This window comes from Pteronotus mesoamericanus, unplaced genomic scaffold, assembly GCF_021234165.1.
Source record: "Pteronotus mesoamericanus isolate MK-2021 breed Mesoamerican mustached bat unplaced genomic scaffold, CSHL_Meso_final contig_25, whole genome shotgun sequence".
Classification (NCBI taxonomy): Eukaryota; Metazoa; Chordata; class Mammalia; order Chiroptera; family Mormoopidae; genus Pteronotus; species Pteronotus mesoamericanus.
Window position 1 is genome coordinate 3,048,193 of NW_026555105.1, and position 60,948 is coordinate 3,109,140.

The 60,948-nt window shown below is 54.4% G+C and overlaps 2 protein-coding genes and 1 pseudogene across 5 annotated transcripts; 1 reads left to right on the forward strand and 2 right to left on the reverse strand.

The window, feature by feature from the left end:
- Positions 1–33,860: 33,860 nt before the first annotated feature.
- LOC129070411 (protein FAM209-like) lies at positions 33,861–35,493 on the reverse strand. Its single transcript, XM_054573353.1, has 2 exons — positions 35,245–35,493; positions 33,861–34,124 (listed from the first exon to the last, which is right to left on the reverse strand). Exons 1-2 carry the CDS (start codon positions 35,491–35,493, stop codon positions 33,861–33,863), a joined length of 513 nt encoding a protein of 170 aa, XP_054429328.1.
- A 1,697-nt stretch (positions 35,494–37,190) lies between these two features.
- Positions 37,191–57,477, reverse strand: RTF2 (replication termination factor 2). 4 transcript variants are annotated; one of them, XM_054573580.1, is made up of 9 exons: positions 57,354–57,477; positions 55,433–55,527; positions 54,630–54,723; positions 52,612–52,751; positions 49,396–49,474; positions 40,802–40,915; positions 38,838–38,892; positions 38,649–38,735; positions 37,191–37,832 (listed from the first exon to the last, which is right to left on the reverse strand). In XM_054573580.1, exons 1-9 carry the CDS (start codon positions 57,420–57,422, stop codon positions 37,657–37,659), a joined length of 909 nt encoding a protein of 302 aa, XP_054429555.1. In that variant the 5' UTR covers positions 57,423–57,477; the 3' UTR covers positions 37,191–37,656. The 4 variants fall into 4 exon arrangements, with proteins under 4 accessions (XP_054429555.1, XP_054429553.1, XP_054429554.1 ...); XM_054573578.1 differs by having other exon boundaries at positions 37,191–37,835; XM_054573579.1 differs by having other exon boundaries at positions 38,649–38,738.
- On the forward strand, positions 41,375–43,493 carry LOC129070558 (beta-1,3-galactosyl-O-glycosyl-glycoprotein beta-1,6-N-acetylglucosaminyltransferase 7-like; annotated as a pseudogene).
- Positions 57,478–60,948: the final 3,471 nt, after the last annotated feature.

Genomic DNA, 60,948 nt, shown 5'->3' on the forward strand with positions numbered 1-60,948 from the left:
GGGTTAGTGGGAGATAAAGGCGACTTCAGTAGTTTTGTTTGTACAGGTTTATCTCAGCGTCTGTTCCTAGTTTCTGGAACATTCTCTTCCTGGTACAGGGAAGACATCTTTCTCCTGGGAAATGTTATGGCCTGTTTTTAGGTAGAAAGGGTGGTCAGGGACCCTCCCTGTGACTGCTCTTTCTCCGGGGCCGTCAGCTCAAAATAACGACCGTGACAAGGCGGCGTATGTCGGGGTGGCAAACCCTCCCACATCCTTTAAGGCTTTGCCCGTCTCTGTGGTGAGCTACGGGTACAGATCCAGATACTGTGAAGGAAAATCGCTGCTAAGAAGGCTTCAGAATTTTTTGCACACCCCCTGGATGGCTAGAATGGAAACAAAATAAAGAAAGAAAAATAACAAGTACTGGAGAGGATGTGGGGAAATGGGAAGCCCCCTAGATCTCTGGTGGGAATGCAAAAGGGGGCAGCCACAGTGAAAACCGGCTTGGCCGTCCTTGGGGAGGTAAATGTAGGGTTTCTGACACCCCAGTGACTGCGGTGCTGCCGAGGAAATGCGAACAGGCGTCCAAACACAAACCCGCACACAAATGTTCACAGCAGCGCTACGCACAACAGCCAAACGGTGGCAACAGCCCAAGTGGCCACCGACGGACAAATAAGCCAGCGCGGCCGGCCACACAGTGGACTGTCACTCAGCCACTGGAAGGAGGTACGGTTCCTTGCTGCAAGACAGAGGGACCTCAAAAGCATCCCATTAGGTGACAGAAGCCAGTCACAAAAGAGCCCGTGTTACAGGATTCCCTTTTAATGAAATGTCCAGAACGGGCCAATTCACAGTGCGGCTGCTCATGGGCTCAGGGCTGCCTCTCAGGGCGTCGGAAGGGTCGCCGAACTAGGCAGGCGGTGAGCGCGCGGCACACGAGCGCACCAAACACTGCTGCGTCGGATGCGTCCGAACGGTTCAAATGTGAGGTGAATTTACCTCCACTTGAACAATGGTATATCAATATGATACATTTATATCAATGTAAAAACCTGCAGAACAGGTATCTTTACCTCCCCAGGAACGAAAAGACCGAGAAGCTTTAAAGTGGAGGCGCCTACCTGCGGGGCGGCTGGAGGGATGCTCGTCCGCAGAGGAGCACCCCAAGCCTGTTCCATGTCCTCAGTGCCGGGGGCTCAGCCCCCAGGACATCATGGCCTTGACGGTAGCCCTCTGGGCTTCGTGCTTTTCCCACCTGAAGTCCTCATGGGGGGAGTGTTATCGGCCTTCCCCCCGCCCCCGCCTGAGTCTGGGGGTTTGTGTTTGCGCTGCGCTGCTTTCTGCTGTGTCTCTACTGCGATTTCACTTCGCGCCTTTTTTCTTTGCCATATCTGTCTCTTCTCTGGGATGGACCATGGAGGTGTCATTTTTAAAACGCCTTTGATTAAAATAGTTTGTGAATAATTCTTTCCCCACTGCTGTGGCATGACGCCGGCCACCTCAGACCCCAGGCCACACGGGCTGCCTGCTTTGCCTTTTACTAGTACCAGACCATTGTCCTTCTGGATCAACAACTGAAGAATCAGAATCATTCCAAAAAGGATGTATGTTTACGGTCAATGATGTTGAGGCAACAGACAAGGGGTGTGATCTCCCACTCCCCCAGGCCTGGGTTCACAGCAGGATCAGGGGCAGAGGGCGGCCAAGGGCCAGCATTTCAAAGGCAGCCTAGGGTGCCCGCAAGTCTGTGCAGCTTCTGGGCACTCCTGACCCCTGACCCTTCGATGGGAGGTGAGGACCAAGCTGGATGCCGCACCTCCTGCTTCCTCCACCCGTCCCACACCGGCCCGTCCTCCTCGCCAGGCCGGCGGCTTGGTCCACGTCTGAGCCACTGAGATGCCGGGCGCCCCTGGTCTGAGCAGGCAGCTCTGGGGCCCGGGGCTGCCCAAGTGTGTGTGTGGGGGGGGGGGATCGTGGGGTCCCAGAGCTCTGAGGTCAAATCCCATCTTCACCCCTCACTAGCAAGTCACAGGACCGCTCCGTGCCTCAGTGTCCACACATCTAAAACAGAAGTGACCTTTTTAACCTCTTGGGTTCGGGGGAGGGGAGAAGCAGTGTCTGCAACGCCCTGGGGCGGGGGTGGGGCGTTCGCAGCGGGAGCCTTGCTCTTCCAAGGTCACCCTGCGGGGTGTTCGGTGTCCGCCTGTGCCTGGCACTGGTGCGGGAGAAGCCCCGACCAGCCGGTCCCCCTCGTATTGGACTTGGGTCGCACACATCGCCTTCCCAGGCGGCCGCCCCAGCCGCCCGGGGCCACGGCGTCCCTGCTCCCTGGGGTCCCCCAGCTCTGCCCCAGGTGTCCCTTCGCATCATTCATTCCACGGGACGCACGGAGCATGTGCCATGTGCCCGGGCTGCTCGGGCGTGAGGGACGCCGCCGTGAACAAAACACGTGAACCTTTCCGTCCCCTGACGCCCCTCCCACTGACGGGACCTAACACACAAACGAGCCAGACACAGGCAGCCTCCGGAGATGCCGGGGACCCAGGAGAAACAGAACTAAAAGGCAGGCGAGAGGGTGGCGGCTGTCCCCAGCCAGAGCACCGCGGCGAGGGCATCAGGGAGGACCTCCCGCTGGGCTGGGCGTTCGCAAGATTGCAACGTGCAGTGCACCACGGATTCGTCCTTTTCTTATTGACCTCGTGTTGGTCCCTGTCACCGTCCCCACGGCCCTCTGCTGCGGGTTAAGCGGGTGGGGGGGGGCGCTGTCTGATGGGTCAGGGCTCTAACCCCTAGGAGCTACCTCGGTCCCGCCGCTCAGTCCGGGCACTCAACATTTATTCCCAGAGTTAGAAGGGGAATCCCGACTTTCTAGCAGGACTCAGATCTCAAAAAAATACATATATGTATACATATTTTACATATATATATAAAAGTGGGAAAATCTAGAACTGGCTGATATCCTCTCAGAAGAACTTCACTCAGAGAACTTAGTTATTTCACTCTGGTCTTCAGGAGAAATGGAAAAATACTGGGCCACGCAGGGTGGGGGCCCAGATGGCAGGGAAGGAGGCAGTGCAGCCAAGGCTGTGCTGGCCGCCGCCGCGTTATTCCCCGTGGTAGGGTCGTTGTCGCCCAAGGGGCCTGGATGCCAGGCGCCCGGGGGGACGACGGTGCTGTAAGCCTAGGGCCCCTTTTTCTGAAGAGAAGGGCGACCACGAATTCTATTGGACAGTTTTGAGAGCGAAACGGGGCGACGTGAGTCACTTCCGCAGTTCCCGAGAGGACCGCAAGGAAGCCTGGTCATAGGTAACCCTGGTCGGGTGACTCGCAGGCCGGGGTGGGGGCGGGGCCCTTGTGCCTCCAGGGGACAAGCGGCAGCAGCGGCTGGAGAGGTCTCTGGTTGTCGAAACTGGGGGAAGGGATTGCCCGGGGCGGCGAGTGGGGTAGCGGCGAGTGGGGTAGCGTCTCGGCCTCACTGCCAAGCACCCCGCAGAGCGCAGGACAACTGCCAGTGTCAGCCCCGCGAGGCTGAGTTTGAACCCCGGCCCGCCCGCGGTTTCTCAACCTGGTCTCAGACCTCGCAGGTAGCCCGGGCAAACGGCTTGTTTTGCTGTCCCCTGCCCGGCGCCGGATGTCACCTCTAACTGCCTCATCGCTCTCAGCAGCGCGGAGGCATTCCTTCGCAGGGATATACTACCCTGGCCTGTGCGTCACAGACCCTTCCCCCCAGTGGAGCCCAGGCCATTCCAGTCCTTCCTGTTATTCCCAAGGGAGATAAAAGCCCGGTGCACCTGCTGGTCCCGTGTGTCTCTGAGGATGAGGTTCCAGGAATTGAAACTGCTGAGTCATGGGGTCGGCTCCCAGCTCTCCTTTGGCGCTCCAAGTTTTAGTACCGCACCATGTATCACCGCCCTCTAAATGTATACATTTCGGTGGCTGCGTTTCCTCTTGGGAGACCCTTGTCAGGACCACCCAGGCACAGAGCATGCCTTGGTCTGTTTCTATTAAAGAATCTTAACCTGTTTCTTTCAGAGCCAAAAAATCCCACCTGATTGGACGGTGATAACCTTGTAAAGGCCAAGCCTGAACTATGGTAATTACAGGAGAAAATCCAGTTTGTTGGGGACATTTGTGGTCAGGCCACAGCCCACCACGCAAACCACACCTGAGAGCCCTCTGCCCGGACGATGCATCTCACTTCCTGGGTCGACCCACTGCGCCACTGGGCGAGGGGGGCGCTGAGCAAAGCCAGCTCCGGTGGGGACGGGGAACGGTGCTCTGTTCATCACCGGTTCCTGTGTGTTTACAAGGGACCTGGGACGGTGGGCGGAGCAGGGGCGGAGCAGGAATTGTCGGTGGGAGGAGGGACCCTCCCTGAACTTCTGGGGTAGCACCTTTGAGTCTGGTTCTTAGGGAGGGACGAGCTGCCTTGCATACAGACGCCCCCTTTCTTGGACACTCAGACGTTGGCAGGGCAAGCCCTTGCGTGTCAATGACGCACTGGACTGTCCCGCGTTCTACACAGTCATGAGTGAGAACGGCCTCATCTGGGGTTCCGTTGAGACCGACCTCCTTTGGGGTTCCGTACGGCTCCTGACCTAATGGGGACAAAAATCACACAAATGTATTTGTTACACAGTGTGGTGTTGCGGTGGGGTGGGGGCGGGGAGGCTCCCCCAAGCAGAAGGAGTAGCACTTGGCCTGCTCAGCGCCTCTATCTTGGGCGATTCCTCGCGCCCCGCAGCGGGCCTGGAGCGCTGCCTAACCCCGCGGAACCGCGCCCTTTTCCCTCGTGGAGAACCAGTAGCCCGAGCCTCGCTGTACCGGGCTGTGCCAATGTAATCAATCGTCTGCGCTACACCTTGGAGAATAACGAAAGGGCGCTATTCATAATGACACCGGAAGAGCGGGCAAACGGTGTGGGGGGGAGGGGTGTGCGGTGCGTAACGACGGAACCTCTGTGCGCGCGCCGTCCCCCCCAGAAGGCGGGGGCGGCATCCTGATTTTACGGTGGAGGAAACAGGCCCCCTCTCCAGACTTTACGTGCCCGAATGCACCCAGGAAGGAGGCGGAGAAGCCAGGATTTTTACGCGGGACCTTTGGGCTCCCAAATCCAAGAGGGGGGTTATTAGGCTGCACTACTGAGATTCGGCTGAAATGCTTGTCTTTAGGGTTGTTGCCAAAAATGGGTGCAACCTGTCTGGCCTGTAGGAGGCATTAAAAAAGGAGCAGGGCTCTTATTATTGTAACTGTGAGAACTCAAACCAACATCACCCCGTGTTAGGCAACTTGCAGGCCTGGGATCTGGCAGAGCCACTTCTCTGCTCGTTCCAGGAAATACCTGCTTCTGGGAGATAAGATTATGCCCCAGCTCTCACTCGAAGACTTCGCCTCCCTGGGCCCACCATTCCAAAGCGGCTATGTCAGAAACCCGGCCCAGTCCGGACTAGTTCCTGGCCTTGCGTAACCTGCTTTTAAATCGCCCGGCCAGAGCCCTAAAACCCTACAGAGCGCATTCCCGAAGGTCCCCATAGCGGCCTTCCCCGAGGGAGGCCTCGTGAACCCAGCTTTGACCACGGACAACCCGTTCTCCTGGCGGTGGAGTTAAATTGGTGGAACGAAGGCCTAGGAAGGTCTTCAGAAATGATTTTGGTTGTTCTGGAAAATGGGACTGACCGAGGGTCGGAGACCTAAAATGGCCTCCAAAGGACATGACCTGAAGTGGCCAAGGGACTTGGCTGGTGGGATTAAGGTCAGGGTCTTGAGTTGGGGAGAGTATCCTGGGTTATCCAGGTGGGTCATCAATCATGATGTAATCACTCGATGTAATCAATCAAAAGGGTTCTCGTGAGAGGAAGACGAGAGTCGGGATCAGGTGGCAGCAGAGGCTTTGCGGAGGGAGGAGGGGCCCTGGAGCCTAAGAGGGCGGGAGGCCTCTGGAAGCTGGAAATGGCAAGGAAATGGATTCCCCCTAAAGCTTCAGAAAGAGCCCAGTCCTGCCAACCCGCCTGAGGCTTCCGACTTCCAGATGGTGAGAGAATAAATCCGTCTGTGTTGTTCTAAGTCGCTGAGTTTGTAGTCATTTGGCATAGCGGCCATGGGAGACAAATCCACCAGACAGTCAAGAGAAAGTATGTGATCACTGTCAGTAGAGAACAGCAGTGAAGCCACGGGTTGCAGCTGGACTCCCTGGGTTCAAATCCCACCCCTGCCCCTGCCAGGCTGGGCAGCAAAGGTTGAGTTACTAAGTAACTCTCTGAGCGTCAGTCTTTCCATCTATGAAAGGAGAAGGATACAAGTTAGCCTCGTGAAATAATCGCAGTGATAAGAATGAGAGCTAATGTAGGATGAGCCTAGCGCCATGCCTGGCACACAGTAGGTGCTTGATACATCCCAGCTCTGAGGTTAGAAACGGAGGAGTTGCGCTGGCTGGTGTGGCTCAGTGAGATGAGCGCTGGCCTGTGGACTGACAGGTCGCCGGTGTGATGCCCAGTCAGGGCACAGGCCTGGGTTGCGGGCCAGGTCCTCATTTGGGGGAGTGTGAGAGGCAGCTTGCTTGCTGTTTCTCACATACCCGATTTCTCTCCCTCTCTTTCTCCCTCCTTTCCACTCTCGCTGAAAATAAATAAATAAAGTCTTTAAAAGAAAAGAAATGGTGGTGCGTGTCCCCTTCCTCAGGACCGAGGGACGAGCAGGACTTACGGGGTAATCGGGTTAATCTCGGTTACGCTGTTGCTCTGTGTCACTAGTGTGTGAGTCACCCTTCTGACATTTTACTGCTGCGTCCACGCAACTGGCGGTCATGCTGCAAAAATGACTTCTATGGATATACCGGACGTTTACCTAAGGGGCTACATATTCGGACGCGGTACACGTTTTTCATGAGCATGAAGCAAGGAGCAGAAGGACACACGTCAGGCAGAGGGAGTCCGGAGGGGTCCACTTTCTCCCTCCCCCCCGCCCCCGCCCCCGCTTCCTTTGCTCCGCCCCACAGGTTGCAGAAATACCTCCCAGAAGGGGAAAGGCAGGAATAGCATTTAGTTAGTAACGGGAACACGAAAGTTCACAGTGGGGGCAGGCAGAGACGGGGCGGGTGATGCAGGGGGATCGAGACGACCGACTTCAGTTCCAATGGCTTAACAGAACACGAGGGATGAAAGAGAAAAAAAAGCCATAAAAAAGAGAAAGGAAAAAAAATTTAAAAAAAGAAAAAAGGACATTCTATAAAGTAGGTCTTCTGGACGGGAAATTCTCAAGTGAGTTACACTGCCTCTCTCTCTCTCTCTCTCTCTCTCTCTCTCTCTCTCTCTCACACACATACACACACGTACACCCTGTTTCTAGGTAAAATTTCTAAACCGGGACCCAGGAAGATGGCTCCAGGAAGCTGTGAAGGCCAGGGAGCCAATCCTGGTGCTCCTGGGTTTCTTTCTTCTGAGAAGCAACCAGGATTTCCACCAGGTCTTCCTGAGGAGGGTCTGGGCCGCCCCCCTCCACCAAAACCTCTGGGCCTCGTGTCTGCGAGGTCCTGAGAGAGCGGAAGCCCCTGCACCCTGTCTCCTCCGACTCTCACCACTTCCTCTCACACGTGGCCTCCCGCCGGGCCGAGGAACCAGCGCCAGGCCCGAACCTGGGGATGGGTTCGCGCAGGCAGAGCCCCGACGTGCGCGCACGCTGCGGGCGGTGCGGAGACTGGCGGAGGGGGGCCGCGCTCCGCAGAGGGGCTCCCACGGCTACCCGGGGCCCCGCCTTCCAAGGCGAGGGCCAGGACCACCCAGAAGCTTGAGAAAAAGACGCGACTGTCCCCATTCCGGGCCCCCAGGCTGGTCCCTCTGCTGGAATAACACTTATTTTTAACGTTATTCTGAAACCAAGATTTTTCTGAACACAAATAATAAGGTCCCAGTTCGAAGACAAAAATTCAATAGATGAGGGGAGTGAAGCGCTAAATACACACATAGAGTTGGCATGTGATAATCAGTATCATTTTCCTTTCATTGGAAAATGGGATGGCTACCCAATAAACCACATGAAGTCCCACTTGGGAAAATGAGAAATCAATAAAGCAGAGATTATTGACAAGGGGAAAACTGGACTTGAGCCTTAAGCTCGCCGTGGGCTGGGCCAGCCCTCACCCCCACGCCTCGCAGCCCCCCAGGTGGGCAACAAAGTGCAGCTCCTGCTGCGGGGTCTCAGGAGAGGGGCCTCCTTCTTCCTACTGGGAAGTACCCCATTTACCCCAATGGAAGGCTTCCCAAAACTCTGGAAGAGCGAGTCTCACACATCAACCAGCCTGGGAAGCTCTGGGGAGCCCCCGAGAGCCCGTTCACCGGGGTCCCCGGGGGGCAGCCACGGGGGGCTTCTGGTTGGGGAGGCCTGGGTGGGGTCCATGAGCCTCCAACGCGGTCACCGCAGGCCAGGGACAGTCACGGGAGAGTCACGGGAGAGTCACGGGTCTGGAAGCGGGGCCTGCAGGGCGGGGGCTCTGTGCGCCAGGCCCCAGGCCCCGCCGGACCGCCACCCCCGCGTCAGCCCAAGCAGAGCCGACACCGGGGCCCAGTGATCATCCAAACGGTCACTGTGGGCGAGGGTCCTGGCCCGGGGTGGGGGCCCTGCAGCTGAACACGGGAGGAGAGCAGGAAGCGCGAGCTCACGGCGGACGAGCCCAGGCACGCGCCGACCCGGTGGCGGACCAGGTCCCTGGCTGAGAGCTTCTTTTCTCCCCATAAGTCACACCATCCGGGCTTTCTCTCTTGGTGTTTATGTTTGAATAGCCAACTTTTAGCTGGTGGATAGCTGAGTGCATTCTAATTAACTTTTATTATTTCATCGTTCTGTTCCTTCCATTTCCTTTGAGTGTACTCTGATTTTTTTCCCTTTTATTTGTTGCATTGGACATTTAGCTCATTAATTTTAGTCTCTTTGCCCTCATTATATATGTGCATATAAGGCCACAGATTTCCCACAGGCACGACCTTAGTTTAACTAGGCAGGGTTTTCACTGCTGTTCAGTTACGTTTTCTCACTTGTGTTGGGTTTTTTTCCTCTTTAACTCATGACTTATTTAGATTCGTCCTTAAGTTTCTAAGCATATAGAGTGTTTCGGTGGTCATTCTGTGTTGCGTATACACATAACAAAATTTGAACTTTAGCAAAATCTGAGAGGACAAAGTAAACAACGTGTTCCTTGCAAACCTCAGGTGTAAAAATCCTTCTTCGTTTAGACCAAATAAAATGTGTTTAAGGTATGCCATGGGTGCATTTTAAAATGGCCTAGAATTTGTGCCATGAACTAGACTGTGAATATATCTGAGCTCTGCAAATACCTCCAGCTGGACCCCGGAGGTGGACAGACAGCTGAGACAGGAGGTGCTGCGGGCGCCGAGAGAGGAGCCCCGGTCCCCAGGGACCCAGAGGCAGTGGCACGAGAAGGAAAGCACCCAAGTTCACCATCCCTGCGCCCCTCGTGGTTCACCCCCACGACCTTCCGCCAGGGCCGGCCTGCTGTTTCTGGCCCGCGGCCCCGGTCAGAGGTGCTTCGAAGGAAACACAGGACAACAACAACCCAGCGGGGACTTCTGTGCGCTGGGTCGAGGGCATGGTGGGAGGATGGCCCAAGGCGCAGTCCGCGAGTGGGCCCCAGGTATGCCGCGGCCCCACGCGCAGCGGGGCCGGCTCGTGGGCTGGGCCTGCCGCCGTGGGGAGTTCAGGGCCAAGGAGCCTCAGACGCGGGGTTTGCTTCCCCGCCCCGTGCGCTCTCCCGAGGCCCTCCCCGGACTTCTGTTTCCCGTTAAATGACAGGGCAGCCGCCCTCCCTCAGGGACCGGGGTAGTCCCAACAAGGGGTACCCCTGCTCCTCTTCCCACGGGCGTGCTGTCGGGGGGCGGGAAGCAACCCCCGCAGTTCTCACGTTTCTCCCCTCCTCACTTTGGAGGCCTCGTTCATCGGGGTCCCAAGCAGGTGGCCGCAGTTCGGGGCTCGGTGGCCCGAGAGGAGGGACAGCCTCCAAGTGGGCAGTCCCAGTGTGTCAGCCCAGAGGCGCGAGCGCTCGGCCTGCCCTTTCGTGCCCTGCATTTCATTTCTCAGAAGGCAACGCGTGAGGGCTATCGATCCGCTCCAGGTCCCAGGGCAAATCCAAGGAAATTCTGAAGACAGGCCCCCTGGGAGGGCAGGCCCCCCAGCATCCCTGTGTGACGCCCCTCCCCCAAGAGGCCGAAGCTTCTCGTGGCGCCAGGCGCTTCCCTGGCCGTGAACCCGGTGGCCAGAGCCGAGTGGAGACGGGTTCAATCCCGGACCCTCACCGGCGCCACACACGGCACGGCTTGCCCTGCGCCTCGCGTTCCTCGGCTGGGAAATGGAAACAAACCTTTTGCAAGGCTGCCGGGAAGGTGGAATGGAATCATGAGGCTATAAAGTGCATACATAGCTCCAAGGTCCTTCTAGGAAAAGAGTGACACAGCTTGCTGGGGCGGGACAGTTACTGACAATGGTGAGTGGCCAGGGCAGGCCCCTCCTCCCTGCCCGGGTCTCAGCTTCCTCCTCGGTCAAGTGACAAGTGACCAAGTGACGGGACCCTGGGCTCGATCTGCCCACCCGGGAGCCCCTGCCAAGCCCCCCGCACGGGGTCCCCGGGCGCCTCTTCATCAGCAGGAAGAGGGATGCGGCTTCCCAAGCGCCAAGGCTGGACCCGTCCTCAGGAGCCCGCCGGGGACCCCCTGCCCCGGGTGTCCTCGCCTGCAGTCAGGGCCTTCGACGCGCGGCGGAACCGAGGAGCGGCGAGTCCGCTTGCCGCCGCGCGAGCCCTGAGTCCTCGCGGCTTCCGCTGTCTCCCCTCCCTCAGCTCCAGCTTCGTGTCGAAAGTAAGGAGGTCACACCTAAGGACCCCCAAACCCCTCCCGGTGCTGAACGTGCAGACCACCCAGGCACCTTATTTTCTTGCTTTAAGGTAACACTGAAGATAGGTGTTCTCATAGTAACTTCAGAAAAATAACGGCCATCAACAACGCCCAGGAGGGTTGACAAGCCTGGGACCGTGAGTCCCATTTCTCACTGGGTCTTTATCCCGAGAGATGACATGAGATGGCAACGTTGCTGTCTCCGCAATTCAGATAAGAAAACAGCGTTCTCCCTGCTCGTGTCTGGGAGAGGTCAAACCGGGACTTGGACATAGACCTTTAGACCCTAGACTCTGGTGGGGCAACAGGCTGGGGTCCAAATCCTAGTCCCCCAAACTGTGCGGAGCACCGAGAGCCCAGGTGGGGAGTGTGCAGTTCCAGGGTTTGACCACAAGGTGGCGAGCCGTCTCCAGCCGTTGCCAGTAGCAGAGAGCAGGGGTCTCATGGGGTGTCACACAAGTGTGTTGACACTGACGTCTCACTTTCCCTCTCCAGTTCTGGATCTGGTTCCCCAGGGATTTGCAGAGATTTTTAAAACAAACAAACAAAAAGGAGATCAGACCGGGTGATGCATTTTAAGGGCTTCTCAACCTTCCCGGTCCCCCGCCGCCCGCCCCCAGCTTCCTTCCTGTTGGCAGCCCACCTGCCCTGCCACTCCGGCCCCGGAGCAAGGGCTCGGCTGGCTACACAGACACATTTGGCAGAGGAACCACGGGGACCCTGGAACAGGGGGCCCCAGGAACCCTGGCATTTGTCACTCTGTGGTCCGTGATTCCGTGCCTGGTCTTGCGGGGCTGATGGTAATAACTCTAGTTTGAGGATAAGTTCGTTCATCCTTTCGTTCATCAATACTGACCCCGCCCCTACCCTCAGGATCAACAAATTTTGACGCCATGGGGCGTCAAAAACACAGCCAGTCTCCTCCCCAGGAGCGCCCTCAAGCCATCCCAAATAATAGTGAGAGGAAGGAAACAAGATTAGCCAAGGGTGTGTTTAACATTCCAGAAGATGCTGGTGTAGTGATTTAATACGTGAAAGGCAGTAACCAATTCTGTAATCTGTCCCCGGAATAACGGACCACCCATTAGGAAGGGAAAAAGAAAAGGTTTCTATAAAACCCAGTTAAGTATCTTTTTATGTGGGCCCAGCACACATTTCATGAATCAAGTCTCTCTGCTTGTACTTCACTTTCTGAAGATGTGTGCCAAGCAGCTGATCACGGCAGTCATATACCAGGTAGAGACTGGGGATTTTCTCATGACATATCCGTATTTCTATTCGACGCTATCCTTGCCCTACTTCTATTAATGTAACAAGGAAGGCAGGCAGGGAAAAATGGCCTGGCTGTTACGCAAACTCAGCTTTCCTCATCCCTCCTTAGGGAAGAGAGGCTATGACTCACTTTTTTGATCTGATTATGTTGTGTTTTGGGAGAATGAGTCAGGGGAGGTTTTCTGGAGGAAGTGACATCTAAGCAAAGCCAAGGACAGGAAGATGAGTAGAAGCTGACCCGAACTGGAGGGGGGGGGTAGGGCACCCCAAGAAGGGAGCAGCAAGTGCAAAGGCCTGTAAGGGCCAGAACATTGGGGGGCTGAGAACCTGTCCGTGTCTCTGGAAACTGGGTAGCCCCGGGGACCGGAGAGGCGGGGAGTGGCCAGGCTCTGAGGGGCCTCTAAACCAGGTCAAAGAGTCAGACATCACCTTAGGGACACTAGGGAGCGCAGGACAGTTTTCAGCAAGGGGTCTCACTCAGCCTTCCCCCTCGGAAAGTCTCGGCCGTCGCGGTGTGCGAGAGGAGGGCGGCTGAATACTTAGGAGAGTGTTGCAGCGTCCGGGGGAGCCGGCGGTGGCCTGCCGTCCGTAGCAACGGGCCCATGAGGAAAGTGAGATCCTCATGAACCAACGTCACCCCAATAAAGTCAAAACAAATTCAACAAAGAGAAAATGCGAAGGAAAAGAAAGTGGGGTCCGAGGGACACCTGGGAGCAGACGTGGCGGCTGATTGGCTGGGAGGGTGAAGGGAGGGGATGAGGCGACCGAGCATGACAAGTTGGGTGTCTGGGCTGAGGGGCGGGGCCACCTCTGGGGCTGGAGAGGATGGGGGGGCGGGGGGGCGGGGGGGGGACCGTGGAAAGTTTCGTCAGGGACACGCTAAGCATGGAATGCCCACGAAGCTGTCACGTGGGCGATGCAATCGTGAGGGACCCTGAGACTGGAGACATTAACGTGAGGGTCCTGGGCCACTAGATCGTATTTAAAGCCATGGTGACAGAGGAGACCGTCCCATGAGTGTCCAGCTATGAAGGACCATGCAGGACCCAACGCGGAGAGACAAGAAGAAGAAGGCCTCAGGGTAAAGACAGAGGAGGCAAGAAAATCAGGAGCCCGTCAGGGGAGGACAGCGAGGAGAGAGGTCGGCTGTGCCGCGTACAGCTAAGGAGCCTGGGGACAGGAAGGCCTGAACACATTCATGGACGTGATCTTGGCAAGAGCAAATTCAGGGGGGCACCAAAGCCAGGCTGAAGCGGGCTAGAGAGCGGTGGGAATGGGGGGCGGGGGGAGGAATGAGACCGGGAGGGGAGGGGGGAGAGCCCAGACGGGGTTGGGGGCAGCGCTGGAGGGACAGGCCGCAGCCAGAGGGCTTCTGCACTTGTCCCAACACGGAGCAGCTCTGGGGGCTGGGGAAAAGCGAGGAGGGGGAGAGAGGGAAGTTCAGGAGAGAATCATGAAAGGCTCGAAGTCCTGGAGAAGGTCGACAAAACGTGGGACCCCGGGTGAAATGGAGGAGTGGCCTTCCGTAAGAGCAGGTTCTGTGTTCCCTCCGTAAACCAGGAGGAATGAAGGGAGAAGGGAACACAAAGGGAGGAGCAGGCTGGGGTGACGGCAGGACCGCACCCTTGGGCGCTGGAATTGGGGAGCAGAAGTCTCTTGGCGTGACATGGCTTGCCTCCAAGGTCTGAGGCAACTGGCCCGAGAGGTGAGTCGACTTGGCCCTAGGATGGAGGCCCCGCCCAGGGCAAAGCCCCGGCTCACCCTCTCTGTGGGCCGCCTGGCTCGTCCCCGCGGAGGCTGCGCACAGTGGGAGCGCCCCCCAGCCAGAGGCGGCCCAGAAAAGCCCAGGAGAAAGTGGATCCTGAGAGAGCTCTTTAGCAAGACTTCAGGTCTTGTTTCTGCAGGGCGGAGAGGAGAAGCTGACAGAGGCCCTTGGTCCTCCCGTAAGCCGCGCAGTGCCAGCCGCGCCCGCTCTGCCTGTCCTGCCCGGTTTGGTGCGTGTGGAAAGACATCAACTGACTCCGGGTATTTAAAGAAGAAGGAGGGAGGGAGAGAGACTGAGAGGGAAGACAGGAACAAAGGAGGAAGGTCCCTTAATGTCCAGGCATTTCAAGGGGAGAAGCTTCCGGAGCGACTTGTCTAATCCTTGCACATACAGCTGGGCTCTGTGTAGGCCGAGGCACTGGCGGCGGCTGCCTGGCATAGGACCTCGGCCTCAACGGGCTCAGGCGGAGGTGCAGCTCGCCCCGGGTTCTGGTACAATGCCCCCGCGCAAGCTCTAAGTCAGCAATAAGTGTCAACACTTCCATCTGTTGAGCACCAAAGCCAGGCGCTTGAAAGGCTCCCCAATAACTCCGTGTTACTCTCACTCTGCTGGTGGGGAGTCAAGGCTCAAAGCAGGCAAACGCCCAAGCCAGCCCAGCGGGGGAGCCGCACGCCCAGAACCCAGACTCCGAGCCTCTCTGGAGGCGAGGAGGCAGGAGGGCGTGGAGGTCATACGGATCTTGCTGGCTGTGTGACCTTGGCCAGGTGGCCAAGGACCTGCCTCCTCGGCCTGTTACGAAGCTGAAGTGAGTTCACATTCATAAAGGGCTCAGAAGGCATCATCAAACGAGCTGTATTCCATTCTATTTGGCCTTTATTATTTGGGGGTTATCTCTCCAGCTCTCCATCCCCAGCAGCGCACCCACATCAAGCCAACACACGTGAGCACAAAGAGTGTGTGACTAAGAAGACGCTGCTTCGTGATCACTCCCCTACGTTCCAAGTAGATTGCCCCTCCTAACCCCTCCTTCTTCCACCTATAGCATCTCAGGAGCTGCCATTCTGGCTTTGTTTGTTTTTTGTTCTGTGTTTTTGCTGTTATCATTATATGAAATTAACATCACCTGGGGCCAAAGCAAAAGCTACTTGAAGGTACTCTTTGAAGAAGTCCTAACTTCCTCAAAAGGAAACAATAATAATAATAAAGGGCATTAGCCACACTTCTCGGCCATCGCTCCGGGAACGTCACCACGCCGCCACCACCAGCTTCAGTGCATGCGTCAGCAGAGCGAGGCCCGAGGTGAGCGTGGTGGCCTCAGCCAGCCTCCACCGGGAATCTCTTTGCTCTGCGGCCTCCGCCCTCCTTTCAGCCCACAGCACGAGACCCACTGAAAGAATTTTTTAACACTAAAATAAAGGCTTTAACACATTTAAAGGAGGAAGGATGACGAGCATCAAAATGGAAAACGCTATGTTTTTCCCCTATAACTACACTCTATTCACACCGGGTGTATGGCAGGTTTTCCTGAATCAATCAATTCCACCGCCCCATGGACATCAGCTGGGTGTCTCGTGACTCAGTTCAGTCATGGCACAAACTCCCAGGTAGCGTGGACCCCACGGGCTAAGGGCTCAGCCCTGTAAGACAGGCCCCCACCTCCGACACACATCACAAGTCTTCTGACCCACTGGCTATAAATCATGGGTTCCCCCCAACTTCAGGTTAATAATTGGCCAGAAGGTTCACAGAACTCAGGAAAAGAGGGGTTTGAAAGAATCGCTTAGGTACCCTGAACGCCCTGGGCAGCAAGTAGTCATATTGGGATTCTCTCTGCTTGTCTCCTCCCCATGACCCAAGCTGAGCCAATCAGAGCCCTTCCCTGGGATTTTCCAACTTTAAGTCTTGTTGTCCCAACCTTCTACCCTTCAGGAAACAAGACTTACAAATATGGCTGGGTTAACTTCTAAGACCCTGAGCAAATATGATTTACTAATAAGGCGGGTCACGGTCACCGAACGTCACTTAAAATGACAGCTCCTGACTCCAGCAGTTCCAGCCTTGACCCCCTGCATCCTTGCTCATGTCTTTTGGCAAGATTTGCCCCTGGTGGCCGGGGACGGGGTGGGGTGGGTGGGGGGTGGCAATTTCCTTCTGTCTTCACCTTGAAGCCAAGAGACGCAGCCTTAGCATCAGCAGCCTGCGTTAGAGGTCTACCAAAGCCCTATTAATACTAACAGAGCTGTCACTTTGCCTGTGCCTCTTGCGGTGGGTGCACCCTATGTGGAAGGAAGGGACTGAGCTGAAATAAGACTCAGGAATCCCTAGTACGACAGTCCCGTCACGGGCCCCTGCAACCTGTTTTGCGGGGAAACACCCTTCGCTGAGTCCACCCTATGATTCAGCATAGCTCCCCATCACAGTATCCCATCCTCTTTGCCACTGCGAAGGGCACATGACCCAGAACTGGCCAATCACAGCGCCTCATTTCACTAGCCTCAGAGACTGGTGCCGGAGTGGGACATGTGACCTAAGCAGAGCCAATCAGAGCCCTTGAAATGGAAAGAGCAAGAGAGTTAACTTTGGGATAGAGGCACTGAAAAGCACTTCCCAGGAGAGAGCAGAGGAACCGGAATCTCAGGGGAGGAAGGAGATGGGAACCTACTCTTCCACCAGCGCCTCGGTGACTTTTATGTATTCTGCCCGGGCTGACCTCAGAATTGGGAATCGCTGATTTTATGACACAGAGAAGGCTGCACGTAAAATGAGGAATTCCATAGCTGCCAGAATATTTTTCTTAGAAGGTACTGAACCTCCTTATATTCCAGGATCACCTGTATTTCCTCCTCCTTCTCTTTTTCTTGAACAAATAATTTTAGAAAGTCTGAATGGGGGTTGAATCCTGTATTTCTCCGTGTATATTTTGCAATGAGAGAACACTACGTTTCAGCTGTTTTTAATGACTCTCGGGAGACTCTCTGTCTCCTGAGTGCCACGTTACAAGGACAATGGATGATAAGGAGGCCCAGCGTTTTGTTCAGGTTACCGTTTACATGGAGAAGGGGAAGATCAGCCCTGCTCCCAGCCAGGGAGAGCAAAGACGGGACGTGCCGACAACCAGACAACAACCTTCTCAACAGAACATAAACACTGCCTGGAGCTGGTCATGGACAAGGCCACATGGTGACCAAGAAAATAAACATCCCTCTTTCCTAACAGGGGTGGTGGCTAACCTGTCCACGTCAGTTTTGGCTCTGCTCCACTCCACCCAGCCCTGCTGTAATTGCTGTGCAGACAGTCAGCACCAAACTGTCCAGCTGCTCGACAGTGTCCGGTCCAGAGCTGGCCCCGTGTCTCCCATCTCTCCTTAGAACCACCCAGCGCAAGCTCCAGCTCCCTCCCTCCTCCCCTCCACGGCTCTCCCAAAGGTGCCTCTGGGTGCCTGCCTCTGGGTGCCTGCGGCAGCCGCTAAACAAGCTCCTCTTTATGTGATGACCGCAGGGGTAGGATCCGGTGGGGAGGCTTCAGAAACAACACACGCTTGCTATTCAGTTTCATTACAGTAACAGACTCACAGCTCCAACTGGCTTAAAATTCAGGGGCGCCCTCTGACCGAGGCACGGGTCCTGCTCTGCGTCCGAGTCTCCAGGCTTGACCCTCTTCCTCACATCGGCCCCAGTCCCAGGCTGAGCACGAGGTGGCCATCTCTTTTTGTGTCTCATTTAGGAGGAAGGAGGCCTTCCCCAGAAGCCCCTGAGAGACGCCTGCCTCCTTACCTCACTGTCTGTAATTGCATCGCATGCTTAGGCCTGGGAGGGAAACAGCCGCGACCCAGCAACCTCAGGCGGATCGGGCGTCATGCCCGCAAAGCACCTGTTCGGAAAGGGTGCCCACGCAGAGCCAAGGGCTCTTCGGGAAGGGGAAGAGGAGACCTGTCACCCCACTGATAAGGGTTGGCAAAGTCGGTCCTCCGGTGTTGTTCTTGTTTCCCGCCTTGAACATGGCTACAGTGGCTATAGTTTCTTTGTTTGCCCAGTCTAAGAAGTCTCAGTTATTCTCAAATGACCACTTATCCTTCTCTAGTAACAAAAAATAAAATTGCAAGTGTTTAAAAAAGAAAACAACAAAGGCTACATCCCCAAATTTTTAAAAAAGGCAAAGCCATCAGTTTGTAAAACGAGCAGAACGACAACCTGTGGTTTTTCTCTGGCTTGACCAAGTCACCTGAAAGTGGGTTGGGGGCGACATGCGGGGTGCCCGGTGCGGTAACTGCGGGGGGCTCACGGGGCGGGAGAAGCTTTGCTTTCCAAACCTCCCTGCTGGGACGAGAAACCGGCTCCTGGCTCGAGAGGAGAAAGGCTCATACTCAGCAAGTGAAAATGCTACCAAGGAAACTGGGCAGAAGTCCAAGGTTATGGGGAGCGGCGGTTATAATACCTTTTTTAGGGAAAAAGAAATGCTGAAGAGGCAACAGTTTCTAAACAAGGGCCTGCCCCATGGGCCTTGGGCCGACGGATTTGAGGCGACAAAGAGCCCCGTGTCTTTTGCAAATTCATGTACGGTTTCTACCTAAGAGAAGGAAACCTGGAGAAGAACCTGGAGACTTTTGGAAACTAGAAAAACTGGACTCTCTCTCTTGAGTCCTCCTCCCCCACCCCCAGCCTGGCTTGCTGCGCAATGACCCCAGGCAAAGAAGAAAGCCTTTGCTCCCAGTAAGACTAGCTCTAACCTGTAATTATGGGGGAAAAAAGAGATTTCAAGGAGCTGAAAAATAGTTTCATGTGGATGGGACTGGGACAGGGTCAACAAGATTCCTCAGCAGGTAGCCTGCTACTTCACGGGCTTGCAAAGTGGCCAAGACCTTTGGTCAGGAAAAATGACTTAGAAAACAATACTTAGCCTCTCTGAGTTTAGAGACCAGGGCCAGCAGCTGGGCGGGGCTCCAGGGAGGGCTCCCATGGCTCCCCAAATTCAGGCGCCTTCCCTCGGCCAGCTCAGTTTTAGGGACATTTGCCAGGGAACCGAACGCCCTTTGTCAAGCAGCTTTGGAAACAGTGGGAGGGAAGCAAGACGCAGTCATTAAAGCCCGTGGTGAGGAAGAGAGCTCACTGACTCGAAAGATGTCCTTAGTCCATGAGGGGGCTGGCAAACGTCTTCCGTAAAGGGCCAGGTAGAAGTCTGAGGCTTTGCTGATCGTATGCTCTGAAAAGCAGCCACAGACAATATGTAAATAATGTGGCACCTGTCGCTACAACTGCAGAATCCAGTCGTGGCGACCAGATGGGACGGAAGTCCAGGGTGCTTACTATTGCTGGGTGATCACAGAAGTGGGTGGGCCTCTGAGTGTAGGGGGTGGGCTTCTGAATGTAGGGGGTGGATTACAAGCCAGCTGAGGGGAGGGACGCAGGAGAAACAGCCCGTGCGAAGCATCCTGGCTCGAATCATTGTCGAAGTGGAGGCCTTGACTGAACGGAAACCCCCCCGCCAGCCAGCCGCCACCCCCGGGCCGGGGAGCCCGGGCAGGTGTCCTTTCTGGGGACAAAGCCGGGATCTGGGGCCAGGGGCCATGGACGTGACTCGCACTCGCTGGGATGGCGGCCCCCGGGCTCCTGCTGCGTCTCAGCTGTCACCTGGTCTCCCTGCGGGCTCTCCCTGACCCGGCCCCACCCGTATCCGGGCCTGAACGCTGCAAAAAACGGTATTTGATGTTTTCGTTCCCCACTTTCCTTTCCTCCTTCTTCTGGACACAAGGGTCCCCACTTCCCTTCACTTCCCTTCTCCTAGTCCAGGCCCCCAAGTGGACGCACGCTGGCCGAGGACGGGCCGTGGACCTAGGCCTAAGCCAATCAGCACTCAGCTTCACCTTAGCCACAATGATTGACCGGGACGAGCAGATGCTTTAGAAAGAGCAACAAGAGGCTGTGAGAGGACCACCTAGGCAGCGAGGGGAGCCCCGTAGGACGCTGGCCCCGGGAGCACCTGCGTGGCACCGCGGCGAGCTCAGACAAGGCCTGCGGACGGAGGCAGGGCCGCGAAGAGGGAGCCAGCGGTGGGGCCGGGGAACAAACCCGAGGACGGCACTCGCTCACCTGTGTCCTTGGCGCCATGCCTACCCTGCCCCCAGCCCCCACTTCGGCCTTTTGAGTTATTTGAGCCGATTAAATTTGCATTCTCTTTAGCCATGTCTGGGTTGCAATGAAGAGTCTTAACTGGTACACTGGGCCTCCAGCTCTGGACACATCACGCACAGTTCTTTCTGCCTTTCCCGCCGCGGCTGACCGGGCTTCCCCCGCCTTCCCCAGGCTGAACTCAGGTGTCGGCCACCTTCTGCAGGAACCTTTCCTGAGCCCCGCCCCCCAGTGTCTCCCCCTACCCCCCCGCACACACACATCAGGCTTGCTTGGCCTTCCGTTATTGGTGTTCGCATTCACTCTGTGGACCGGTTTCGGCCTGTATTTGCGAGTGACACCCTTAAACGTCCCTGTGTCCCCCTGCTACGCTGGGGTAGGTCACAGGACAGTGACCACAGACAGACCTGGAGTTTGGAGCTGCACAGACACCGGCTCAAAGCCTACTGTTGCTGCCCGCCAGCAGCTTGAGTCCAGGCAAAGCACCAGCCAGCTCAGCGTCCTCACCTATAAACTGCGGACGGTAACAAGACCCATGTCACAAAGCTGCTACGTAATTCTGCGAGAGGTGGCCCGGAAGAAGCGCCAGGCTGCTGTCACAGAACAGGCCACGACGCCCGCCCGCAAAGCCCCCACAGCCCCGCCTCCTCCTGCTCCCAGCGGCCAGGGCTTCCCGCCCCCACCAGGTGTCCACCAGGACCAGTGGGCGTCTCCCCATCAGGGCCCGGCGGCAGGAGCCACGCATGGCCCAGAGTCGTGTTTCTTTGCTTTTGTGTGCCCTGAAAAACTATTTACGGATGCCAGGACTTAGAAACCACCTCTGTTCCACAGACGGATAAACGGCCAAAGAGAAGGCGCTGTGCGCTCCCTGGAGTCTTGTTCAGTCTTTACCAGGAGGAGGTGTGCCCTCAGCGCCTGGCTGGACCTTGAGGGCATCCTGCTAAGGAAGGAGTTGCACCGAGGAAGAGAGGCACCGCAGGACCTCACTTGCATGCGAAACCTGGACGCAGGGAACTCACAGAAAGAGAGATCAGACGGGAGGGTGAGGGAAATGGGAGAAGGCGGTCGAAAGGTACAAACTTCTAGTTCTGAGATCAGGAAGTCTCAGGAGTGTGATGTGCAACAGGCTGACTGTAGTCCGTATATTTGTGTGGTATATTGGAAAGTTGCTAAGAGAGTCGATCTTAGTTCTCATCACAAGAAAAAAGCTGTGGCCGTGTAGAGGGGAAGGATGATAACCAGCCTCGCTGAGGCTGGCATTTGGCAAATAGATACATGCGGACGCCTGAAGTCGACACAATGTTGTATGTCCATTATATGCTCATAAAACTGGACAAAAGTCAAAATTACTTTGTTTCTCTGGACATATAGAACAAATACATATACATGTGCCTGTTAGGTATATACAAATTCACATACATGCATGAATGTGACTGTTGCAATGATTTCAGGCTCTGGGGGGGTTTTTTTGGAAAGAGTCTTTTTTCTTTTCTTTTTTTTTTTTTTTGCTTGGCTGCCTGCATCTCTCCTCTCGTCTTCCCTTTACCCTAACTCCCCACCCTAACATGTAGCCCAGGTTAACAGGCTAATATTCCACACTCTCCCTGGGAACCCATGTATTCTTATGTCCATCGACTGACTGCCTTTTTCCTCATTGTTTTTCTATCCTGGGATTCCGTTACACATTCTTGCATCTTTTCCTCGCTTAACACTATTGTGTGGAAATGGTTCAAGGTCAATTGATAACCCTCCTTCATTCTTCTTACCTGTTGCAGAATATTCCAAGATGCAATAATCCTTTTCCTGGTAATAGAATTCTGTCCCTGGAAAACCCAAGATAGCCCTGGGTGGTGTGGCTCAGTGGATTGAGCTTCGGCCTAGGAACCAAAGGGTCGCCAGTTTGATTCCCAGTCAGGGCGCAGGCCTGGGTTGCAGGCCAGGTCCCCAGGAGGAGACGCTCAGGAGGCAACCGCACATCGATGTTTCTCTCCCTCTCTTTCTCTCTTCCTCTCTCTCTAAAAATAAATAAACAAAATCTTTAAAAAAGAAACCCAAAATACGCTTGTTTTTTTTTTAAACCCAAAACCCTAGAATAAATAAGAGATTTTGGTTAGGGCACTGGGTTTAACATAAATATACAAAAGCGACCTCTGTCCTATACCCTAGCGCTAAACATCTAGGAATAAAATTAAGGAAAAAAAAAAGTCATTCCCAACAGAGACCAAAATAATAAAACACTTAGAAATAAATTAAATAAGAAAGGCATGGTGCCTTATGAGGAAAACAAGAACATCTTATTGACGTACATTGCAGAAAATTGGAACAAAGGAGGAGACGCACCATGTGTTAGGGTAAGAGAAGGTAAACCTTATGATATACATTGAATACCATTCTAATTCAAATTCCAGTAAGACTCTTTTCTCGGAGGGATTATATTGTGAGTTGTGCGTTGTTTTTTAAGAAGATACGTTGAAGCCCTGGCCCGCAGTACTTATTAATCAGGCCTTCCTGGGGAACGGGGTCTTGGCAGCTGGAGTCCCACTGCAGTAGGGTGGGCCCCTCCTCCAACAGGACTGGTGGGTGTCCTTCTAAGAAAAGGAGAGGAGACACAGAGAGGGGAGAGCTACCTAAGGACAAAGGCACAGATAGGAGCCATGAGTCAAGGAACGCCAAGGACTTCCGACAGCCACCAAGAGCTGGAAGAAAGATGTGGAACAAACAGATCCTCCCCGGAGCCTGCAGAGCGGGTGTGGAGCGTGGCCTCACAGAGACCCTCGGGCCTGGGCTCCTCGCCTCCAGAACCACGAGGGAACAAATGTCTGTTGTCCGCAGCCACCCAGCTTGTGGTATTTTGTCCTTAATCTGACACAGGTGGAGTTAAAGAACTGCTGAACGAATGAATCAAGTTAAAGCCCGGACTCTGATGAGCAGATAGACATTTCCTTTGCCAGAGAAGAGGGTCTTCCTGGAAAACTCCCCCACCTGCAGACCTAAATGTGTAAAGAGCGGAGCAGAGGGGTCGCCCAGCACCTCTAGCAGGTGTAGGAGGGCTGGTTCTGGGCATAACGCTCTCTCCGCGGGCCAACAGCTGCCCATGCTGTTGCAGGATCTGCGTCCTGGTGGAGACTGCAAGGTCCGAGGAGAAGTTCCAGGAAGGCGGTGGCTCCTCCCACCATGGCTCCCCCGGCCACCCCCCAACACTCCTGTCTCCACCACTTGCCCCAACATCACCCTGTCACGCAAGAAATGCAGAGGATGATAAGGCTCCTCGCACAGGCTCTCAGAGCTCGGAGAGCTGGGGCCGCGAGGAGCGCAGTGTGTTACGGCCCCACCTAAGGGTTTTTGCTACCTGCACTGGTGAGAACTTTCCTCCGTGCACGGTGCCCTCAGGTCCCCGGGGCCAGATCAGTGGCAGCAGGTCCATTCCCATCACTCATGCACCAGGCGTGGCCCAGACATGCAGCGGTGACTCACATCACACGGTGCCCGGTTCAGATCACACGGCACCAGCGTGGGCCCGCGGTGCAGGGAGGGGGCGGGTGAGGAACAGGTGCTCTGCAGGCCAAGAGGGTGAGGGCGGGCTCTGACTGGCGTGGAGGACACAGGGCCCGGGATGGGGGGGAGGGGGAGGAGGGCCAGATGGACGAAGCCGCTGTGGTCCGCCCCTGCGAGGGAATAGTACTCAGCTGTGAGAAAGAACTGAGCCCTGACACCTGCCACAGAGGCCAGAGGCCGCACCGCCTGGGATTCCGTTTGTGTGCAGTGCCTGGAAGAGGCAAATCCGCGGAGACATAAAGGGGGTTCGTGGGGGCCGGCGGCTGGAGACAGGGATGCCAGGGACCACTAATGGGGAGCGGCTTCTTTCTGAGGTGATGAGAGCATTTAAAATGGGCTGTGGTTGCACAGGCCTGGGGTGTGTAAAACACAGCGCTGATCGGCACACGGGGAGCGCGGGGCGCGTGGGTCACCTGTCAATGAGGTGTCAAAAAAGGCACGCGGGAGCTTAGGGCCCTCTTCACTGGAGCGAAGGGCCCCTCTGCAGGGGCCTTCAGGTCAAACCACAGGGACGGGCAAGTGCCGTTTCCAGAATGTTCTGGCCCTCCTTTGCCAAGATTTGGTTTCTGTGTCCACCCGACGCAGGACGGAGGCAGCGTGGGTTGCCAGGTAACACACGAGGTGCCCGATAAATCTGACTTTCCGATCAACAAGGAACACGTTTTTATTACAAGTATGTCTCAAACGTCGCACAGGCGACACCTGCACCAGACGTCACTCATGGTGTATCTGGAATGGACACGTCCGCGGCGTCCTGTACTTTCCGTTGCTACCTTCGGCCCCTCGCCCGCAAAGCGGGAAGCTCGTGGAATCTAGATTCAGCCTGGGATGCCAAGCCTCGTTCCAACACCCTTCTGCGGGGTGGCCTCAGGCGAGCTCATAGCCCTCTCTGGCCTTCACGTTGGGCCCCGTCACCGGTAACTCGGCGCCTGGATTTTCGCCCCCCAGCAGGTCCGAAATGGGGTTGACGCCTCAGACGGAGTCCTTCCTGTCTCGGGGGGTGACTGCTGCCCGAGTCTTTGATCGGACTCTGACGTCTCTCCCACAACATCTCAAGAGACCCAGGCGCCTGGGACTGCGCCTGTCGGGCCAGAGGCGGGCCGGTGGCGGCCAAGCGAGGACAAACGACACAGAAGGACTCGTGATTGGGTCCCAAGCAGGCAGGCACTGGGCCCCGAGGGCGTTTCTGTATGAGAACTAATGGCCCTGTGTTCAAAGACGGTGGGTCTGCCCTGGCCAAAGGCAGGGAAATGTGTCATAGGTAGAGCTGGGGAGAGTCACATTTTTTCACCTTTTACTCAAAGGATTTTGTTTCCTCGGGCGCCCAAAGGGCCCTTTTCAATGCAATAATAGCGTTATTGCCCAGCACCGACTGTGCCAGGCGCCATGCTGAGGGGTGCGCGGCGGTGTCTGTTGAATCCTTCCCTTGATCCTGCTCTGTCCCCGGCCCCCACCCCCCGCAGACCCCCTGTTGAGATTCAGAGAGCGTGAGGAGGCTGCTTAAGGGAGCACCGCTGGGCAGAGGCAGCACCTCCAGATTCCAACTTCTCTGGCCGTAACCGCGGCCCCCTCCCGCCTGTCCCGTGGCGAAGCCTTGAGTCCCCGCGAAGCCGCCCGGGGCTGAGAGCTCTGTGTCCGCCCTCCCCCCGCCAACCTGGATGGCGCAGCCGTCCCCCGCCCCCCACGCGGAGGGGTGGCCCCCACACTTCCCACTGCACAGTGGCTCTCCCTACAGCCCAGGCCCTTCTCTGAGGACCCTCCCAGCTCCCCCCAGGGCCTGAGAGGGCGAGGGGCGACGGCGGGGCCAGGAGAAGGGAACTTCCCTCTCCCAGCTCCCCCCCATTATCCCCAGTGACATCAGGCCTCTGCGTGGGAACTGCCCGGCTCGCTGTCCTGTTGACAGCCTGGGTGAGGGACTTGAGAATATGCCTGCGAAACGTGCAGGTGACACACCAGGGGCTGTGTCATATCCTGGAAGGCAGGACCGGAACTCCGAGGACAGGCCGGTTTCCGGGGCGTGCGGTGCCCCGGCCCGGCGCCCCCCACCCGCTGGGGGCCCGCACCGCGGTCCTGCTCCGGCGGATGCTGAAGAGGACCCGCGTTTCCATTTTGTATCAGGCCCTGCCCGCCGTATGGCTCAGCTGCTTGGAAGGAACGAGGAACCTCCCATCCTTTTAAAAATTGTCACTGGACCTGCAGATAAGACAAAAGCCCCAGGGAAAGAATGTGGCCTTCCTCCTGTCCTGGAGTTGAGCAACACTGGCCGCGGGCTCACCCCTGACCTGCAAGTTGGGGCGTCCAAGGCTACGAACAGCGGGTACGGGGTGGAGGCAGATTCGCAAGGCCCCCTGCTGCCACCGCCATTTCAGGGATGACAGAAAGGAAGCTCAAAAGGCTGGGTCCCTCGTCCCAGTTCCCACGACAGGGAGGGAGAGAGCCAGGCCCCGCCCCCGGCCGACTGCGGAACCCCAGGCTCCTCATTTAACTCACAAGCCCACGCCCAGCACCTGGGAGGGGAGAGAGGCGGTTTCCCTCCATCGCAGGTATCCTGCCGCCGTGTCCTCCGTGCCTGGCTCCTGTCTCTGAGCAGAACCGTATGAAGGTCACCCATCTTGCAGCCGCGGTGCCTCTTTGTGCCGAGCCGCGTTCCGAGGTGCGCACACGCTGCTCTCACTCCCCTGTCGGTTGGGGCGCACTCGGGGCGTCTCCACCCCGCGCTGCTGCAAATCGTGTGCTGTGGAGATTCACGGGGACGTGTTTGGGGGGGGGCATAGTTCATTTTCCTTGGCACACATGTAGCAATGGAAGTGGGTGACTATAGATGTTTACCAGTTTGAGGAAATGCGGACTGTTTTCAAAAGTCACTGCATACCCTCGCATTCCCCCTGGCGACGTGTGAGGAGGGTCCCCGTGTCCCTACGTCCCCCCCCATCCGCTCTGGTCCATCCTTAGGATTCCGGCTCTGGCAGAAGGGGTGACAGGGCCTCGCTGGGGGCTTGGCTGGAGTCTCCCTGCCGGCTAATGGCGTGGAGTGACGTTCCGCGCGCTCAGTGGCCACTCGTCTGCCTTCTCGGACTGAATGTCCATGTCAGCCCTTTGCCCATTTTTCTATGGGATTCCTTGTCTTGTTTTTGTTGAGTTGTAAGTTTTTATACGTTTTTAATGCTAGACCCTGACACGCATATGATTCACAAATACTTTTCCGTTCTCTGAGTTGTCATTTTAAATTTTTTTAAAATTTATTTTCAGAGAGAGGGGAACAGAAGAGGGAGAGAAACATCGATGTGAGAGAGAAACATGGATTGGTCACCTCTCGCATGCGCCGTGACCTGGAATCGAACCGGCGACCTTGCGCTTTGCAGGACAAAGCCCAATAGACTGAGCCACGCCAGTCAGGGCTGAGTTGTCTTTTTTGAACTTGCTAGTTTCCTCTGAAGCACAAAAGTTTTTAGTGTTGATAAAGTCTCATTTATTTATTTTTCTTGAGTTGATTGTGTTTTTTTGTTGCATTGCTTTTATAATCAGAAAAAAAAAGTTAATAATTCACAGAAAAGTAGGCTCAGAAACTATGCAGTTTAATTATTCGAGAACATTCCTGTCTGCAAGGAGCTAGCAGTCAGCTGGTCTTCCCCGGGGTTTACTCTCAGCGGTGAAATATGCTTTTGTCTTCCTCTTGGGTAACTTTGCAGGTTTCTGGACAAAGTCTTTCATACTCTGGTGAACCAGATGGCCCATTAAACAGCCCTGAATTTAAATGGGGTGAGTCATCACTTAACTGTACTTGGAAATTCTAAAACTAGTCAAGCGTGAGCCATGCCAGGCTTTGTTTTGGGTTCCCTGATCGGCTGGAGGGTAGACACCGGCCCCCTCAGACGGCAGTCGCGCTGTTTGTGGGGACCGTCAGATCCTGCGCAGTCTGGGGACACGGGCACTGTATGTGTTTGTCACAACAAAACCCTGGGGAGGACCCAGACACCCGTCCGTAGGGGGCCGGTTAAACCACGGCACAGGTGAGCTCCGGAAGAACGACACGGCGGAGACGTCGGGAGGGGAGAGGACCGGAACCGCTGGGCGGGGTCGGTTTTTACTCTGCCCGCTTACGCCCAGTGAGCCAGTGAGCGGGGATCTGTGAGCAAAAGACAGATTAAAAGGGGAAAAGGCAAACCACTTTTATTCATATGCCCATGCACGGGCGCTCACAGAAAACAAGCGAAACTCCAAGCAGCAGCAAGACCTGGGGGCTCCCATACCCTCTTAGCGAAGGGAAGAGGGTCCGGGTTTCAAGGGGTGAATTGCGGGGACATGACTGGGAATTTGTGGGGGAGACTGGAGCACGGTAAGGGCCACGTTCGTAAGGTGAGCCCCTGCGGACACCGTCTCCGATGACAAGCGTCCTCTTCTCCCTGGAGGGTTGGGGGGGGCCACCTTGGTCAGTGGAAAACGTCCGTCCTGCCTTCATGTGGAAAAGCGAAGAGAAGACTCTTCCTGCTTCGATGCCTCCAGCGCGAGGTGCTCCTTGTGCCAAAATGTCGTAGTTTGGGGGTGGCCCATCCTGGCCCCCCCCCTTAGGGCTCCAGTCGCCACTCAAAGGCGCAAGGAGGGGGGAGGGTGGCTCTCAGAAGCAAGCACGGGTTTCTGGGGCAGCTTTGGGGGCCCTCCCCCACTTCCTGGAGGGCTCCTCCGTAGCTGCGCCCTCGCCTCACATGGGGGTGTGCAAGGGTGTCCTCCAAAAGGTCCACCCTGGCCGCCTGGCTCCGGAGGGTCCCCCTTTAGTGTGTGTGTGTGTGTGTGTGTGTGTGTGACTATCTTCAAGGACTTTTTTTTCAATTGCTTTTAGACAGAGAGGAAGGAAGAGAAGCATCGATGTGAAAGAGGAACATTCATTGGTTGCCTCCCTTACACATGTGGGCCAGGGATTGAACCCGCAACCCTTTGGTTAGGGGATGATGCTCCAGCCAGCTGAGCCACACTGGCCAGGGCTCCTTTTGTGTGTTGTATTCACAGCACTTGTCCCCTTCGGACGTGCTGTCATATATTAATGCCTGTCACCCCAGTGGCCTGACAGCCCCCAGTCACAGCGTGGGATTCGAATGCCCCACCTCCCTGCCCACAGGGTACTTGGTATTTGGTATTTTTTAAGGCTGAATAAGTGTCCGCTGCCTGTGTGGCCTACATTTTGTTTATCGAGCCATCCATCTGTGGATGGTTGAGTTGCTTCTGCTTCTGGGCCGTGGTGAATCATGCTGGGTGTACAAACGTCTCTCCAACATCCTGTTTTAACTCTTTTGTGTCCATACTGAAACATGGAGTTGCTGGATCATAGGGTAATTCTGTTTTCCACTTTGTTTTTTTTAAATACCCCCCTGAGGATGTTTTACTGATTTTGAGAGAGAGAGAAGTGGAGAGGGAGAAAGAGAGAAACATGGGCGTGGGAGAGAAACATGGATTGGTTGCCTCCTGACCCCGACCAGGGGTCGAACCCAGGCCCGTGTCCAGAGCTGTCGGCCTGACGTCTAACGTCACACACACGCCGGGGAAAGCGCTGAGCAGCCTCGGGGGGCCCGCAGTTCAGTGAATCCAGACGTTTGCCCAACAGAGGCAGCGCGGCTTCCTAAGAGCGCCAGGCGTGAACTCGGGGGGTGGGGTGACCCCCCTCAGCCCAGTCCTCACCGCCCCCCAGAGGGTGAGCAAGGAAGGCGCGGGCGGGGTGGCAGCACCTAGAAGCAGCGGGTGAGGAAATGTGGAGGGGCTCACGCGACAATGGTGGGCCCAGTCTCTCATCTGCTACCCCCCAAAATCTCACTCCAGTTCACCCGTGTCTCCACATCACCCACGTCACCCCTTCGGACGGCCACCCCGGGGCTTCGCCTGGGTGTCTGTGGCGGCTCAGAGAATACCAGACGGAGGAGCCCGGCCTTCTCAGCCCCGGCCCCATCCACCCAGACCCCCTGCCCCGCCTTTCATGAGAGTTCCTGTTCGTAGGTTTTCCAAATGGAGCGGCATTGAAGCACTTTACGTTCTGGAGTAGCATCTTTGCTTCTACATTGTCACTCACCCCCAGAAAGGCTTGCAGCACTGTGACAGGGAGATTTTTTAAGAGGGCAGAATCACGACTCTCATACAACATATAATGATTATGTGTCCAAGATTCTGTATCTTCAACTTACACGTTGTTCTCAAGGGCCCCGGAAGCAACATCTTCGGAAAACGCGCTGTTCTTTGGGATGGGCTGTGCCTGCCACCTAGCGGTAGCTCTTGGTAACTGCAAGGCACACCACACACTGTCACGTCTCAGGCAGGGATGTCCCGCCATCTCTCCACACATTGGTTTAAAAGTCTCTTTTGGCATCTGGTCTGGGCTGGGTGGTTCAGCTGGTTAGAGCAGCCTCACGAAACACCAAGGTTGTGGGTTGGATCCCTGGTCAGGACACATACAAGAATCAACCAACGAAGGTATCATTAAGTGGAACAACAAATCGATGTCTCTCTCAAATCAGTTTAAAAAAAAAAAAACCGGGTGATGCAGTGAGGGTGGCTGGGGAGGGTGGTCAGGGAAGGCTTCTCTGAGGAGGTGACCTCTGAGCAAAGCCCAGAAGGGACAGCAAGGCACCCAGTAGTGTGGCATCTGGAGGGGAAACTTAGCCACCAGGGATGGAAGGCAAAGGCCCAGAGGCAGGCTTGCGTTTGGCCTGGGCAGCTGGGAGGAGGCAGGGCAAAGAGCGGGGCCGTTGCGGGGGGGCCCGCTGGGGTCTGCGGGCCAGGGAGAGGCTGGGTGCAGCCCCAAGGGCCGGGGCAAGCCCAGGGGCTGAAGCCCAGAGCAGCCGCATCTCACATTGTTTATCTGTGTGTTAGAGACACTCAATGGTTTCCTGCGCCTCCTTCACTAAACGAGAATGTGAAATATCACCGCGAAATGTCAGCCACTGATCCAAAATTTTAAAAAAGTCACCAGGGGCCAAATCATACACTACCCACACGACCCAGCAACCGTACCCCTGGGTGCTCATCCAAGAGGAATGACACACAAAAACCTGAGCCCCGTCCTTCGTCACTTCTCTCTGGGTAACAGCGGAAACCTGACAACAACCCAAACATCCCTCCGTAGGCAGATGGTTAAACGCAACAGGCAGGCACGCCGGGCTGGTTGGATGGGTCTCGGGGTGTCCGTTATGCGGAGTGACACAAGCCCCCCTCAAACATCACGTGCTGTAGGGTTCCAGCCGTACGGCGTCCTCAACACGACAAAGCCACAGAGACGGAGAGCAGACGGGTGGTGGCCCGGGGCTGGGGCGGTGGGGGAGGAGGGCGAGGGGGGTTGCAGGGGTAGCATGGGAGAGGCCTCTGAGGCATCGGAATAAGAGGCCTGCCTCTTGGCTGTGCTGGTTGTTACAGGAATTCGCACTGGGATGAAATGGCAGAGTACCCTTCCAACACGTTGTTCCAGGGGCTTGGGTAGTGGGCGGTAGTTCTGTAAGGTGCGACCCCTGGGGGAAGAGGGGTGCTGGTTACCTGGGGGTCCTCTGTGCAGCAGCCCCCCCATCTGTGGGCAATCTGAGCCAAGACCCCCAGTGGATGCCTGAAACCACGGGTAGTACCAAACCCTATTTATGTACATACCTACGATAAAGTGTAACTTATAAATTAGGCACAGCCAGAGACGAACAGCAACTAGCAACAAAATGGAACGGTTATAACAATACACTGCAATGAAAGTCACGCGTGTCTCTCTCTCTGAATGTCTTACTGCCCTGTACGCGCCCGTTTCCTCGCCGAGATGGTAAAGGGCCATGTGGCGAGAGGCGTTCGCGGCTTGAAGTGCAACAGCAAAACCAGCAGGAATTTCTTTTTCCTTCATTGCAATTTCACAGATAGGAGATCCGTCCTGACCGCAGATCTTAGCAAACTTAGCATGAGATGTTTTTTTCCTTATTGAGTTAAGAAACTTTACCTTTTCGCTTAAGAGAAGTGCCTTCCGGCCTCTCTCTGGCACGTTTGAACGGCCAGCATCGCTGCTCCTGTGCTTTGGGGCCAGTAGGGAGTAAGACGAGGGTGACTTGAATGCAAGCACCTCGTCGCCCCCCCTCGACCTCATGATACCCATGTGGCTGCCACGGGGCGGATGCACAGGGAGCCTCTGCTGCGCGGAGACGCCGGACACAGGGACGAGTCCCATCCGGACCGGCCTCGCGAGATTTCATCACAGCCACTCAGGACGGCCTGCCGCGGAAGCCTTATGAATTGTTTGTTTCTGGAATTTTCCATTTAAAATGTTTAGATGGCCATTGACCGTCTAAAACCATGGGAAGCATAAAGTGTACTACGTTTGCAACTTCGCGTGAGTATAATTATTTCAAAATAAAAAGTTAAAGAACCAGGGCTGTGGGCCAATACACACGGGGTGGGAGAGGCACGGTCGCTGAGCCAACAGATTTGTAACCTCTGGTTGCCACGACCAGGACCTCTTGTTCTTCAGAATCTGCCCGTGTTCCCTCGGTCCCATCTCCCTGGTTCAGAAGCAGGTGACAAGGTCAGAGGGAAGGTGCCCACGGCATCCTAGGCATCAAAGCAGCAGGTGGGAAGGTTGTGTGTTTGGGTGTCTGTGTGCTCTATAGATTCTCTATTGCCATGTGAATAATTACCACCAACTTAGTGGCTTGAAACAGCACCCACTTAGTATATCCCGGTTTCCGTGGTCAGGGGCACATGTATGGGGGGGCGGTGCCTCTGCTGAGGGTCTCCCCAGGCTGAGATCCATGTGTCAGCGGGGTCCTCCCTCATGGAGGCCTTTTCTGGGCCACAGGTTTGGCTGGGTGCCTGGGGTTTTTCTGGCTGTTGATTAGGGAGACCTCCCATGGGACCCATCACCTCCCACTACGGCATCTGGCTTCCTCTGGGCCACCAGGGGGGTGTCTTGGCTGTAACAGAGCCTCCTATGAACACAGTGCAATCACGGCAGCAACAATTCCATCCCAGTCGCGGCTGCTTCCCCCACTCACAGGCAGTGGGGGATCAGACGAGGTGTGTGCCACTGGGGGTCATTTGAGATTTTTGCCTACCTCCCTCACCCAGGTATGTGTCACCTGTCCTCCAGGGATGCTACCATGAAGTCCCCCGTCCCCTCTCCGTCTTTGCTCTTTGCAGCCAGGCCTGTCTTGGGTTTCTGTCCTCACGTTCACACCCTGGTGTGATCCCCTCCCCTGCAGTGACTTGTTTCTAACCCGTAGACCTTGGCGGAGGTGACAGGGCCGTCACCCCTGTGTTTTGCTTGAGCAGGCTCACTCTAGCGTCTGCACCTCCTCACTGGCTTTGGAGGCACAGAACCACAGCGACTCCCACAGCCGCGAGGACAAGGATTCCGCCCACCCCCGGGGTGAGCCTCCTGGGTGAGTGCGGCGGGGCAGGCAGCTACGGGGACCCAGATGGAACCGCACAGCAGGTGACATGAGAATTTGAGTTTGTGTTCAGGCAGCAGAGGGAGGAGCTTTAGTACTGAAATCTATACCTCCTGCATTTTTGCATGAAATTGACTGGGTTGAAGATGCTTGGTTTTCTAGGCAGAACTGTGTTCTGCAAAGCCCTGCAGGGCAAAGACCCAGGGCCGCTCTTTGGTTGGTGGGAATCGCTCAACCCAAATATACAGCAGGTTTCATTCTCAGAGGTTTGTGAAGATCGCAGCTGAATGCTCCTCGCCGCCCGCCCCCCCCCCGGGTTGCTTGCGTAGCACATGAGTTTAGCGTAAGCGAGGGGTCCGCCAGCCTTTCCTGTAAAGGGGGTTAGTAAATAGTTTCAGCTTCTGGGTCATATGATTTCTAGGAGATATATATATAAAGCCCTCTTAACTTAATCACTTTATAATTTTTAAATCTATAAAGTTGTCCTTTACAAGGTAACAAATCATAATCAGTTCCATGTTTTGCACAAATAGCTAAGATAAAGACAGCGAGTCTGAAGGTGATAGTGACGTCTCGTTCCACATTTCCTACACTTGGTCCTGCAGGAGCCCTGGCATCTTGACCAAGAGCATCGCCCATGCGACTGTGTCTCTATTGACACACTTCTTGCCACCCACAATTCCAGAAGCGAGAAAGGCCAAACACACATTGATGGCTACGGTGACCGGTTTCACATTTATTTTTTTCAAGTTTAACAGAGGAGAAAAAAAAAATCTCAAATTTGAGATTTTTCTTCAGAATAGTTTTATTGGTTTGCATATCATTTGTCAGCACTCAACTTTTTCTGTCCTACTTTGATACACAAATCCATTCATTCGCATTCTTCTTCGCCCCATATTTCATATATTGTAACATTGTTTTGTGGGTCTGAAGGCACCTCAAAGGTCGGAAGCTTGAGGTTACTGCCATTGGCCGCCGCATCCTTCAGATGCCGCACCCTGGATAGAAATTTCACAAGTTCCATCTCGAGCTGGTGTAAGGTAGTAAACGCGAAGTCTTTGCTGGGGGAAGCAGTCTGATTTTTCTTCAGTGTCGCGCGCAACGAACAGCCTCGAAGGCCAGGAGGATTCTTTTCCTGTCAAGAAAGACACGCAGGGTGAATAACACCGTTGGCTCTGCAGGTGTTGACACAGTTCCAGGACGGCTGGGTTCACCTAAGAGAAGGTGGTTCTAGCATTGCTCTAGTCCGGGGATTGGCCAAGTATGGACAAATCTGGCCCGCCGTCTGCTTTTGTCAATTGTCAATAACGTTTTATTGGAACTCAGCCCACAGCCATGCTCACTCACTTGCGTACTGTCTAGGGCTGCTTTCAGACTAAAATGGCAGAGGTGAGTCACTGCAAAGCTGAAAATATTACTATCTGGGCCAACCCTGCTCTAGCCAGTCTGGACGTCTCTGGAATCTGTGTGTAACAGAGAATGAGCTGCCTGTTCCTGTCTGTCTCCCCATCTGGGGTTCGTGCTGGAGGAAGGAGCTGCTGCCTTTTCACCCCCCTCCCATCCCGACAGGCCTCTACCTTTACTTGGGATGATATCATCTCCATTGAGTTCAGCAACTTCTAGTAAGTCAAATGCTCGGGAAATTAAAAACCAGGCAGTGAATCTGGCTCTGTGAATAATTTTGACCCGAAACATGCCAAGTTCTTGAATCTCTCCCCTATTTGCAAAAATTCACCTAACAGGCTCAACATCAAGCCAAGGTTCCTTACGCCCAATAATCGGAAGGCGGCCTTGCACTGTTAGTCTCAGCTCTGGTGGGTTCGGGGACTACTGTCTTCCCGAAGGCTACGTCAGCAGAGGAGCCGGCCAGCGTTGCCTAGGATCACCAAGTAGGGATGTGGCGTCCTAATTCGCCCTACTTGTCGGTGCCGCCTGTAACAACCAGAGCATCTGTTTCTCTGAGTCTAAGGTTTCTGAGATGGAATCCACGTGGTATAAAGAATGAAGCAGTCTTGCCCCGGCTGATGTGGCTAAGTGGGTTGGGCGTTGTTCCACAACCCAAGAGGTTGCCGGTTCGATTCCTGGTTGGTCAGGGCACATGCCTGAGTTGTGGGTTCAGTTCCCGGTTGGAGGTGTTGGAGAGGCAACCGATTGATGCTTCTGTCACACATGGATGCTTCTCTCCCTCTTCTTCCCTCCCTTCCTGTCTCTCTAAAATTAAGAAAAAAAAAGAAAAAGAACAAAGCCACACTTACCTTACTCTTCTCATTGTGTCCTCGAAACTTTAGAATCACGTACAGTACAACCACAAACAAGAGCCAGAGCCACTTGCTGGCGAGCCAGCCTTGGGCGTGCTCTGGTAGGCTCTGCCTAATCCGGAAGTGCCCTCCGCAGGGCACCTGGCCCTGGGGTTCTTTGACGTTCCCCCTCGCGGAAGAAAACATAAAGGCGCAGCCGCAGGACAGGCACAGAGGCAAGAACAGGCACCATTTCAGCGTCCGCATGGCGAGCAGAGGTGGGGGAGGAAGTTGCTCATGGTGGGTCTGTTTGCCCTCGCACCGGGAGACCGGGTGCCTAGGGCTGGGCCGTGGGTGATGTCACAGAGGGCCCAGGGCAGGGGCAGCTCTGGCCATTGTGATGGCGGCAGGACAGAGGGTGACAGACACGCCGTGGTCCGGGAGGAGGGCCAGAAGGGTCATGGAGACATTTCCGGCAGGCAACAGAAAAGGGAGGGCGGGACGATGGAGTGCGGTCTCCTTGCCAGCCTTCCCGGCCCTGGTGCTTCGGCCGAGGCCTGCGTGGGTCTCGCGTTGGTTGGATCCCGACGTTGTGCTGAACACGCGGCGTGTGCCCCGCTGTGGAGCTGAGAGCCCAGTGAGAGAGATATTAAAGCCGAGGCTATACGTTAGGAGTCGTGGGGGTGTAGCTTGGCCTCTGTTGTTTCTGCAATTATTTGCAATATTTAAATGTTGGGGGTATTTAAAAACCTAGACTTTGGGCTCCTTTTGAAAATACGGGAGATCAGAAAACCCTGGTCCCAGCAGGCACTGCCCGTCAAGGTGGCCGTGTTCTCTCCGCAGCCCCCACTGCTCCTTGCCGCCTCCCAATCGCTGGCGTCACCCGAGTGTGCAGCCCTGGGTCACTTGTGGGTGTAACTTATTAGAGCTGTGACCGGAGCAGCGGGCTAGGAGCACCGCACGAGGTGCTGGCTCATGCGGGAAGCCTCTCCTGAGGAAGACACTGCGGTCGACGTTGGAGGGCCGGGCGGCGGGACTCGACACTTGGACCCGCGTGAGGGCCCCTAGGGGAAGGCACGGTGGGCGTCTGGGCAGTGGAGTCCGCCCACCTGTCCCGAGGGGCCACTGCCGCCCTCCGGGAAGCAGCTGGCCCAACACGGGCGGGCTGGAGGGTGCGCCCGGCCTTTGGCGCTCAGCCGTGAAATCCCAATTCTGCCCCCCGCCCCCCCCACCCCGTGTCCTCACATGGCTCTTGCGGGAGAGTTGTTCCTGGAACCCTGAGCTGCACCATTTGATGATAATTTAACAAAGTGAAAAAGGAAAAAAAAGCAGCAGTGAGTTAATAGTTTAACTGAGCCATATAAAAAATGGATGGGGGGGGGGCGGAAGTGGCTAATCAGGTTTGTCCTGGAAAAATCTGCAACAAAAATCCATTGGTGATAATGCAATTTGAATTAAAATGCTCCTACGTTTGCAATGTCAAAGCACCCTCGGGGCCAGAGGACAGGGCAGGAGCCCTTGGCCGTGCTCCTCTCCGGGGCCACCCCCGGACCCCCGGGGGCCTCAGACGCAGCCCACCGAGCCCACCCCTCCTCGGACCCCCTCCGGCAGCAGCTCCTCTTCCGGTGCCCAGCGGGAGCGCAGCCCTGGGGCTGCCGTGGGGAGCCAGCCAGGTGCCTCGCGGGGGCAGGCGCCTCCTGGAAGCGGTGGAGAGGCCTGGCCTCCGGGCTCTCAATCAGCAGTCTGGCGGGAAGTCCGAATAACGACCAGCGTCAGCACGCGTTGAGGGTAAAACACCTCAATTTTAGGTGCCATTCCCTTTTGTGTCTTCTGCTGATGAGAAAATTGGAATGGATGTGACATCATGGAGTTACTTCCGTCACTCAATTTTTCTTACAAAACACAGGTGGGAAGTAGAACAAAAATACAGACCGATGAGAGAGAAAAGGCAGACTTGCTTTATTTTTGTATCAAATTGTCATGTGCCACCTCAACCTTTTCTACCTGCAAAACGATAAACTGAGGGCCCCCTCCCCCTCCCCGCCAAGTATTCAACCCCGAGGCCCTCCTGCAAACAGGCCTGTGGCGGCAGGCGTGTCTCACGTTCAGCCTCGCGCGGCCTCTTCGGGAACTGCTGGCAGCAAAACCCTCCGGGCTGTCATCACAATGAGCCGAGCACACAGCCAGGGGCACCCAGAATCTTTGACCACGACAGGGCCTCGGCACCGAGCCGGCACGGGGCCCAGCGGGGTCACCCCGCCAGTCGCCCCACATGCCACAACCCATGCACCTCGGGGGCGAGAGTGGCCGCGCTGGCGCCAGGGTGAGGGGGACAACTTGATGGCACCGTGCAGAGACTCCGCCCGGCCGGCGCCCACAGCAGCTGCCTCCGCGAGCCCGGAGGGGCTGCGTCGGGGCGCGGCCCGGGCCTCAGAAGCAGTAGGATGTGTGGGTCACCCAGTGGGCCGACTCCTCCTTGGAGCGCTTGGCGGAGCTGTGGGTCGTGAAAATGGACTTGTAAGCTTCAGACTCCGCGCTGTCGGCGATGGACCTTTTTGTGGCAGCACCGGCAGGCTTCCCGGCTTTTCCAGAAGAGCTCCCGCTAGCTGCTGGGGAGTGAAGGCCGAACACTTTATGCCTGAGACTAAAGATCACCCCAAATAGCAGGTTCTCAACGGGGGAAAAGGCAGCCCGTCACTCCTGAGCGCGCTCGTGGGAGGAAGGCTGAGACCCGTCATCTCAGTCGCCGACCCCTCACAGCAGACGGAGCTGCGGCATTCAAGTCCATCGTTTAAAATCACACCGACCACTCAACTGCCCGCGTGAGCACGCGCTGGCCTGTGACAGGCGTGCCCGGGCGCCACCTCGCCGGGGGTGTGGCCAGCCTGTTCCAGGAGGGCGGCCACGTGAAGGCCCCTTGGCCGGTGGCTGCTGCGTGCAGGGGGGGACTGGAACCTGTAGCCCGTGGACAGTACCTCCAACACAAGGCCCCGCACTCTCTTACCCGTTTCTCTCTTTGTGAAATAAACACTGTTGTCCTGAGTTAACGGCAGTGAGTCTCAGGAGAAACGCACTGCATTCGGAGCCGCACGTGGGACGGCTCTCTGAGAGCTCAGCCAGAAGCCGGCGCGGGCACACAGGACCCTGGCCTCCACCCGCCCGTGGCTGTGGCGCGCCTGGGCCTGGCCCCGTGCCGCCCGTGAGCTCGGCCCCCGTGCAGACGCCACAGGACAACGGGACAGGCCCTGGCAAGCCCTGGCCTCCAGGAGCTGCAGCGGTTTGCCAGTCCCAGAGAGCTCAGCGCACTGCTGAGCCATGACTCCGGGCTCCAAGTTTCCCGAGTTCACGCCCACAAGGCTGACACAGCCAGCGGGCGCCCCGCCTTCCAGGAAGGCAGTGCCCTGTGGCTCTGTGGGACCCACCTGTGCTTCTGGGAGCCGGGCTGGCTTTCTTCTCCCGCGAGTCAAGGCTGGGTTCTTCCGACTTTCCTGCCTTAACTTTGGATGGCCCTGCTGGTCCAGGGAAAGCAGCAAAGTAAGCGGGGCGGGAAGGATGGGAAGCGTGCGCCCCACACACAGCCCTGCTGCCGTTTTGCTGAAGTGGTGTCTCACCTTCGCTGACATCCAGTTTTGGGACAGACTCTGCCGCCTTGGGTTTCTTCGCTTTCTGTAGGAAGAAAGGGGAGGCTGGAGGCATGCTGGCGTCGGCGGGCCGCCTGCCACCTGGCGGGTGCTCGCTCTGGGGATGAACCCCACGCACCACCAGTCCCAAGCCCGCGCCTCCGGGCGCGTCCCCGGTCACGCGCTTCACCCCACACAAGAATCTTTCTGTAGCGATCTGCTGAAGTCTTAGAGTCCAGAAATCACATCCTCAAACATTCCTCATGAAGAGGACAGACTTCAGTGATCACAGCCAACGTTAACGGCGACTGCAGTGCGCGAGAGAGCAGTGAAATGCACAGTAACACGGAGCACGTGCGGGCACAGACTGGCCCGCCGGGACACGCAGGGCCTGACCCTCGCCGGCCCCGCAGGGACTTAGGGCTGTCAAGGTGCTTTGATGTTTGTTTGTTTAACCAGAGGACTTGAGGCTTGCGCTGAAGGATACTTCGGCCCATTCTCCTCAACTCTCGTTAGATTTTCAGGCAGTGGGAGCCTGTCACTCTTAATAGTTACATTGGTCAGCAAAAGTGTAAAAAATGAACCACATAGAATTACGTGGTTGTGTTAGAAGTGCTTCAATCACAGAAAGGTAAATAGAACCTTGTTCACTAAATTTACTTTAAAAATGCCATTTTCATACGTAGCCAAAAGATGGCGCTGCAGGCATACAGCCTAGTTATTTCAGAAGGCCCCATCACTAGACAGCACAGGGAAAAAAGGCTTTCCCGGGCAACAGCCTTGACCTTATAACGCACACGTGCAGTGTGACTTGTAACACTTGTATAAGACACAGAAACCTCTGTTCATTTCTTGCATACAAGGCGCACGATCAAACCTGAGGATAATACCTCGTCCTGAAACAAACAAACAAACAAACAATCAAACGAGGCGCTCCGAGCCCTGAGTCCGTGGCTCCAGGAGCCCTGGGTCTCACCCCCCGCCGCTGGGGACCTGGCCGGCAACCCAGGCGTGTGCCTCAACCGGGAACCAAACCAGTGACTTCTCAGTTCCCAGGCCAGGGCTCAGTCCACTGAGCCACATCAGCCTGGGCAAAGTGATCTTTAACAAAAAAAAAAAAAAAAAAAAAAAAAATCGAGCACTTTGCCATTCGCAGAAGACCACAGCTATCCCCTGACACACTGAGGACCGAGGACACTCGCTGCTGGGCCCCGAGCCCCCCACAAGCCGACGGGCCGCTCCGAGCCCACTCGGGGCGGTGGATCATTAAACGACTCCACTGTTCACGGAAACGGGTTCCACGCCGAGGGCCGCAGGGCAAGGCCAGCCAGGCCCCACCCAGGAGAGGGTGGCCGCCCAGCTTCTCACGCCCCTGTTGGAGGGGCTGTGCCCTGGGGTGGCTGGGGACACAGGCTCTGGGCCTGCCTAGACCTCCGGGGACGCCTGGGACACTCCGAGCCGGGCAGCCCGGGCTCCCAGATGTGCGGGGGCGACGGCCTCAGCAACTTTCTCCTGATTTCCCGTGAGGAACGCTGAGTGTGTCCGGGCCCTCGGTCCGCGGGGCATCACCTCCAGGCCCCCCAGGCCTCCAGACCCGAGGGCGCTCAAGCCCTTCGCACAAGACAGCGCTGCCTGCAGAGCACTGGCGCGGAGGCCGCATCTTCCCAGCAACCGCAGCTTAAACTCTGCTTTTGGAAACTCCCTGGGGTGTTTCCGCCCTGCATCTCTCGCTCCACAGCTGGCTGAACCCACGGACGTGAAACGTGAAACCCGCGGACGCGGAGGGCGGACCGCGAGCCCCTCCGGCCCACTCGGCCCTGTCCTGCCTGGGGCCACGGGCGAGGTCTGCGTGGCCTCCTGACCACGCGGAGAGTGCCCAGCTCCAGCGCGGGGGAGCAGGCCGGCAGGGCCTGAAGACACGGGCAGGTGAGGGATGCACACAGGGCTCGGGTTACCTTTTCCAGCTTCGCCCTCAGCCTCCTCTCCTCCATCCGGCCCTTCAGCGCTTCCACATCCTCCTTGGTGCCGTTGAGCACGATGACGTCGTCCTCCTGGAAGGCAGCCCCGCACTGGAGGGAGCAAAAGAGAAAGAGGTGTCGCCAGGGAGTCCGCTGCCCTCAGCTCCTCCCGCCCAGCCTGGCACAGCCCCTCTGCAGCGCCGGGGACCCTGCTGCCGTCCTGCCCGCCACGGCCGCGCCGGCCTTGGGGCTGCCATCTCAGCGGGGGCCACTGGCTGTGGCTCTGCCTTCAAAGCCCATCCCTCTGGGTCAGCGCTTTGTCTCGGGCAGGTCCGCTATGTTCTCACATCCTGGGTCAGCGCCAGAGAGAGGCATGTGAACAGCAACGGGGACCCCACGCGGCACTCCCGCCCACCCCCTGACTCCTCTGGAGAAAAGGAGTTGCTGTCCGCGGTCACGAGGGGGCTGGCGGAGCAGGGCCCCAGGAGGGCCCCGCCGGGGGAGGCGGGCTTTCCCTCCTAACCCCTGCCCATTGTTCCTGTAGGAGCCTAAAGAGAAACACTTCACACCATGGGACAGGAAGGCTCCCGGAGCTCCCGACATGAGCCAGGGGCACGCCACCCAGCCCAGCTGCTCGTGGGCATGGCTGCCGGCGTCTCCCTTCTTCTTTACTTCAGGGACATAGCTCAAGGGGAACCGGGAGAGGAGCCCGCCTCCCTGGCAGTAGCAGAGCGTGGTTTTTATCCAGGTAAGTTCTGTTCAGCTTTATTTGAAGGCAAAGGGCAAGTCCCCTAAGTCGCAAAACTCTGTCCAAGCCCCCACGGGCTGGCCATGCGCGCTCGCTCCTGCGCACCGCGGGATGCTCCCAGGTTCCCCGGCGGCTGCGCGTCACACCCTGGCCCCCGTCTGCGGAGGAGGGCAGTTTCTTTGCGACCCAGGTCACGGCTCTTCACAAGAAGCCGGCCACATCCGTGCAGCTTCTCAGAGCTATTCACGCACCTCAGAATGTTTACTGTGTTCACACTGACGAAAAGGCCCCAACGAAGCATATCGGTCTGCCGTGCAAAGCCTGGTTAATTGTTTCGAAAATATTTTTGTTTCATCAAAGAGAGAAAAGAGAGAAAAGAGGGCTCATCCTGCCTTTGTAAGACTACAGGCAGAGCTGAACTGTATCGAAGGTCTAGACTATTCCAAATGTCAACGGAACTGCCATTAATCTTTGCGGGCAGGATTTCCTCACCAAAACCAACAAAGAAATCCTACACTACATCAGAAGTGAATAGAATGGTAAAGATATCACTCCGGGGGTCATCCAACAAGCAAACACGAAGTTCACGACAAGCCGAAGTCACCCCGAATCCACCCCTGAAGGAAATGTCTATGTATCTCCACGCACAGGGTTCAGAGAGGAGCCACCCCGTAACTTCACAGTTTATTTTGGAAGCGCATACCATGTACTGACAAGGAAGTCTGTCCAGTTTGCAGTGACTGGTACCCGTGCGAAAGACACGCCTCCGTGGCCCAAAGCCTCCAGCACCCAGGGCGCGGTTACTGGGCAACTCAGAGCCGCCTGGGAGGTAGGACCCACCCAGCAGCGCACGGCGTGCGCAGCGCGGGCGGCAGGAGGGACGTTCACTCCTGACTGAGGAGTCGTCCTATTTCAGCCATCTGATGTGGCATGGCCAGCTGCTCTTTATGTTGTGAGACCTTCCACTTGGGGAGCACAGGAGGGTCTTTGATTCCAGGTGTCTGAAGTTGGCTGAGTGAGCACCCCGTCCCCAAACCAACCTGGCTGCTTTGCTCCCTGTCCCAAAAGCAGCAGTTCACACTCACTAAGCCTCTGGAACATTCCAAGTGCCAGTTTTTGGAAAGCTCTTTGTGTCTTCATTCACATAATAAGCACCACTGAGTCCCCACGAGCACTGGGCATTGTGCTAGGGGCTCCCTAAGAATGAAAAACAGGGAAATTATTTCCTGTTGCAAATAGGATCCTTATGATCGGCTCTGAGGGGTGGAGGGCAGCTGAGCCCCCCAGGAGGCCCCGCTCCCTCTCTGTGGGCAGCGGACAGGCTCCCAGGGGAGCGCAGCCTCACACCGGAACAGCTAAGGTCGTCAGCGCAGACAGCAGCTGGCAGTGAATCCAGCAGAGATGGGTTGGGGCTATTTTATAATCTCTCCTAGCCCCTGAAAATACCATTTTCAAGTCACCTCAGAGGGCGCATGGAGAAAAGAGAGTCCAAAGAAACCCAACATTATCACGAAGACCATGTTGTAAACATGACGTCGGTTATCAGAGACACAGACAGGGATGAACAACCAAGTCGAGGTACGAAGACGGAGATACGGGGCCGTGGTCACCCCAACGCCACCGCCAGGGTGGCGCCGCCAGCAGCCCCCAAGAGCGGGCCTCCTCCTCGATGACAGCTGAGCACTGAGAGCGAGGCTGGCCTTTGCGGCCATGGTCTCCCCGTGACCCAGTGGAGAGGAGGCGGGGCTGGCCGCGCGGAAGACCCCGCCCGCAGGGACAGAGGGGGCTGGCCCACAGGCACGTGTCCTCCTCCTGCCCACAGATGCCCCGGGTGCCACGCCCAACGCTGGCTGGGAGGGCGGCATTCGGGCCACGGGCCATGACATGGAGGAGCGAGGAGGGAAGCGCTCATCATGGGTGTACAGGCAAAAACGGGGATAAAGCCAAAAAAGCCTTCGAATTTTAGCTGCCTCAGCCACAGAGGCCGGAGACTGGTGCTCACATGTAAAGTGATCTGGGGTTAGTGGTGGACCAATTGGCCTGGAGTCAAATTTAAAAACTTTTTTAAAGATTTTATTTATTGATTTTTAGACACGGGTCTGGTCCTCGGTTGGGGGCGTGTGAGAGGCAACCAAACTACGTTTCTCTGGCACATCAATGTCTCTCTCCCTTTCTTTTTCCCTCCCTTCCCCTTTCTAAAAATAAATAATAAGATCTGTAAAATAAAAAAAGTACACTGACACGGAACAGAGGCAGCTGGGCCTCCACGGCCGGCCCTCGCAGGCCGCCACGTCCGGGACAGCTGCGTGCGCGGGCCGGGAGACCTGCCGGGGCTCACGCGGTCGCCCCCCTTGTCGGCCAGCAAACTCGCGTCCTCGGCAGAGGCTCCTGTGGTGACGTGCTCGGAGCGGTGGCAGAGGCGGCAAGTCCTGCAGCAGGCGGAGGTCCCCGCGGAACCATGCCGGCGTTTCCCACGGCAGAGGCACCTCGGAGCGAGCGGGACTGCTGGGCTGGGGGTTCTGAGGGGCGTTTGCGCTCTTCCTGTGTCACTCTGTTTCCTTGACTTGACATCAGAGAATATTCAGCCAACGGAGAAAGATGGGGAAATGATTCTTTGATTCAGGTTAGCTCTTGACAGGACTCTGCCATTAATCAGAGGCCACTTTCATGGCGTTGGGAAAGCGGCCACGAGAGAAATACATTGCTGGGGCTGCGTCTTAAAGGCGCCGTGTGAATGGGGTCTTGAGATGATTTCTCGAGCTTCCCAGGGACAGAACCTTCTCGCTAGCACTTCCAGTCTCCTGTTCAGTTTTCCTCTTAGGTTTTCCGTCCCTTCCAAAGTTGAAAGCTGCCTGTGCTGGATAGTATGCAATTCCCTGAGACTTAACACTCACAAAGACCTCAAAGACAGCAGACAGCTACCATACCCGGAGAACAGAGCCGGGAAATCGAATACGCCAACCACTTTGGGAGATACACCCCTTCCCTAACTTACTTTCTCCCTTTTCCAATCCACCCCAACCCCCACGAAAAGAACTCAAAACAAACAAACAAAAACAAACAAAAACAACCCCACGCCGCAGTATGGGTGTAAATTTTTGTTTTACTTCTGACCTTGACACTCCCGCACAGCCCACCATCGCAAGGATCCAACAGAGGAAGCCAGACAGCTGCAAGTCAGACACCGCGGACCGCGCCCCGGCAGCCCAGACCCGCGCTTCTCCAAACTCACCGGGCCCTCCGAGCCCCCAAGTACCTTGTTAAACACGGATTCCGGTTCTGCAGGTCTGGGGAGGGCCTGGGAGCCTGCATTTCTCAGAAAGAGAAAACAAAGCCTCCCAGGCGGCACCAGTATTGCGGGACCCCGGCTCGTGCTTTGAGTAACAAGTACGCCCTTTCCTCGGCAGCCTGTAACTGCTCCAGTGCGCTTTTTATTACAAGGAAGGAAGGAGCGCAGTGGGGAATACAATCAATTTTTGGCTAGTGATCTGTTTACAGTGGAAACAAGACAACCTAACAACTACATCTCTTTGGACCCTGTTTGCTGACATCGAGCGTGCACACCCTGGGTTCCAGAACACAGACCCAGGCTACTTCAAAGCCGAGAGTCTCTTCTGGTGAACTGAAAAGCAAACGTAGGTGGAAGCACAGAGTGAAACGTAGGAAAAACGCACACCCTAAGTGTCACGGAGGCCCCTGACGTGGTTTCCCCAACTTCAGACGTGACCTAACAAGTAAAAACGCCCGGCTCAGACTTTGACGCCGTGGCTTTACCTCGCTGCGTTCGCCTTCTCCCAGTGCACTGCCGCTCCTAAAACGGCACCGCCGTTCTTCCTTCTGGCAGAGTGGGCAGCAACGGCTGGCCTTCACCGCCTCTTCCAGCCAGACTACACTTCCCGGGCTCCCCTACAGTTAGGTGCGGCCACATGACTGAGTTCTGGCCAATGGCACGTGAGGATGTGATGAGCAGCACACCCAGGCCTGGCCCGTTAAAACCCCCCCGAGTTAAAGGCTCCCTTCTGTGATCCCACCATTCGACCGCATGGAGAAGACTCCAAGAACCAGAGGAGGTCAGAGCTACAGGACAGTAGGAGCCTGAGCCCTCGCGTTTTCCGTGGAGGAAAGCGGGCCGACTGGAAGCTTCCACCGTGTGTGTACCCACTGTTTGGTGCCATAGTGCGCCAACCACGATGCAGACACTCAGTGTGAATAAACCTGAGAGAACTTAAATTCAAAGTATGAGTTTGAGTCCTGGTAACAGTATACGAATTTGTCACTTAATTTCTTCATTTTAAAAAGGTTATTATTTGGACTTTGGGTCTATAAAGACAGTGTCCAGGAACGTAATTTCTTCATTTTGCATATTAGAACCTACAGCCCAGGGGTGGCCTGTTGCCGACACGCGGCAGGCTCTCCACAGGGGCTTCGTGAGCCAATGAGCGAGCGACTCCGCTCTGTGCCAGTGCATGTCCCCTGCTCTGTGACTCTCTAAACAGCACTGTGTTTTTGGCTGCCCTGTCTCCCCTCCAAATGTTGACGTCCCAGCCGCCAGTACATCAGAATGGGACCTGGCTGCAGATGCCATTAGTTGAGATGCAGTCACTAGGGTGGTCCCTAATCTAGTATGACGGGTGTCCCTAGAGACAGGGGAAAGGCGAACATAGAAATGGATTCCACAGAAGAAGGGCCATGCGAGGAGACCCAGGGACCAGAAGGCCACCTGCAAGTCCGCAGAAAGGTCTGGACAGCTCCGTCCCTCACAGCCCTCGGACAGAGCCAGCCCTCCCGGTGATCCAGACGTCAGCATCCAGGACTGGGGGATGGGACCCTGTTGTTAAGCCACCCACCTGGGGGTGCCTTGTTATGGCTGCTCCGGCAAACTAGTATGTACTTGACCTAGCCAAGCCAAGGTGACGTTTATGTAGGTTACATGAGGGAAAAGTGCTTATTACCTTGCTCTTTTGGCAACAGATGTATTTTCAAGAAAACTTCCTCTAGTCCTGGCTGGAGGGGCTCAGTGGATTGAGTGCCAGCCTGCAAACCAAAGGGTTGTGGGTCCTATTCCCAGTCAGGGCACATGTCTGGGTTGCAGGCCAAGTCCCCAGTAGGGGGTGCACGAGAGGCAACCACACACTGATGTTTCTCTCCCTTTCTTTCTCACTCCCTGCCCCTCTCTCTAAAAATAAATAAATAAAATCTTAGAAAGGAAGAAAGAAAGAAAGGAAGAAAGAAAAAGAAAGAAAGAAAGAAAGAAAGAAAGAAAGAAAGAAAGAAAGAAAGAAAGAAAGAAAGAAAGAAAGCTCCGAGACCGGCCTGAACGGCGGCCGGCACCCGTCCTGCCTGCGGGAGGCCCCTCGGCGCACAGGGGAGCTGGCGCACCCGTCCTGCCTGCGGGAGGCCCCTCGGCGCACAGGGGAGCTGGCGCGCCCAGGCCTCCCCTGGCGCCGGCCTCCCCCTGCGCACCCCTGATGCAGTTGCTCCCCCTCTCCCCTGCTGCCTTCTCTTCCCTGGAAGCGCTCAACGTACAAACGTTCGGTTTGGCTGGGGCGCAGTAACATTTCGCAAGCAGCAGCACGATTTCAGAGTTCCCCGGTAACACTGTATTTTCATGAAATAGTTGACTTCCCTGTAGAGCTGTTATGCATGTTACGCAACGTGGTTACCAACGTTGATATGTGAGGTCGGCCCATGCAAAGGAACCCCGCCGGTAGTGTTAGCAGGAATAAATGAAATAAAAACAGCTTTGCTTCCATTAAAAAAAAAAAAAAGCAACACTGCCTGCTGATGTAAGAGATGGGCACCATGACGGGCAGGGGAGAAGCGTCTGGCTGCTTTAGAGCAGAGTCCCCGCACGGGCCGCCCATTAGGAATCACCCTGGGAACTCCTACATAAAAGGAGAGATCGGGGGGGGGGGGAGGGGTCTACACCCACCCTAACAATGCCGACTCAGGGTCCGAGACGGGGAATGGGAACTTAACAGATCGCTGGGGCGATTCTAAAGAGAAAGCCTGGTTTGGGAGTCACTGATGCAGGACATCTGGCTTCTGCAATAGTTTCAGCTGAATTTTCCACCTCTCCTGTTTACATTCTTTACAGTCAGTCCTGGTGCGTAAACGGCATGAATCAATCCCTGAATGCATTCTTTATACTATTTGTTTTGTAAAAGCTTAATGGACAGATTCCAAATTCTACGATGGCTTTATTCCTAATCACCCCAGACTGACTTCTTCTCTACCAATTATCTTTTGCTTGTCTTTGCGTCCCAAACAGAATCAGCCGGTGTGTTCTCCTCCACGCCTGGCTCCTTTTATAGAGGGATTGTTTTAAAACTGATGGACGCCTGGTACAGCTTAAAGCTGCGGCCTGCTGGCTTCCCACCGCTCTTGGAGTGAAACCCACAAGCCCCAGCGTGGCCACCGGGCCCTGAAAGAACTGACCCCTGCCTGACCCTCCAATCACATCTACTTCTCCACCAGACTTTCTGTTCCTTGAACCAGACAAGACCTCTGTCACGTCTGAGCTCTTGCTCAGACTGCCTGGCTGCCTCCCTCGCGCCCTTCGGGCCTTGGCTCCCACCTCCAGAGGCACCTTGGCCGACCACCACAAGGTGGCCCCTCTCCCTATAGGACAGCTCCCTCTGTTTCCGGTGCAGCACCTGCTGCCACCGATGCTATCTGCTCAGCCATCCGAACATCTCTGTCTCCAACTGGGCCGCAGGTCCCACGCAGGCAGAGCCACCCTCTTACCCACTGCACAGAGCCGAGGACAGGATGGGCCCCTCATCAGCTGTTCAGCGAGCGCTGATGGGCCAAAGAGTCAGTCCCACGAGGGCGGCACAGTGCAGGGGGTGTCTAACGAAGTCCGAGCAGGGTTAATAGGAGTGGGAATACAGTCCAGAGCCGTTGGCATCCGTGGCACTAAACTACATGCCAGGCTCTCCCTGGGCCAGCAGAACACCCGCGACACGAATGTTCCGGCACCGCAGCAGCACGTGGCTGCGAAGTCATCAGCACTCCCCCTGCGTGAGCTGAGCAGGTGCACCCCATCCTGGCGTCTGCTCACTCGTCAGGGCGCTCACTGAGGACTCGCGACGTGCCCTGCAAAAGCCAGCCCCAAACACCCACCGAAGGGACAGAGAATTTTCGGGGCAGTGGAAATGCTCCGCATGACACCATCATGATGGACGGCACATGTCATTACACGTCTGAACCCGCGGAACACACGGCGCCAAGAGTGAGCCCACAGGAAACCTTGGACTCTGGGCGATGATGACGTGCAGCGAGTGCACCGCTCTGGCGGGGGTGCTGAGGATGGGAAGGCTGTGCGGGGGGCGGGGCAGAGGGAACATGGGGAAAAATAAAGTCTCACCAAACATTAAAAAAGGAAAGGAACACCCTCATGGTCCCACGGGGAGACGGCCTCAGGGCCCCGGGCACACTCGGCTGCGGTCAGTGGGCGACAAGGAGCCGGGCGGGGAGGAGTGCGCGGGCAGGCTCCGCTGAGGAGGCCCTCGCTCTGCGACCGAGGCTCCCGGAGGCTCCCCTCCAGGCCGGCAGGGTGGGGCGGGGGCGAGGGAGCAACGGCCCGGGACAAGGAGCAGCTCTCGGGCAGCGGCCGAGCCTGGCCTGGGCCGGGGGGCAGGCGAGGACGCACCGCGAGGGCATCCTGGCCTGTCCTCCCAGCAGTGACGGCTGCGGCAGGGCAGCAAGCAGAGACGCAGCCGGCGGCACCGACGCTTCGGAAAGAGCTGAGGGCTGAAGCGACATACAGGGCGACGCGCTCCGAACCACCCGCTCTCCTCGGCCACGGACAGGGGACCCCGGGCAGGTGTCGGCAACTCACCGTGTGACAAACTTCTGCCTTTATCTCTTTCAAGGCGCGCTCCGAAAACACGCAACCACAGCACCGCAGGAAGCAAAACCTGGAGAGATAATCCAACGTGGAGAATGACTGAAATGATAACTAAAAAATTATTGCCCATGTTATCAATTAACATTTGTTCAGTTTACACAGAGGCCAAGAACCACACAGAAAAATGGTTACATTTTGTTACCTTTATATATATATATATTTATATATGTTTATATATAAATTAAAACCACAAACACAGGCCACAGTCCTATTCCCACTTCCTCGCAATAAAGCCTTTGGAATAAAGTCTCCTCTACAAATATTAATGGGCAACACATGTAATCGATGCTTAAACTCTACTGTTAAATAAATGCTTTTTAGCTCCGGGTGGTGTGGCTCAGTGGACTGACCGCCAGCCTGTGAACCAAAGGGTTGCTAGTTTGATTCCCAGGAAGGGCACATGCCTGGTTGTGGGCCAGGTCCCCAGTAGGGGGGTGCGCATGAGAGGCAACCACACATGGATGTTTCTCTCCCTCCCTTCTCCTCTACTGAAAAATAAAATCTTAAAAAAAAGAGAGAAATGATTTTCAAAACAATGACATAATTTCAATGACATAATTTCCCTGTCAGGCAATAATGAAAGTAGTTCAAGGAATATGGCTGACAAGTGTCTGAAGAAACAGTGCATTTGTTGGTGGGGTTGGGAGTACAACATGATACAACACTTTAGGAGGACAATTTGACAGCGTCAGGTAAAGCATCGCTTTCCAGAATTTCTCTAGGTGGTTACGAAGTTGTATAGTACAGAGAGCACCACCTGGGACAGAGAAAAAGAGGAAACCACTGACATGCTCCTGGGCAAGGGACGGCCGAGTAAACTCTGAACACTCATACAGCTGCTCAGAAGAATAAGGGAGCCCTGGCCGGTGTGGCTCAGATGGCTGGAGCATCGTCCTGTAAACTGGAAGGCTGTGGGTTCGATTCCTGGTCAGGGAACACACCTAGGTTGTGGGTTCAATCCCCGGTCAGAGTGCGTGCAAAAAGCAACTGAATGATGTTTCCCTCTCTATCTTCCTCCCTCCCTTTCCCACTCTCTAAAGTCAGTGAGTGTGTCCTCCAGTGAGGGAAAAAAAAAAAAAAAAAAAAGACTAAGGTAAATCTCTATATAAGGCCATGAAAACATTAGAGTTCAAATTAGAGAAGTAGGGAAGAAAGTTACAAAATATGCATAATGTGACTCCATGACCGTGGGAAGAACACATGCTTACACTTCTGCCCACTGCGTTTCGGGAAGCGTGGCGTGTCAGCAGGGTTTCAGGGACCATGGAACGCCAAGTGGCTAACACCGCCACCCCTGGAGGCCAGGACTGGGGGGTGGCGGCCAAAAGCACTTTCACATTTTACTTTACAAATGCCTCTAAAAATGGCACAACAGAAAGGTTCTCCAATTTCCTGGGAATTATAGCAGCTGCAGACGGCCCTAACAAAACCCAATTCCCAACACTGTACTAAATTCGTTAAATGATTAGGACAAAAAAACAAAAACAAAAACCAAACAAACAAAAAACCCACCAAACAAAAAAACCCCTATTTTACGGAAGCTTACTAATTATTAGTAATTTAGGAAATTAGTAGTTTTCCTTTGAACAAAGACTTGATGTAGTTATTATACTATTAACTCATTTCTATTACTCTATATATTTAAATCTTTATTATACAAACTTTACAAAATATACAAACAAATCAATTTTCTACTGCAAAGTCCCCATTAGTAGGAGGGCAGAGCCAAAACCCAAGTAACTGGGAAGAGGAAAAGAGGAAGAGCGAAGGAGAGGACAAGGCTGGAGGGAGCCACGGTCGGAGCAAGCGGCCCCAGGTGACCGCTGCTCAGGACCCGGGAGTCAAGGCTGTTCCTGCCAAGTTCCTCTTTTAGGGTGAACCACGATTTTCTTAAATAGAAGCACGGAACTAGACACAAAAGGCCACACACTGTCTGCTTCTATTTACATGAAATACCCAGAGTATGTAAAGCCATTGCAACAGACAGCAGGTTAACGGTTGCTGGGGCGGACGGGTTGGGAGGGTTAGGTGTGAGTCTGGTTCCCAAATATTTTCTGCTTGACTCGGACGGTGAACTCTGGCTTTTAATGTTCCTATTGTCTGGTTCTATTTAGGTAGAATTGATGGCTGGGAACTGTGTTTATTTAAGGCGTACGGCTTGCTAACCTGACACACGCCCACACTGTTAAATGACCAGCACGATCAAGCTGAACGACATATCCGTCACCTGACGGGTACCACTAAGTGGCGAAGTCTGAGAGAGAGGCCTGGCCGACTGAAATTCAGACTGCGCGGAGAAGAATGAAATCTTTCGGCTCCCCTGTCAAGAGCGCAGCGGGCCTTCCCTCTGCCACGGTTCGCCACATGCAGCACGCGGGCGTCCGTTACACGAATGTCTGCCCACGTGCCAGAGAGCTCCAGGCGAAACGTGGTCTCCAGCTCAGTGAAAGTTTTCACTGACTTGAGATGCTTTCCCCCCTCCTTTCCTGAAAAGAGTAAAAATGACCACCTTTCAACATGTAATGGGTGAGACGGAAGATTCCGCCTAGACTGCCAGCTATTAAAGAGATTTCTAAATTGTGCGAAAAGACTTCAGAGCGTTGGCTTAAGAGACATCCTATACAAAGACACCCACTAACCCATTCAACATTCATACTTTTTAAGGGAGAAATATATACAGGTCACTTACAGTTTCTATATAAATCTCAGCCTTAAAGTTTCTGATATTCTAGCCAGAGGACTTCTAGCTACACATTCGAATCAGGTTATCATCAGCTGGGCCTTCGGCTGACCGACCAACCTCGCGTTCTGTACCACTACTCCCACTGCATGGTTGTAGCAATGACAAGGACAGGGGATGTTTGACAGGCAACGTTCGCCCTTTGTCTTCCTCCCGGAGCAGGAGATCAGGTAACCCAACCCAGTTCGTAAGCATCACGGGAGGAACTTGTACTGTCCCGCTTTGCCTCAGGCTCCCCTGCTCTCAAGGACAGGGGGCCACAGACGGTAAAGGTGAGCGGGCCTGGTCCCCACCGTGCCAGCGGCCGGCAGTGCACACGCCCCCGGCGGGGGACGCCCTAAGGAAGCCCACGTGCCCGCCAGGCCCGGCACAGGCCCTGGCGGCCGGAGCTGCTGGAGCTGACCCACCTGTGCCGGCCGTTCATCTCCAAGCCCACGACCGGGCAGAGGAAGCGGGCCCGTTGCAGGTCGTCGTGCTTGTCGCCCTTGGTGTTCCCTCGGTCGCCGCCCCAGGCGGGGTTGTCGGAGAGCCGCAGTTCCGTCACATTCTGTGAGAAGCGATCGACAGCTTAGGAATTCACATGATAAGCGGGCCACCCTTAGCCTTAACAGCCACCCAAATCACGAGAGAAGCTGTCATGCCAGCGCCCTCCCACTCAAACCTCTCCTTGCCAGCTACTTCCTCCAGCCATCCATTAACATGGATAGACAATTAAACCATATATGGGAACAGAAAACATGATTTTTAAAATTCACCAACTGGCCAATAAGTTAGTTAATTTCTCACAAATATTCTGCTATTTGAAAAAAAGTAACTTTTGACATGAAAAATCAGCCCACGGAAAGAAAGCTTTCTGATGATTTTATCCGGAAAGGCACCGACCATTCCGTCCCTGCTCACGAACCCGCACCGAGGCTGCTCCGCGCGGCTACTCGCCCACGTTTATCTCGTCCTTGCAGAGACGGTGCAGCCTGAGGCCCGGGTCTAGGGAGCCGAGGGCAGAACGTCAGCCTGAGGCCCCCGTCACATCCCAGGATCCGGCCCTCCAGTTTCAGGCCATCCCACTTGGCGGGGGGGGGGGGGGGCTGGCCTCACGCCAGCATGGAGGCATTCTTCACATTTAACCGCGCCCCTTTCATTTCAACACTCTGGAGACAAACACATTTTTTAAAAATAAAAAATAAAAACAAACAAAGAAACCAGCCTGAGGGGCAGCTGATGCCTCAGAAGGAAAGCGCCACACACCCCGCCTGGCTTGCTCATTGTAACACGGCTGGGATGTGCCTCAGGTTCTCTGCTCGGAGTCTTGGTGGACGATTAACTGACACGAATGAAAATCCTGCGTGTTTGCATTGCTTTGTGTGAATTCTTCTGTCTTTACAGTTCAGACTCTTGGAAGAGGTTTTTTGGGGGCATTCAAATGAAAAGCTCAGGGGGCATAAGGGTACTAAAAGGTAATGAAAAAATACAATAAAGATAAAAAATATTAAAAAAATAAAATGCAAAGTTCAACTACATACATTAAATACGGTGGTTTAAGTATGGAATTGTAGAAATAAATGTCAGTGATAATCACATTTTTGAGCTAAGATAATTCTGTTATCATGGGTTTTTTTTTTTAGGAGTGAATTCTCTTCCCAAGGCAGAAGATGGCAAAATCAGCACGGTTATTTCTACAGTGCCATGATGAGCTACATTTCAAACTCACTAATTTGCCTGAAATGAACATATCCAGTATTCTGTAATCACTCCAAGAATTCAAACAAAACACCTAATATAATCATAGAACATTTAAAAAGAAAGAGCAGGAAAAAAAGAAAAAACCCGAAGCCTTAGACTAGGAGTAGGGCCCTGGTCCGCGTGTGAGCCTGACGCGGCCACGTGCCCCCCGGGGCGGATGCACAGTGCGGGGGAGGGGGCGCCTCGCGAGCTCAGTGGCTCTCAAGGCCTTCACTGCTGTTGACTGTTCTCTCACCGACCAAATCTGAAAACGTTGTCTTCTCAGCAAACTTCTTTTACCAAAAAACTTGTTTTTCCAATCAGAACGTCTAGTCAGCAGGCAATAACCACCTGATTGAACCGTGGTCTATCTGTAAAATTCTCTAATTCTGTAAAAGTGTCTTCCAAATCAAAAATTCAGGTAGCTAAGTTTTAACTACAAAAATAAGGTGTCCCAATACATAGACAGCAAAACGTTCGAAGCGCCTTCCCGAGTGTCAGGTCGTGAGAGGGTGCTAATGCCGAAAGCACAGGCGTGAGGCCTTCTGGCCTGGGCGTCAGGTGGCCCCCAGAATCACACCTTCGTCAGCTGGCCGGGTGGGGCCGCCACCGCAAGCATCGGAGGTCCGTCTAGAATGCACACGAGTTCCAGAAGATAGCCCTACCCGCTGAGACCCTCGGGGCCCTTTGGGATCGCCTGGCTCACCTTGATGCTCTTAATGTGAGATGCGGCCTTCCCGAGAGGCTTTCCAGAAGACTTGTCCAGCAGAAACTCAATGACGGCATCTTTGTTGTAAAGTCTGCAACGGTGAGATTAGTCAAAACATCCTGGCGGCAATTAACCGTCACACAGAGGATGGAAGCTAAACTGAGGATAACCCAAAGTCCTTTTACATTTGATAACAGAAATGCTCAGCCTTACCAAAAAAGGAAACTTAATCCTCTCTCAACTATTTCCAGGGCATACAAAGAAAGAAACTAGTTTAAAACGAAGGGTTGCAAACTGGCAGTCTGAGGGCTGGCTGTGACCTTAACATTTTAAAAACTGGGAAATTTAATATAAAAGTACACACTGTAAACTTTTCCTGAATAAAAAAATAAAATCCGAAGTTACAGACTCACGGGGCCCACACTGTTGAACGGCCACAACGGGCTAGAACCGAGTGGCAGCTGCGCCTTTAGACAGGACATGAACTCTCCGGTTTCCCTCGGCCCCCACCTTTCCCTGCTGGCCCCACAGGGCTCCTGCCTGCACTCATGTCGATAACTCTACTCCTACCCACCCCTGAGTTTTCAACCCATTAAATAAACCACCCTGAACGGGTAGTGTGTGAGTATGCTCACAGGGAACAATAACCTGGACTTCACAAATTTGCTAGCAATAATTCACATTTGATGAATCAAGAACTGCATTTACACATTAAAATTATTTTCAAAGTCATTTAATAAAAACTCATTTCAAAAAAAAACACAACAAAAAACCAACTCATTTCAATTAAGGAACCATACCTGCCAAGTTCACAGGCAACTATTGGTCGCCTTAGTATTTCTTGACTTAGAGCACAGTAGTTCCATTGGGCCACCAATTCAGCATCTTTGTCAACCTAAGAAAAGAAAAAAAACTTTTAAATTAATTTTCACCTCTGAATATGGTCCACAGTTCTACATAGAAAGGCTTATTCCATAATATCACCCTGATGATTTTTGTTTTTTCCAAAGATACTGACACAAGATGCTGGGATTTAAAAAGTCAAAGCAATCAATACTATGTCAGATAAAGTCCCCTCTAGACATGACACCTACGCTGAACCAGTTTACATCAAGTTATTAAGTTGCTTATGCAACCTACATATGAATATTCATATTTGCATCTTAACAGTAAGTTTGGAAAGCCATACAGAGAAAGTTCACAGTGCTTTCCTATGGTTAACTTATAACAACAGGAAAGGCTCCAAAGTCTTAGCAGAATTTAAGGACTAAGAACTGAGAAGACAGGCATTATTATTTAAAAGTTCAGCACAAGGACTACTTAATTCTTTATAAAATCACCAATTTAACAGAAGCGTTTTTTGCAAAACGTTCACGATGGGCATCTCAAACCCTTATCCGCAGAATGAAAATCCAGATGTTAAGATGCTCCATAACCCTCAATGATCATTTTACCTGTACGATATTCCATGCCCCACTCTTTCCCCTCCTAAGATGCCAAACCTGAATAATATAACAAGATGGCACATTTGGGAGGAAAAAAAGGAAAAAGAAAAAAGTTCCTTTAGATTTGATTTTTGCAGCAGGAACTGCTTAAGCGCCTGCTGTGTTCCAGGCGCTGTGCTAAGCAGTTCCTGCAACTTCACCTTCTGGCCTCATTAACACCCTAGACCCAATGTCTCCGCCTTAAGTTGTTGCGGAAAGTGAAGCGCTAAGAGGTTGCCCTCCAAGTAGGTGAAGGAGCTAGAACACGAGCAGGCTGGCTCCAGAGGCCATGCTATGAATCGCTACTTTCTATTATTTCAAACCAAACCAAGCCACGCCCACTGCAATTGCTATTCGACCCACTTCCCGGACCCAGAGCCACACTTCGGCAATTCAAATAGCCTTTATCAAAATTCACACTGCAGCGGAGCACGGAGCGACCTGCCACCAGTGAAACACTGTCTGAGGTGCTTTACGGGCCTTCTAGTAAAAAGCAATTACTAGTTCTATCTTTGAAAGCCTGAGTTATTGAACGGTAATCTACGTTTCATTACCTACGGGTTCCGGGGTCTTGGTGATGTTACTGACTCAATTTCTCTGCCAGGAGCATGGAAAGTATATATGATTTGATAAATTACCTGTGAGAATTAGGAATTACTCATTCATTCATTAATTCGTTATACTGTACTTAGTGTGCTAGGAACTGTAGAGGGAGGAGAAGGCACAGGTTCCACCCCCAGGAGCTGGCTGTCCGGAGACCGTCACGCATCGACCACGAACGCAGTGTACAAGGGGGTTATACAGTTTTAAGAAACGGACCTGATCTCATGGGGCTAAGGAAACGTTTTGCGAAGGTTTCCCTCAGGAAGTGATGTTAGTGTATAGAAAGCCTGATAAAGAGCAGCCATTTGGATCACTGTTACTATGGCAGATAAGCTTCAAACCCTGGCGCTGTCACCAGCGTTGCAACTTTCTCCCTTTCTTTCACCTTCAATTTCCGTGTCTGCACAGTGAGGATAGTGACAGTATGTACCGACGTGAGAACTGCAGGAGACATCCCATATTAAGGTTACTTCCGGGTGAATTTCAATAGCAAGCACACAATAGAGGCCTGTTACTGATACTGTTGTTTAGTGTGAGCTCTCCAAGCTGGAAGCCCTCTGGCTCCACCCCCCACCTCTCCTCGCTCCCAGGGGCCCCCACCACTCTCAGTCCCCACTGGGCCCAAGTCGCAGACCTTCTCAACCTTCTTGGGCCCCTTCACCAGTTCGTGCCTCTTGGGGATTGTTCCTCCGTCGCAACCCATCGCAAGGCGGGTGTCAGAAACACCTACAATCCGCCGCAGAATCAACTTCCGGGGTCTCTGGCGACGGCCGCAGCCACTTCCGGCTCACCTTTGTGACGCAACACGCTAATCTCGACGCAGGGGGCGGGGTCGTTGCCTAGTCTCGGTTGCCAAGAAGTGCGTCGCTAGGCGCCCGGCGCGGCCCCGCGGCGTCAGCTGCCCAAATGCTGGTCTTCTCGTGCTAAGTAGGGAGTCGGGTGCCCGCACTGCCCCGGCCAAGGCGCGAGCCTTCCTCTTTCCGGTGGGCGCTGGATTTCTGCTGCATAATCATAATCGCCCGCCCACGCTCCGGAGGAGGGGATACACCCAGGAGCACCCGCGGCTCGCGGCCCGGCCCACGCCAGCCTGCCTGCATCGGGCACGTCCCTAGACTGTGAGCGTCTTCCGCGAAGGACCGCTTTTATTAAAGCAATTAGTGATGCTTGTAAATGGAATCTATTATTCAGTTAACATTTTTCTGTTTAGGAAAAGGACTCATTTGTGTTGACCGCTAACTGTGACCTAAGCACTCAACAGCAAATCCTGGGACAGGATGTTATAGGTGATTCTCGGGGAGTAACGTCCTTCATCTAAGGCCTGAAACTTTCTGATACCCTCATGTAAATTGTATGTATATGACGTTTTACATACAGTTTGGACACGTATGTTTTTCATTCACAGCCTCCTGAAGTCTGAAAAAAATTGTATTTTATTTATGTCTTTCAATCCTCACCTGAGGATATGTTTATGGATTTTAGAGGGAGGGAAAGAGACAGAGAGAGAAACATTGGTGTGAATCCTCAGTTGGTATACCTGGACTGAAGTGGCAACATTTTGGTGTACTGGACGATGCTCCAAGCAACTGAGCCACCCGGCCAGGGCCAAATATTTTTATTTATTAAAAAGCAGGTATAGTTAAGAGAGATATAAACTTAAGAAAGGTACACTGATGTTTAAATGCCCTTTCCAAGAGACAGGCTGCATTATGTCAATACGGAGAACTCAAATCCCTTGCAGAACCCCGGCTAACATCCACTGTTGTCTGCTCTCAAGCTCTGGGCCATTCCAGTATTTGGTCCATCAATTATTATAAGTATTAGGAGAAAGCCTACCCACAGCAGGAAAGTGAAACTTTAGGGTTGGTTGTTACCCTATTGACCACAGTGAAATATAAAAAAGCTGAAAATATCCCCCACATGGGAACAGAAAGTATGCGGATATGAAATGTCAAGGGCTATAAAATTGGGTTTTCTGTTATTGCAGCTAATGGGAATTAAAAGGAAATAAACCCTTTAATCGGCTTGTCATTTTCTTGTGGCTTATTTTTATGCCAATTACAAGAATTGTAAAGTCCAAATAAAAGTTTGTTTTATTCCCTGTTGTATCCTCAGTGCCTACAAGAGTCTTTGGCAGACTCAATAGTCATCTGCCCCATAAACCAAAACAAAGTACAGACTCTCTCAATGAGGAGCGACACGCTGTTTTGAAAGACCCTGGGACTGATGAGTACTATTAAAATCCCATTTAAGGTGAGGGAACAGAAGGGCAGAAAGATTGATGACTCATTCAAGGTCACACAGGCAGTAAATGAGAGCTGGCAATGGGTTCCAAGATTCTCTGTGTCCCCTAACAGGACAGAAAATCAGATACATTAGGTCATAAACCCAAAGCTCTTTAGACAGACTCTCAAACCACTGCTCATTTTTGGGCAACTAACTCTGCCCCTTGTTGAGTTCATTTGGGGAAGAAAAAATTTTAAAAGCTGCTTTTTCTATGACTGTACCCTGGGCAATTTGGAAGTGTTCTTTCCTCTGCCCCCACAACAACCTTATGAGGTGGGGCTATAATGCCTTCTTTATTCCAAGTGACAAAACTGAGACTGAAATGCACAAGGTGTCTTGGGGCCAGGGGCACACAGAAGTGAATAGAAGGGTCGCAGATGAAGGGCTTTCTCCACTGAGTCCCATCTAACTGCAATGCCGCGTTCCTTGACCTCTCTCCCAGAAACTGCCGATGACACAGATCGGTGCTGCCTGTCTGGGCGTTGAAGCTCAGCAGCTCAATGATTTTCTCTTCCTCCTCGGTTTCCTCTTTTGGAATATTGTCTCTAGGCTACTCCATGCTACTGACTGTACTCAGCTAACACGTTTGTGGGGTTTATTATCATCCTCAATAGCAACTAATTTGTGTGGAGAGCTGGTTGCCAGTCAGGCGCTGTGTTTTGTGTGTTCCTTGATTGGTGCCATCTTGTTTCCCAGCCACACTGGGAAGCGGGCGCTGTTACCTGCTGCTTCTCTCTGTTGCCTTTGTTGAATGAACTAATAATGGCCATTCCTTCACCAAGGGTCTTTGGTGACAGCGTTGCCCCAGTCAAGCTGTGGATTTGAAGGGCAGGAAGAGGAAAGAAACCATGGAGGAGAAAACCATCACCCTTGAGCAAAACCAGTGTTTCTTAATATTTTGGGGGTCATGGGACCTGTTGGAGACTTTGATGAAATTTCCGACTTATTCCCAGGAAAAGATCCATTAGTACATAGGAAACTTGGCTATAGTTTATACATGTACGTATCTCATTCACAGGCGCCGGAGGCCCAGGCTAAGAACCAGTGCTCAGAACGCTTCCACAGCCCGTTACAATAGTTTCCCAGCTATTTCAGTTTTCTAACCTGCGGCCGGTTTTATTTCCTGTTAGCTCTGCCCACGTGCGCTTCCACAGATGCCATTTAAAACTCGGTCTGGAAAAAACCTGACATGCAGAATAGCTCATTTTAAGAGTTAGCATGAAAAAAGACCCACCACAGCAACTATGGGTTAGGATTCTTTAAGAATTTCACAACTACCATTGAAGGTTACTCTTTGGATGTCCCAGTGGGGAGAAAAATAAAATGAAGTGGAAAATGGAGGTGATTACTGAGATAGTTCAAGACAAAATTACTTTCTTACTTTGCAATTTTAGAGAAGTATTAAAAATATGCCAGGAATGGGCAGGGCTCGCACAACCCGGCCCTGGCCACCGCCCCCCCCGCCCCGCCAGCTCACATTGGCCACTTTTCTCTCCCTGACTTGCTCCCACCATGTTGAGGGTCCTCCTTTTCCTCACTCTCTCCGCTCCTGGGCCCTCGCCTTGCTGTTCCCTCTCCAGAAACACTCTTCCCTAGATGCAAAAAAGGAGGGGAAAAAAAAAAAAGCAATAGCAAATGCTTACACAATTAGGGAACCTCTGCAAACAGGCAGCTTTTGGAGACCTGGGGAGGACATACATTTTAAAAAGATGATTTATAAAAAACAAAGTTACCACCAAACCCAAAACAGGACTCCCCAGTGCTTGTCGCACTGGAAGATCTTTGAACGAGGCTCCTCACCACTTCCATCCTCCCGATGAAACTTAATTGAGGTCAAGTTGCTGCCATGACCACCACCAACGCCCACCATTTCCTCTTCCCACCCTGAGAGGAAATGGTACAGAATTCTGGGCTGTAAGGAAAAACAGTCAGCTAAATGCTAATGA

Bases quoted from the DNA above. Each gene is read 5' to 3' on its own strand.
- LOC129070411 (XM_054573353.1), bottom strand. From the start codon at position 35,493: ATGCGGACGCTGAAATGGTGCCTGTTCTTGCCTCTGTGCCTGTCCTGC. The intron at 34,125-35,244 runs GTAAGTGTGGCT...CTTTCTTGACAG, and splicing joins GACACAATGAGAAGAGTAAG to GAAAAGAATCCTCCTGGCCT.
- RTF2 (XM_054573576.1), bottom strand. From the start codon at position 57,422: ATGGGTTGCGACGGAGGAACAATCCCCAAGAGGCACGAACTGGTGAAG. The intron at 52,752-54,629 runs GTGAGCCAGGCG...CGCTTCTCACAG, and splicing joins CTCACATTAAGAGCATCAAG to AATGTGACGGAACTGCGGCT. The intron at 38,739-38,837 runs GTGAGACACCAC...TCCCTGGACCAG, and splicing joins AAAACTGGATGTCAGCGAAG to CAGGGCCATCCAAAGTTAAG.